Source organism: Esox lucius, chromosome 11 (assembly GCF_011004845.1).
Source record: "Esox lucius isolate fEsoLuc1 chromosome 11, fEsoLuc1.pri, whole genome shotgun sequence".
Classification (NCBI taxonomy): domain Eukaryota; kingdom Metazoa; phylum Chordata; class Actinopteri; order Esociformes; family Esocidae; genus Esox; species Esox lucius.
In genome coordinates this window covers 14053345-14125433 of record NC_047579.1, presented here as the reverse complement: position 1 = coordinate 14125433, position 72089 = coordinate 14053345, and the positions used below count along the sequence as shown (strand labels likewise).

Genomic DNA, 72089 nt, shown 5'->3' with positions numbered 1-72089 from the left:
AAACCACTGTCTAAAAAGTGAACATTATCTTTTCATAAGTATTTATTATCAATTGATAAGGCACTATGTTTTTCCAATAAATAATTCACATAGTCACTCGTAAAATAGATATTGTCATTGGGTTTTATTGTTGTCCGCTTTTAAATATAAAATATGTGACAAATCTTAGGATTTCTAAAATACACAACATCACCGTCCGTCCGGCTCAACATCCCGCCCAACATTTCTCATCCATCCTGCTAAATATCTACTCAAGGGCTCCCCCTAGCGAGGACGTCCATGTGACCGTGCTGGACATCCACGTCGCTCTGAGGGATGTAGCCCCTACTGCCCAGGAGGCGGGTCTATGTAGCAGTTAAGCCAATTGATAATTTAAGATATGAATGTATGACATAAAATTTAGCCAATCAGCGTTCTTAAATCGAATCCAAGAAGGGCGATTATTTTATCGCCCCTGATAAAATAAGGACCAGGCTCTAGGGGCGCCATTTTTACTAGATGACAATGGCGAGCGCGAACGTTACTCCTCCAAGACCCAACCCTAACTCTGTGAAATCTCTCCTCCAAGATCCGTGTGAGAGGAGAACTTTTTCTGAGAAAGTTCGGGTGATAAAGCTGGGCCCAGATCAACCTGACCTCTCAATCAGACAGCAGTCCAGGGAGAAAGGGAAGCAGTATATGTGCGGCTTTTCCTGTAGCTGGTACACCAGGAAGGCTTGGCTAGCTGGGTGCACTCATGCTAATGCTTTATTTTGCTTTCCGTGCTTGCTTTTTAAAACGACGGGGACAGATCCAGCATGGACAGTTACCGGGGTGAGGGATATGAAGCACCTGTCAGAGAAGGTAAAGAGACATGAGAACACCAGGGCACACATGGATAACTCTGTAAAGCCATATTAGGAAGGGTGAACATTGCTACGCAGCTGGATGACGGCCACAGGATGTGAGGAAACATAATGAGGAGGTGGATAAAAACAGGCACATTTGATCCAAACTGATCGATTGTGTGAAGTTTTGTGGGGCTTTTGAGTTGGCCTTGCGTGGGCATGAGGAGACTGACTCCTCGGACAACCCCGGCATTGGTGGATTTTGTTGCCTCCCTTGACAGTGTGCTGGAGGAGCACCTGAAGACAGCTACCGTTTTTAAGGACACGTCAAAGACGATACAGAACGAGCTGTTGGACTGCATGCTGTCAGTGCTCAAGCCGACGAGACGACTGACATTTCCACCCACTGCCAGCTGGTGCTTGTGCTACGCTACATTGATGCTAACAGTAACATCCAAGAGCGTTTTTTCGAGTTCATTACGAACCAGAACGGAACTACTCTGAGGGATTTTTCTGTAAATTGCTTATAATCACACGTGTTATGAATATATCATTATGCATGATTAATTAATCACTTTATGAAATATTATTAATGTGAAACCCAGACACACATGATATATTCCACACTCGGCTGGACAGTGAGCTCTAACCATGATATGTACATCTTGACCCAGGGGTCACCATGAGTGGACTCCCTCATATAGTATCCTCCTGTACACAGACAGTTACGACCCTAAAATGTATGACTATGTTGAGTTCATTGGAGGGACGACCCAAAAGTGAACCATAAGGTTGTCAAGAGTAAGCAAGTCTTAAACCCTTGGTAGCCTATGGGGATTTCGGCCAGATTTCACTACTGGGACATTTTGGGTCCTAGATTCATTTCTGTAACAGATACAACCTATTATGATGTATCCTGGTAATAGCAACCCCTCTGGCTACAATAAAAACACATAAAAACAGACTTCTGGGTCACTATTTATAAAACTCATCTGTTTGAAAGGCAAAAAACATTTCTGCCATTCAGCATCAAGATTTTTTTTTGAAAGCATTATGAGGTTTTGTGTCAATGGTATTTCCTCATACTTTCATGCCTTTACTATCAAATTACACTGTTATTGGGTTGAAAATAATGAAATAATGAAATAAAAGAAGATATAAAATATAGGCACCCCCAAAAAATTTGGTTCTTCTACCTAGAAATAAAACACTATAAAATGAAAGAATATAACACTAGATCGCTAGTTACGTTTGGACTTATATATTTTATAAACTCCGAAAAATTACCAACTTCTTCCCAAAAACTCAAGAACACCCCCATACTATGTGGACTAAATATTTATTTTTATATCATATTTATAATACAAACGATGTATTATGGTTCAAAACATCATATATAGTGATGTATACCCTTGTAATCCCTATTCTTGTCTACACATTAGCCTTTCTAAGATGCATGGTCAATGTCGTTGCCTGGTGAAAAGTTCCCATAGCAACCCAAACTATACACAGACAACCCAAATTATACACGGAACGCTTCAAGGAAGTGGCTACAAATAATATACCATTGGAATCGGATTATTATGGTGATTCTATTTTTCTGAATATTTATGCAAATGAGCACTGTCCGCGGAACCGCGGATGTCGACTTTGAATGGGAACACTCAGGAAGAAACAGAGAACAAGGGAGAGGGCCCCACCTCAGGGGACTCTCTAAAGATGGTCAGATGGCGTTCTGGGTAAAAATTTTTGTATAAAAGCCATGGTCCCGGACTTAGAGTTGGGGGTGTATCTGCAGAAGGACCTGGCTTTAATGTCTGTCATTCTTGTATGATTTTCATTAAAGTCTATTGGATACACAGTTCCTGAGTTGAAGTGCTTTTTGGTTTAGTCGTTGTGGACTTGGGTTTTCCACGACACTACCGACACCATCGCTACAGCGCTGCTGGAGAGGCTCAGCACCAAACTCTCACATGGACAAAAGGCCAAATTTGGGAACTTTGACCCCCCTACTGTTAGAGAGGCTGGGGGCTTTGTGAGGATGCTCGAAGACCAGGCTTTCTGTTTTTTCCTGGCACTGTTCCACAAGATCAGGCCAAATGTGGAAATGCTTTTCAGCCAGCTGCAGAAGAGGAACATCGGCCCTGTCTTCATTAAAGCACTTGTCCAGAGGTTCACAGACAGCATGTAAACAATCAGGTAAATAACTATATTTACTATTGGCTGATAAAGCTGTTTTTGTTAGAAAGACGAATAGCTCACTTCCAACAGTGTAAAAGCCTAAATGTGTCTTGTCATGTTATGGTAATTTTGAACTAAGGTACATTTGAGAAATGTCTGTCTTTCCATTTGGCTGGTATGTAAATCTTTACTTTGATTGTGACACACATGTCTGTATAATATCAGAGGATTATTAGGTATTTGGGCCATGTCCTCCTGCCTAGAAGAAGGATGTATTCTTTGTCGTCCTATACATGTATGAATGAGTTACTAGTTAAAGATGCCGAGAGGGGTCTTTAACTAGTAAATCTGTATAACCCTTTAGTCTCTGTTTAGTGTTTCTGTTGACTATCCATTGATAGACATTGTGTCTCCTCAGGAGTTGAGAAGGATAAGGTGGGGGGACAGCCGCCCTTTGGGTAAACTCTTGTGACAAGACCGATGGCAGCATCTTACCACACCCCTTTTACCTGTAATAAATACGGTTGACTGACTTGTATGGAGTTAGAGACTCCTCGGATGATTATGTATGTAAGCGCTTGACGTGTCTCTCTTATTTGCAAATAAATTAATAAAACTGTTAGAATGTGCCAAGAGAACTTTGTCTCTGTTTCTTACTCCTTTAAGAGTGTCGATACATGGAATTTCTATCACAGTCATCAAAGTGAGTGATTATCATAGAGCACATCACAATTATATTTGTTTTTGTATTTTAAAAGGAAAGAGAAGACATAATCAGACTTGGATAATAATGCAGGAAAGTATTACTCAGTTTGTAATACCAGGCTTATTCAGGTGTCCACCAGGTCAATTTCTAGAAGAGACCTAGTTGTTATTGAAGATTGAAGATTTACTTTATTGTCATTCAGACTATTACTTACATAGGACAAGTGCACAGCAGAACAACATTATGTTGCATCCCTCTCACAAATGTAATAGAAAACATAAAAACATAAGTTAATTATGTACATCACAGGTTAAAAGCAGTTATTAGACATAGTTTGTGTGTGTGTGTATGTATATATATATATATATATATATATATATATATATATATATATATGAGTTACTGGTTATGTGTGTGTTGAGGGGGGTTACAGTGAGTTAAGAAGTCTGATGGCAAGTTATCAAATGAAACTTTTTTGGACCCAGGGCCTCCATTCCCTCTTTGTGTGGGGACAGCACATCTGACGAGCAGCAGCAGCCCATAAAGCGACGGAGGATGCTGGGACCAGGAGAACAACAGAGGTTGGCTACAGAGGTAAGTTGTGATGTATTTGTCAGTGTTTTTTTAGTAATCATATACTTGACTTGGACATAGGCATGTGTTCAGTCAGGATCACTTGCATCTAAATAGCTTTATTGCAAATTAAAGCCTATGATGTATCTTTTACAGGTATGTGGTGTGTGGTTCTCCTTCACCCAGCTCCTCATCAGCGAGGGTTGTTCCTACAACACAGTGTGAAGGTCCCTGATACAGCGCTTGAAACAACCGTGGAGGCGTACCCCATGTTGAACAAGGCCAAGCTCAAAACCCAACAGTCCCTCATCTATGAGAACAGTGAGTTCAAGGCTTGTAGTGGTGCAGTGCCCCTGTACCAGTTCTTCATGGAGGACACCCTAAGGAGCACTTTCACAGAGACTGTCTGCCTCCTCAAGATGCTCATCACCACACCCATGACAGCCAAGTCAGAAAGGTGCTTCTCTACACTGAAGAGGATCAAGACCTTCCTGAGAAACAGCACGACACAGGATCGCCTGAATGCTCTGACTATGCTCTCCATTGAGAAGAAACTTGTCAGGGACATTCCTGACTTTAATAAAAGGGTCATTGAGAGGTTTGCCACTCAGAAGGACAGACGGGCAAAATTCCTGTACAAATAAGATGACACACACACACACACACACAGCAGCACTGACCACATGTTTCTTTGTATATAGTTGACCTTAGCATAAAAAATCATCCAGTTATATATGGTGCTTTAGAAAATCTTAAGTGTGTTTTCTAATATTACTGTATATATGTTGTTTTGTATCAATTAATTGTTGCAGTTCTGGAGCACATTAACAATTAGTTACATTTAGTTTGATCATAAAATACTGTATGCTATTCTTCCTGTAAAAGGTTTGAGTTCAGCCACTTGATATCCATTTCTATATTATACATCTTTTATACAGTGCAAGATTTCCTATAAACTTTATAATAATTCCATGTTATTGTCCACTTTCCACTCTGTTCTGACAGCATGCTTGTTGTGTTGCCTATTTACTACCATTTCATGGTGCCATTGAAATGCTGTTCGTGATTAATTGAAATGCTACTATGTTTCATATCTGTGCACTCCATGGGCATATGGATATCAAGGAGAAAAACATTAAACGTGCTGACGTGGATGTAAAGATAGATAATATGAATAAGCCACCGATTGCTTGAGGAATGATATGGATGATTAGTATGGTTCTGTATTTAATCCTGAAGACTTAAAGTCTAGGACAGATAAAGTCAAGAGTCTGGAACAGAAGGTGTTGTTGACTGAGAATAAATCCTCCAAGGTTTGTGATTACAGTGATGCTCGGGTCTCTACTGCCCCAAACCCATATGGGCTACATACTCCTGCTCCCTCACTCTGTCCATCACTAGTTCCTGTAACTGCTACTTTGCCTGTTGAGGACTCCTCCCCACGGGTGACATGTACCTGTGGCTTGGCTGTCTCCACTGAGGTGCCTTCAGCTCTTGTTAAGGACCGTCCACATCTATCAGGCTTCAGGGTACCATGCTTATGAATACTCGGCCTCAGACTAATTCCCACTCAGACTTCCTAACTCAGGACAATCGTGTAGATATGGGTATTCAGAAAAAACAGCGTAGATCTGATATGAAATTCAAACCTATGGCTGTTATTCCTGATGCTCCTGATCACAACAAATTGTCCCCATCTATTTCAACATGCCATATCTGCCAAAAACTTGGCCACTGAGCAATTAAATGTCCCCAAAAGATGCTGCGGTAGGCCCATAGAAGGAAACGTAAATACCAATTTGATCTCGCTCAGATCCAAAATCAATTGTGTGAATTAACAAAGGCTTGGAGCAGCTATGATCATTTGATAAAAAGGGTGTTGGTCTTAGGTAGATGCAGGCGCAGCGGTTTCTATTAACGGCCATAATCTGCCTGCGGGCCCCCAACCTGCCACCCTTTCCAACATATCTGGTTGGTTCCTGTAAACTCTCGCTGTTCCTAGACTTAGCATTATCATTACAGATTTAAAATGGTTGTCTGATTACTCTCTGCCTTTCCTGTTAACCCTGGCTGTTCCTAGACTTAGCATTATCATTACAGATTTAAAATGGTTGTCTGATTACTCTCTGCCTTTCCTGTTAACCCTGGCTGTTCCTAGACTTAGCATTATCATTACAGATTTAAAATGGTTGTCTGATTACTCTCTGCCTTTCCTGTTAACCCTGGCTGTTCCTAGACTTAGCATTATCATTACAGATTTAAAATGGTTGTCTGATTACTCTCTGCCTTTCCTGTTAACCCTGGCTGTTCCTAGACTTAGCATTATCATTACAGATTTAAAATGGTTGTCTGATTTCTCTCTGCCTTTCCTGTTAACCCTGGCTGTTCCTAGACTTAGCATTATCATTACAGATTTAAAATGGTTGTCTGATTTCTCTCTGCCTTTCCTGTTAACTCTGGCTGTTCCTAGACTTAGCATTATCATTACAGATTTAAAATGGTTGTCTGATTACTCTCTGCCTTTCCTGTTAACCCTGGCTGTTCCTAGACTTAGCATTATCATTACAGATTTAAAATGGTTGTCTGATTACTCTCTGCCTTTCCTGATCTCTATACGTCCAATGTAGGTGTCCTCCCTTATATACTATTTAAAATACAAATAAAATAGAAATGATTTAAAGTGAAAGTCTTAAACCAATTAATTAGAATACTGAGCCCTAACTCTGTAACGAAAAAACAGTAATCCATATCAAGTAACCTAATAAAATAAGAAATAGAACTACACTAAATATCATATCTCATTAATATGATACTAACATTCGAGAAGGACCTGATCAATCCTTCACAAATGTTTGTTGATATTTGATGACATGTATTTACCATTTGTGAATATGAATCCAATTTGGTCTCATTTACAAAGAAAGGAATATAGCCTAAACAGCTTTTGGAATTAGCTATCTTCTACTTTTTATATTCTGGGGAAAATATAGGTGGGATGTAAGGTGACATTAAAAAGGGAAATTTCACTGTCTTTGGACGGTAAATATGACCAACCGTTGTTAGTTAGACACCTGATGTCAACCTCCGCTCTTGTGTGGTTGGGACCTGGCCAAACTCCATGACAGCAACATTGTCCACTAACAACTTTCCCTGCTTGCTCTACTAATCTCCAGGTTTAGTTTGACAAATGATGTATCTGATGAATATGATGTTGAACACAGATAACAGTGTTTTGTTTGTGTCATCCTCTCCCACTCTATTAATCAGGGCTTAATGAACACTGAGATCTGAGAGGAGTCAGAGAGCAGACAGTTTAATATGACTACGAGTTGTTTCCTGTTTGCCCCTTGTCTTCTCTGTCCTCCCTCCTCTTCTGCCCCTCCTCTGTCTGCTCTGTAGGTGGAACACTGTGAAATGTCTCCAGCTTCATCCAATGGCTCTGCAAGACTCATCTGCCTGAAACGTTGCTTTAGTTTACACACCTTCATTGGAGTTCTCCAGGGACTATTTCTACAATCTCCCTACTTTGTTCTCCAATCATTCAACGATGAAGACTTGTCAACACACATTCACACCATCTTACAATCATACATTCCTAGTCATTCATGTGTCTAGACCAGATTAAAACCCTTTCCTATCAAGATCAGAGATGCTAATAATGTTTATTCTACTCCTATTATTCCACTGATATGGGATTATACATACTTGTTTCCTAGATGTTTGTTCCGTGGTTTAGTTTACTTTTGTGGCCTTTTTTCGACTTATGTTGTCATGGAATCCCTTGAAAAAAGTTTCATTGACGAACTGGCTATAACATCTTATTGGCTTAAAATCATGCCACATGATTGTTCTGCAAAACAGTGCCACCTTCAAATTCTCACAGGGGTGGCCTAGTTTGTTGCTCTGAAATTTACCAGGCTGTCTTTTCCACTATCTTTAACCATCTCAAACAATTAAAGGACAACTTCTCGTTTCTTCACTCCCCTGATATTGTACACTGATGTTTTGTTTTAATTGTTTGATTTTTCATCAAATCTTTCATTTATTATATTAACCAAATTTTCCTCCTTTCTGCTTCTTATTGTTTATTATAAGTTGTCATTGCTTTTGTTTCTGTCTACGTGTAACTGTCTTTCCTCTGGGTAATCTTACTTTAATATTCAATGCTTTCCATGTGTGTCCTTTTGGACACAAACATTTTTTAATTCTATGTTTATTTACATATTCAAGGATTCTCCATTATTTTGTATATAGACATGTATACCTATGTACTTCATTTCTATCCTAGTAGGCAATCAATGGAATGTTAATGGTTACCAGATGTTACTTTAAGGTGTGAATGCAGGGATAAAAGGTTTGCTTGTTATTGCCTAGCTGGCTTGTTTCTCATGATAACACCACTCTGTCATATGAGATGGTCCCAGAACAGTTTGGAATGTGTCCCTAATTGATAAGGGGTCTATTCTTCAGGACTAGTTTTTGTTATCTCTAGGTAAATAAACCAAGCCCCAAACCTTTGGGTAGGGGATATAAACCACAGTGGAGTTGGGGAAAGGCTCTGGCATTTTCCTCACTCCTGTCTGCATCTTCAATCTCCGGAGAACTTTCTATCTTTGATACTTGTACTGTAATTGTTATACTTCACATAATAAATTCATTGGTTACATTAATTGTCTATTTGGAATTAATCTTAAAAGGGTCAAAATCCAGTTTCTTCAATGGCAATAGCTGCCCCAGGGCTCATTTGGAGGTTATAGGAAATGTAATTGAACGACAAAGCATTCATGAGGTACAACACTTCTTGTCAGTAATTTAGTCATTTCTGTTCTAAAACACTGGTTATGCTAGAGGTCCTTCAAAAGAACAATAGATGGCTCCAAACAAAAAGGAACTTTTTAAATTAGAATGTCTGGCTATTTCCTTATGTCATAACAAGAAAATATGTTGAACAAAGTCAATGAGTTATAATACATTTTTATAGTGATTTAGGGCCCATATGGGCATGGCGGTGGAGGACCCCATTCTGTGTAATGGCTGCACAGAGTGTTATATTACCCCCACGTTGCCCTGGGACGTTGACTATAGCCCTGTGGCCAATGATGTTTCTTCCCCTCCTTCGTGTGCTCGTCAGGTTGAATCCAGCCTCATCTATGTAAATTAACTCATGCTGGATCTCCTCTCCATTCATTCGTAAAACTCTCTGAAGATCAGTGTCAGGCAAAATTGTGTAGTTCAGTGTAGATGTAGTATACATATTACAGTACGGTAAAAGAATGAGACAGTATGCAAGATCACACTGCTAAAGTGAATACATACCTCTGCATAATCATGCCGCAGTCGTTTCACCCTTTCGGAATTCCGCTCGAAAGGCACTCGATAAATTTGCTTCATTTGAATACGTTTTTTATTTAGGATTCGTGCCAGTGTTGATGTTGAGACCTGATGGATATTGTTGAAACTGGCGTGGTTATTGACAATGTTAGTTCGGAGCTGATTGAGTGTTATAGCATTGTTGGCCAAAACCATGTTTACAATCTCCCTCTCTTGCTGTTCTGTGAACATAGGAGGCCTTCCCCCTTGTCGTTCCTGACCCTCAATCCTATGTAGAAAAAAAAAAAACAGTATACAATAGTACAGTAATTTCACAGGAAAAGGTAACAGAAGTGCTGATAGTGCATAAAACAGAGTACTGTAAGCAGTTACTGAAACCGTGCAGATGTTTTTGATATGATGATATTCATACAATACCTATTTTCCAGTCGAAATGTTCTCATCACACTTGCCACTGTTTATGGGCTTAGATTTGTCTGTACTCGCAGTCCAGCCTCCCTCAGCGTCGGGCCGTGGTTGACAACGTGGTCAACCAGTGTTGCGCGGATCTCATTTGTCAGATTCGGTCCTCTTTGAGCACCTTCTTGTCTTCCTCTTCCTCTACCTCCAGCATGGCCTCCATCTCTTCCTCTTCCTCTGTTGATTCCTCTTCCTCCCCTTCCTCCTCCTCCTCCTCCTTGTCCTCCTCGTTCTCCTCGTTCTCCTCCTCGTCTTACTCTTTCTCTGACTCTTTCCATTGTGCTTGAAGACCGATGAACTCACCTGCTGCTTTTTATAGTGCTTATACACCTGATTGGTGTGTTTACAATTAAGCAAACAAGTGTTTGCACACCTGATGACTGTGTTGAACCAATTGGTTGGACGGTGCGGTCATTTGACAGTCAGTGCTTTGGTATTGCAAGGAAGTGACTTCATGATAGATGTTTGTGTGTAATGTATGTTAAGTGTGTTTAGTGTTTTGCAAATCACTGTGTGTAGAGTTTTGCAATAAGTGTGAAGTTGACAATGTGCTTATAGTTGTGCAAATATGGGCTGATGTTTTGCTTCTTGAGTGTAAGGTTTTGCTAATAGTGTACTTCTTTTAATTTTAGTGTGTAAGCAATCCAAAAAAACTGTAAAAGGAAAGAGAAGACATAATCAGACTTGGATAATAATGCAGGAAAGTATTACTCAGTTTGTAATACCAGGCTTATTCAGGTGTTCACCAGGTCAATTTCTAGAAGAGACCTAGTTGTTATTGAAGATTGAAGATTAACTTTATTGTCATTCAGACTATTACTTACATAGGACAAGTGCACAGCAGAACAACATTATGTTGCATCCCTCTCACAAATGTAATAGAAAACATAAAAACATAAGTTAATTATGTACATCACAGGTTAAAAGCAGTTATTAGACATAGTTTGTGTGTGTGTGTATGTATATATATATATATATATATATATATATATATATATATATATATGAGTTACTGGTTATGTGTGTGTTGAGGGGGGTTACAGTGAGTTAAGAAGTCTGATGGCAAGTTATCAAATGAAACTTTTTTGGACCCAGGGCCTCCATTCCCTCTTTGTGTGGGGACAGCACATCTGACGAGCAGCAGCAGCCCATAAAGCGACGGAGGATGCTGGGACCAGGAGAACAACAGAGGTTGGCTACAGAGGTAAGTTGTGATGTATTTGTCAGTGTTTTTTTAGTAATCATATACTTGACTTGGACATAGGCATGTGTTCAGTCAGGATCACTTGCATCTAAATAGCTTTATTGCAAATTAAAGCCTATGATGTATCTTTTACAGGTATGTGGTGTGTGGTTCTCCTTCACCCAGCTCCTCATCAGCGAGGGTTGTTCCTACAACACAGTGTGAAGGTCCCTGATACAGCGCTTGAAACAACCGTGGAGGCGTACCCCATGTTGAACAAGGCCAAGCTCAAAACCCAACAGTCCCTCATCTATGAGAACAGTGAGTTCAAGGCTTGTAGTGGTGCAGTGCCCCTGTACCAGTTCTTCATGGAGGACACCCTAAGGAGCACTTTCACAGAGACTGTCTGCCTCCTCAAGATGCTCATCACCACACCCATGACAGCCAAGTCAGAAAGGTGCTTCTCTACACTGAAGAGGATCAAGACCTTCCTGAGAAACAGCACGACACAGGATCGCCTGAATGCTCTGACTATGCTCTCCATTGAGAAGAAACTTGTCAGGGACATTCCTGACTTTAATAAAAGGGTCATTGAGAGGTTTGCCACTCAGAAGGACAGACGGGCAAAATTCCTGTACAAATAAGATGACACACACACACACACACACAGCAGCACTGACCACATGTTTCTTTGTATATAGTTGACCTTAGCATAAAAAATCATCCAGTTATATATGGTGCTTTAGAAAATCTTAAGTGTGTTTTCTAATATTACTGTATATATGTTGTTTTGTATCAATTAATTGTTGCAGTTCTGGAGCACATTAACAATTAGTTACATTTAGTTTGATCATAAAATACTGTATGCTATTCTTCCTGTAAAAGGTTTGAGTTCAGCCACTTGATATCCATTTCTATATTATACATCTTTTATACAGTGCAAGATTTCCTATAAACTTTATAATAATTCCATGTTATTGTCCACTTTCCACTCTGTTCTGACAGCATGCTTGTTGTGTTGCCTATTTACTACCATTTCATGGTGCCATTGAAATGCTGTTCGTGATTAATTGAAATGCTACTATGTTTCATATCTGTGCACTCCATGGGCATATGGATATCAAGGAGAAAAACATTAAACGTGCTGACGTGGATGTAAAGATAGATAATATGAATAAGCCACCGATTGCTTGAGGAATGATATGGATGATTAGTATGGTTCTGTATTTAATCCTGAAGACTTAAAGTCTAGGACAGATAAAGTCAAGAGTCTGGAACAGAAGGTGTTGTTGACTGAGAATAAATCCTCCAAGGTTTGTGATTACAGTGATGCTCGGGTCTCTACTGCCCCAAACCCATATGGGCTACATACTCCTGCTCCCTCACTCTGTCCATCACTAGTTCCTGTAACTGCTACTTTGCCTGTTGAGGACTCCTCCCCACGGGTGACATGTACCTGTGGCTTGGCTGTCTCCACTGAGGTGCCTTCAGCTCTTGTTAAGGACCGTCCACATCTATCAGGCTTCAGGGTACCATGCTTATGAATACTCGGCCTCAGACTAATTCCCACTCAGACTTCCTAACTCAGGACAATCGTGTAGATATGGGTATTCAGAAAAAACAGCGTAGATCTGATATGAAATTCAAACCTATGGCTGTTATTCCTGATGCTCCTGATCACAACAAATTGTCCCCATCTATTTCAACATGCCATATCTGCCAAAAACTTGGCCACTGAGCAATTAAATGTCCCCAAAAGATGCTGCGGTAGGCCCATAGAAGGAAACGTAAATACCAATTTGATCTCGCTCAGATCCAAAATCAATTGTGTGAATTAACAAAGGCTTGGAGCAGCTATGATCATTTGATAAAAAGGGTGTTGGTCTTAGGTAGATGCAGGCGCAGCGGTTTCTATTAACGGCCATAATCTGCCTGCGGGCCCCCAACCTGCCACCCTTTCCAACATATCTGGTTGGTTCCTGTAAACTCTCGCTGTTCCTAGACTTAGCATTATCATTACAGATTTAAAATGGTTGTCTGATTACTCTCTGCCTTTCCTGTTAACCCTGGCTGTTCCTAGACTTAGCATTATCATTACAGATTTAAAATGGTTGTCTGATTACTCTCTGCCTTTCCTGTTAACCCTGGCTGTTCCTAGACTTAGCATTATCATTACAGATTTAAAATGGTTGTCTGATTACTCTCTGCCTTTCCTGTTAACCCTGGCTGTTCCTAGACTTAGCATTATCATTACAGATTTAAAATGGTTGTCTGATTACTCTCTGCCTTTCCTGTTAACCCTGGCTGTTCCTAGACTTAGCATTATCATTACAGATTTAAAATGGTTGTCTGATTTCTCTCTGCCTTTCCTGTTAACCCTGGCTGTTCCTAGACTTAGCATTATCATTACAGATTTAAAATGGTTGTCTGATTTCTCTCTGCCTTTCCTGTTAACTCTGGCTGTTCCTAGACTTAGCATTATCATTACAGATTTAAAATGGTTGTCTGATTACTCTCTGCCTTTCCTGTTAACCCTGGCTGTTCCTAGACTTAGCATTATCATTACAGATTTAAAATGGTTGTCTGATTACTCTCTGCCTTTCCTGATCTCTATACGTCCAATGTAGGTGTCCTCCCTTATATACTATTTAAAATACAAATAAAATAGAAATGATTTAAAGTGAAAGTCTTAAACCAATTAATTAGAATACTGAGCCCTAACTCTGTAACGAAAAAACAGTAATCCATATCAAGTAACCTAATAAAATAAGAAATAGAACTACACTAAATATCATATCTCATTAATATGATACTAACATTCGAGAAGGACCTGATCAATCCTTCACAAATGTTTGTTGATATTTGATGACATGTATTTACCATTTGTGAATATGAATCCAATTTGGTCTCATTTACAAAGAAAGGAATATAGCCTAAACAGCTTTTGGAATTAGCTATCTTCTACTTTTTATATTCTGGGGAAAATATAGGTGGGATGTAAGGTGACATTAAAAAGGGAAATTTCACTGTCTTTGGACGGTAAATATGACCAACCGTTGTTAGTTAGACACCTGATGTCAACCTCCGCTCTTGTGTGGTTGGGACCTGGCCAAACTCCATGACAGCAACATTGTCCACTAACAACTTTCCCTGCTTGCTCTACTAATCTCCAGGTTTAGTTTGACAAATGATGTATCTGATGAATATGATGTTGAACACAGATAACAGTGTTTTGTTTGTGTCATCCTCTCCCACTCTATTAATCAGGGCTTAATGAACACTGAGATCTGAGAGGAGTCAGAGAGCAGACAGTTTAATATGACTACGAGTTGTTTCCTGTTTGCCCCTTGTCTTCTCTGTCCTCCCTCCTCTTCTGCCCCTCCTCTGTCTGCTCTGTAGGTGGAACACTGTGAAATGTCTCCAGCTTCATCCAATGGCTCTGCAAGACTCATCTGCCTGAAACGTTGCTTTAGTTTACACACCTTCATTGGAGTTCTCCAGGGACTATTTCTACAATCTCCCTACTTTGTTCTCCAATCATTCAACGATGAAGACTTGTCAACACACATTCACACCATCTTACAATCATACATTCCTAGTCATTCATGTGTCTAGACCAGATTAAAACCCTTTCCTATCAAGATCAGAGATGCTAATAATGTTTATTCTACTCCTATTATTCCACTGATATGGGATTATACATACTTGTTTCCTAGATGTTTGTTCCGTGGTTTAGTTTACTTTTGTGGCCTTTTTTCGACTTATGTTGTCATGGAATCCCTTGAAAAAAGTTTCATTGACGAACTGGCTATAACATCTTATTGGCTTAAAATCATGCCACATGATTGTTCTGCAAAACAGTGCCACCTTCAAATTCTCACAGGGGTGGCCTAGTTTGTTGCTCTGAAATTTACCAGGCTGTCTTTTCCACTATCTTTAACCATCTCAAACAATTAAAGGACAACTTCTCGTTTCTTCACTCCCCTGATATTGTACACTGATGTTTTGTTTTAATTGTTTGATTTTTCATCAAATCTTTCATTTATTATATTAACCAAATTTTCCTCCTTTCTGCTTCTTATTGTTTATTATAAGTTGTCATTGCTTTTGTTTCTGTCTACGTGTAACTGTCTTTCCTCTGGGTAATCTTACTTTAATATTCAATGCTTTCCATGTGTGTCCTTTTGGACACAAAAATTTTTTAATTCTATGTTTATTTACATATTCAAGGATTCTCCATTATTTTGTATATAGACATGTATACCTATGTACTTCATTTCTATCCTAGTAGGCAATCAATGGAATGTTAATGGTTACCAGATGTTACTTTAAGGTGTGAATGCAGGGATAAAAGGTTTGCTTGTTATTGCCTAGCTGGCTTGTTTCTCATGATAACACCACTCTGTCATATGAGATGGTCCCAGAACAGTTTGGAATGTGTCCCTAATTGATAAGGGGTCTATTCTTCAGGACTAGTTTTTGTTATCTCTAGGTAAATAAACCAAGCCCCAAACCTTTGGGTAGGGGATATAAACCACAGTGGAGTTGGGGAAAGGCTCTGGCATTTTCCTCACTCCTGTCTGCATCTTCAATCTCCGGAGAACTTTCTATCTTTGATACTTGTACTGTAATTGTTATACTTCACATAATAAATTCATTGGTTACATTAATTGTCTATTTGGAATTAATCTTAAAAGGGTCAAAATCCAGTTTCTTCAATGGCAATAGCTGCCCCAGGGCTCATTTGGAGGTTATAGGAAATGTAATTGAACGACAAAGCATTCATGAGGTACAACACTTCTTGTCAGTAATTTAGTCATTTCTGTTCTAAAACACTGGTTATGCTAGAGGTCCTTCAAAAGAACAATAGATGGCTCCAAACAAAAAGGAACTTTTTAAATTAGAATGTCTGGCTATTTCCTTATGTCATAACAAGAAAATATGTTGAACAAAGTCAATGAGTTATAATACATTTTTATAGTGATTTATGGCATATACCTATTGCTACTGTCTTTCATATGAACACAGATCAAAGAAAAGACAAATATGGTGGCAGAATTGTAATAAGAAACACGTATAGTCTGGCAAATTGTAATAAGAAACACAGTCCAATCACTTTTTTCAGCACGCATCCAAATTCTCACATACTTCCAACCATTCTTCACTCGTTCACTCATTCAAACACCCATTCAATGCCAGCCATTCAAACATCTGTTAACAGTATTGAGATTTTGGTAACACTTTATTTAAAGGCCATATGCGTAACGCATTATACAGCATTATACATGTACTCATAATGCAATATAATACAGTAATAGTGCAGTATAAACATAGTTATAGACACTCGTAAAGACTCCTGAAAGCTTGTGATGTTGTATACCAGTACTCATTGCATTATACACTCACCTAAAGGGTTATTAGGAACACCTGTTCAATTCCTCATTAATGCAATTATCTAATCAACCAATCACATGGCAGTTGCTTCAATGCATTTAGGGGTGTGGTCCTGGTCAAGACAATTTCCTGAACTCCAAACTGAATGTCAGAATGGGAAAGAAATGTGATTTAAGCAATTTTGAGCGTGGCATGGTTGTTGGTTGAGTATTTCACAATCTGCTCAGTTACTGGGATTTTCACGCATAACCATTTCTAGGGTTTACAAAGAATGGTGTGAAAAGGGAAAAACATCCAGTATGCGGCAGTCCTGTGGGCGAAAATGCCTTGTTGATGCTAGAGGTCAGAGGAGAATGGGCCGACTGATTCAAGCTGATAGAAGAGCAACTTTGACTGAAATAACCACTCGTTACAACTGAGGTATGCAGCAAAGCATTTGTGAAGGCACAACAGGCACAACCTTGAGGCGGATGGGCTACAACAGCAGAAGACCCCACCGGGTACCATTCATCTCCACAACAAATAGGAAAAAGAGGCTACAATTTGCACGAGCTCACCAAAATTGGACAGTTGAAGACTGGAAGAATGTTGCCTGGTCTGATGAGTCTCGATTTCTGTTGAGACATTCAGATGGTAGAGTCAGAATGTGGCGTAACAAAATGAGAACATGGATCCATCATGCCTTGTTACCACTGTGCAGGCTGGTGGTGGTGGTGTAATGGTGTGGGGGATGTTTTCTTGGCACACTTAACCTTTTCATGCGTGAGTTTCAAATATGCCTTAACGGCCCCCCAGAGTGAGTTTTTTTGCGCGTGAGTTCAGCACTCACTCAGAGTTCCAGAATTTGATTGTGACGTCACAATACATTTAATCTGCAGCTTCCCTAAAACACCATGCTGCTTACTAGTTATGCATCTATTTTTTTATTTAAATTATATTAACAAACTTCTACCGGTAGTAACTGTTAAAAATGTATATTGAATAATTATGAACCAATCTTAAAAATGCTGTCCTATTTCTAAAGATCGCGGCGAGAAAGATACTGAAACGCTTCACTTGTTGTATCAATAAAACATACGCAATCTATCAGGCAATAGGTGGTGTGTAAATTGTTTTACGTAATTATTCAGAAGCTCTCAAAAAATTATAAATTCCGATTCTTGCATTTAGTAATGGACAAATGCGATCAGTGAAAAGGTAGATTTTTTTAAGATTACGTTGAACTTTTTTCTCAACAAAAGTAGTAATACTGTTTTAGTTTGCGCCATCGGTTCGCTGCTAGATCTGCCAATTGAGCTATTGTGCATGAACCCTACCAAAACAAACTGACTGGATTAACCCCACGTTAGCTACATGCATTGAGTGGCGTTCAGACGGTTGACATGAACAGTCACTTTGCCAGCCAGGTAAGGAACACTAAATACATTGCATTGCAAGCTTCTCTTTTTGATTCAAATTCAAAGAGCTGCAAAAGCTGGTTTATGTGTAACTGTAGCTAGCTATCAAACGTCAGCTAACCGCTAGCTAACAAAGTGTGACATGTAATGCAGTGCAGCTAAAATGAAGATCATAGTTTTCCCAGGATGGCAAATCTGTCCGAAAGACTGGCAAATGTAAATGACCATCAGGTCTTAGAGTTACTCACCTTTCTTTATCTTTTGTTGACAAAAAGCATAGCAGCACCCTCAACAGGTAACGTAACTTGAAACTTTTTGACCGGTTGTCAGTTCTTTCAGGAAATGGTTAGATGCTCTATAGTAGTCGCTAATATAATTCGTTTTTGCGTATTATGTTTATTGTAGAAAATCTAACTGCTAGTGTTGGCTGCCTGTTGGTACGTAAGTAACACTTTTATATGCTTGCTACCTGGTTAATATCATAGTTTGGTCTTGAAACAATTATAATCTGGAAATAAAGTTATAAACGCTGTTTGAGCTAAATGTGAGTAAATAACAGCGCGGTCTGACCAGCCATTGTTATGTCACTCGTACCTAGGCGTTCTAATGATGCGTTCTAAACAATACGTTCTAATCACACCGCTGTGATCGTACGCTTCAAAGGGTTAAGGCCCCTTAGTGCCAATTGGGCATCGTTTAAATGCCACGGCCTACCTGAGCATTGTTTCTGACCATGTCCATCCCTTTATGACCGCCATGTACCCATCCTCTGATGGCTACTACCAGCAGGATAATGCACCATGTCACAAAGCTCGAATCATTTCAAATTGCTTTCTTGAACATGACAATGAGTTCACTGTACTGAAATGGTCCCCACAGTCACCAGATGTCAACCCAATAGAGCATCTTTGGGATGTGGTGGAACGGGAGCTTCGTACCTTGGATGTGCATCCCACAAATCTCCATCAACTGCAAGATGCTATCCTATCAATATGGGCCAACATTTCTAAAGAATGCTTTCAGCACCTTGTTGAATCAATGCCACGTAGAATTAAGGCAGTTCTGAAGGCGAAAGGGGGTCAAACACAGTATTAGTATGGTGTTCCTAATAATCCTTTAGGTGTGTGTATGTTTAATTATAATGACCTATAATGTACAGCAGAGGTGTCAAACCGGTTCCACAGAGGGCCGAGTGTCTGCAGGTTTTCACTCTCACCTTGTACTTGATTGATTAATTAGGTCACTAATTGGTTAGTTTCTACCCTCACCTGGTTGTGTAGGTCTGAACTGGGAACCAATTTATAGGAAAAACCCAAAACCTGCAGACACATGGCCCTCTGTGGAACCGGTTTGACACCCCTGATGTACAGAAACATAGTGCTTCACAATTACTGGGAAATCTTTCCTCAAGGATCATGCAGCATTATAATTATTATGGGTTCAATGAGCAGAAAATCACTGTGTGCATCATAATCTTTTTCATGGTGTGTTATAGCATACTTACTTGGTGTGTTATAAGCCACTATAAAGTTATATTTGCTTGCTTCAAGTGAAGTGAATAGGAAAGGCAAGAAACGTCAAAGACATGCGTGACAAAAACAATTAAGCCATAAGGCCAGAGTATGTGTGTTATATGGCCAATATACAGTGTATTTGGATAGTACTCAGGCCCCTTCACTTTTCACATTTCTTTAAAGTTACAACCTTACCATTACATGAAATAGTTTTTTCACTCATTCAAAATTAAATAAAACAAAATATAAACTGGCTACCAAGACCTGTGTGACAAAAACAAAAATAGAATAACACAACAACAACCACACAACAAATGCACAACCAAAGACCACAAGTTGTTTTCATAAAAAAGATATGCTATTTATCTACTTAGCTGTAATCCCAAAACTTTCAAAGGTATTTTGAGTGCAAATATTAACACGGTCCCAGTGGGAATCGAAACCACAACTTGAGCATTTCTGGCGCCATGCTTGAACAAATGAACAACAGAAGACCAAAAGGTGGAGTAGCGACATTGAGTAACTTTACTTATGACCAGCAATGGGCAACAGCTCTCCATCTATTTTCATTTGTGATATCTTATTTTCAATATCAGTGGTCATGGCAGAACGGCACCTCTCAACAAAAGAGGACAGCTTCTCCACCCTCTCGTTTTGGCGCTGCCAGGTGCAACTCGGCAACTGGAGCAGTACGGGCAATTATTTTGCGGTCCAGTCCAACAGTGTCAAAGGCAGCCCTCATAGAATTTCCCTGCTTGAAGGCTTTAAGAGCCAACTTATATCTGGCAAAATGCTTCTGGTGTTTCTCACTGAGGGGAGAGGCACATTAATGTGGTTAAATACACATTAAAAAACAAACAGTAAGCTGACACTAGTTTTAATGATTGTGTTCATGCAGTGATGTTGCTGTGTTCATTTAACCCCCCTGTTATCCAATTCTATGTTTAACTAAAAACTCTAAAAAAGTGCTTGACATAATTTGTTTTGCTTCAAATTGAATGACTTTTCCTGATTTAATGGGGACAACTGAGTAAACATAAAATTAACATGATGATATATTTTCAATGTCCTGTATGCATTTTGTACGCATCGGTGTTCCTTGGGGTCAATTTGGTTCAGCTGTATAAAACATAGAAAATATGAAAATGTTACACACATTTGCTGAGATTGTTTTGGCTGATATTGAGTTCACTTTCATATGCAGGTTGTTGCAATTTCTCAATCTTCAATTCCCCTCCCCCACCCCACACACGCGCACACACACTCACGCACCCACCATCTGTGAGGGAGAGAAAATATGGTTCCTGCACTCTTGAGGGCAAACATTTTCTGTTTCTGAGCACCATGAATAAAGATGCTGCACTGAGCACAAGAGAGGACAGAAAACCACAAATGGTCTTGGACTACAACAAGACAAAAGGAGGGGTTGACAACCTGGAAAGGTCACAGCCACATACAGCTGCCGACGCATGACTGCACGTTGCCCCTGGTCATTTTCTTCAACATCATTGATGTAAGTGCCTACAATGCCTTCGTCATATGGAGCGAAATAAACAAGGACTGGAACAGCGGAAAACTGAATCGAAGGAGGCTTTTCCTGCAGGAGCTGGGTTACCCGCTGGTGAAACCACATATTGAAAGAAGAAGGTGCGTTCCAAGAGCATCAGCAGCTGCTGCAACTGTTGTGAAGGACATCCAAATGGAGACACACACCCCAACCCCTCCAGTAGTTCAAAGGCAGAAAACGTGGTAGATGTCAGGTCTGTCCCAACAGAAATGACTCCAAGACCAGCAACATGTGTATGAAATGCAGGAAATACGTCTGCAAGGAGCACACACACACTCTCTGCCATAGGCGCCGATACCGTGGGTGCTCCGGGGCTTGAGGAAAATACCGAGCACGAGCACCCACGTGTGCCAGACCGCCAGTCCGCCAGTAGGCTACATTCATTTAAAATTAAACTTGCCGTTGGTGATATGTAAAGCGTCTGTCACACTGTGATTGGTTATGTCAATGTTAGTGACAACGACATATAACCAGTCGCCTGCTCCGGGTGCTCCCTATCCACCAATCACAGCGTTTCTCAGATGAAAACGCTTCTTTTTTTAGTGACCCCACTTCCATCCCCCACTATACAGTGCCGTGCGACGTTCGTGTATGTGGTACTGCTTTCTGTAATCAATCCGTACTGTAATCAAACTAAAATGGACAGATTTGTTAATAAAAAACCAAAACCTATTAATAATTATGCGAGTGTATTGACATCCACCACTAGTGCCCTGTCAGAAGCACATAACAGCGAGGCTAGAAGCAGCGAGACTAGGAGCAGCGAAGCTAGGAGCAGCGAGACTAGGAGCAGCGAGACTAGGAGCAGCGAGACTAGGAGCAGCGAGACTAGGAGCAGCGAGACTAGGAGCAGCGAAGCTAGGAGTTGCAATGAAGATGGACGACGACATAAGGGAAGGACATATCAGGGTAGTGTTGAAGTCTAACACTTCCCCGAGTTGGTTTGTTGGAAAGGAGAATAAAACACCAGGAGTCAGGGCAAATACCGTATCATACGTCCATTTATTACAGAAGCTTCTGGAGACACGTGTCGCCGCACAATGTCTAAGGATCAACAGTCAAAACATCATTTTTATACTTCTACTACGCCCAAAAAGATAGAGGCGTTAACTTACAAAGCAAGTGTGTCCTTGGCCCAATCCCAGTTCTATTCCTTATAGGATTACTGCAAGTACCCCTTGGCCCCCCCTTGTGGTGTCTGTGTTGTCTGTCGACTATGTGTGTGTGTCTCTAACCTGTGTCCTGTTTCTCACAAAACAGACATACTAAATCTTTCTCTCCCCGGCAACCGCTTGAACAGGGTTTCCTATTCTCCTACTTGCTCCTTCAGTTTCAGCTCATATTACAAACAATTAATATTCTGCTTCATTGGTTACAACAGCTTATAACAGTTCACTAATACAATCAATACATCTACAGTAGTTGGAAAGAAACATTCTCATGGATAACTTATGACTCCATTAAAAACAAAGTGTTTTGTAACAACTGTACTACAGCTAAACTCTTCCATCATCAACCCACGACCAAGAATCTTTAAAAGCTTTCACTCAAGATGGTTTTTCGAGCTGGGCTAAAGCACTCGAATGATTTCGATCACATGAAAAATGCTAGTTGCATCGCACTGCCGCTAGCATTATGGCAGCTACTAATGCAGGTGTTAATGTTGCTGCTTCGCTCTCTGCTGGTAAACAAAAGCAGATGGCTGATGCCAGAATCACTTTTTCTGGCTATTCTTTCAACTCTCCAATTTCTTTCCTGTCAGGGAGTGGCCATTAGAGGAAAAACTGACCAAGAGTCCAATTTTATGCAGATGCTATATGTGCGTGCTTAAGATATCCCAGAATTAAAGTCATGGGTGGCTCGTCAGGAGAGCAAGTGGCTCTCTCATGACATCTCAAACGAGATGATTGAAATGATGGCTCATGATGTCTTGAGAAAGCTAATTGGATAAGTACAGTCTGCCGGGGTTTTCTCTGTAATTATGGATGAGACAACCGATATTACGGTCAAAGAACAAGTGTCTGTTTGCTTACGTTATGTGACTGAAAATCTGGAGCCAGAAGAACGTTTCCTAGGATTTTATGAGACATCAAAAACAACAGCAGCCACACTTTTTCAGCTTTTAAAAGACGTTCTGATGAGATTCGCCCTGCCAGTCAATAAATGCAGAGGACAGTGCTATGACGGCGCATCAAATGTGTCCGGTATTCGAACAGGTCTGCAGGCTCGCATGCAGGCGCTGGAGCCTCGAGCACAATACATCCATTGCACCGCACATGTTGTGAATTTGGTTGTGCATGATGTCTCTGAAAACATACCCATGTCGCGGATAAATGCCGCGGATGAAAACGATCGTCATTAGAATAACACGTCCCTATATATTCAAGTCTCCGCTTCCCCCACGCCCTCATTTTACGCCATAGACACACGGAAGACGGCAAAAAAGAGAAACTTCTCTAACGTGGAGATTGAGACGATCACCAGGGAGGTAGAAAGAAATAAAATTGTTTTATTTGGCAGTTTGAAAGCGGAATAAAAGATGATGATGTGATGTGGAGTACCATTCATTCACATTAATAATTGCATGACAATTTGTAATATTCATCTTATTATTTTATGATATTTATTATTAATGACGTTTATTGTTATTTAGAAGAAGAATCTCGTTATTATTATTATTTATATTTTTATTAGTATTATTTAAAAGAAGAAGAATGTCATTTTTATTATTTTGTCAGTCTGAATTATATTTTGGTCATTAAAAGCCTTTTATTACTGAACCCAGTCCGTGCGCAACTGCTGGGCCTAACCCTGAAACGTCATGTAAAGCGCACAGGCTCGCATCTGAAGGAATACATATAAATCAAATTCTTTGGCAAAGTCACACAAATTAAACATTGAAGTCCATGTTGCACAAAAATAAACACTGAAGTTTGTAATTATTATGTTGTTGTTTTTTTTTTTTTTTTACAGTGGGTCATAATATATCATATCTTTTAGTTTGTCAGTGCGTTAGGATTTTTTTCTGCGCATTTCCGCACTAACTCAAAACGTGCGTACACCACCTCCTGAGCTGGCGTAGGATTTGAGAGTGCGGTACGCCAACGTCCATATTGATAAATGTCAAAGTCACCGTGGTTTTGGGTGTACGCCAGGTGTACGCTGGAAATTTGGTGTACGCACTTTTGATAAATGAGGGCCATTCTCTTTGTACATCCCAATTAACGCGAAATTGAGTGCACATGCACGAGCACCACACCACACCCTGTCTCCTCCCTCAATTAAAAAATTAAATATGGTAATTAGTCCAATTTGGCAAAAGAAAGCTGCAAGAACATGGCTAAAGCAAGCAAGAAACGGAATTTCACTGAAAACGATTTAGAGGTGCTACTATCAGAGGTAGAAACAAGAAAGAATATTTTATTTGGAAATATGTCCTCTGGAATTAATAACAAAAGAAAGAAACAAGAGTGGGCGAGTTTGTCTGATGCCGTCAACGCGGTGGGATCTGAGAGTCGCACCGTAAATGAACTGAAGAATAAATGGTCAGACATAAAGGTGGAAGTTAAGCGGAGAACTGCTGCGCACCGACAAAGTGTGGGCAGAACAGGCGGTGGTACAGGGACCGATGAACTTGCACCCTTTGATCAGAGAGTTGCCTCTATTGTAGGAGACACGTTAATCTCTGGAATCGTATCCGCTGATGTAGGAGACTCGGATATACTACAGGACTGCCAGCAAGGTGACTCAAATTAATTTCCTTAACTTTGATATACATAGCCAGCCACCGTTTAATTTTAAAATGCATGCAATATAGCAAAGAGTACACCAGAGATTTCACGTATCCACTGCTTCTATTGCAAATGCGTGTACCCATTAATAAGGGACAGACTCAAATTACTGTTAAGATGTGCCTGTGTTTATTTGGACTTAGGAACCGCAGGAACGTCCACTGGCACGCACTCAGAGTCCGCACCACCTGAGCAGCCAGAGCCCATTCAGTCCAGCGTCTCCCGTGTCTCTAATGTTCCCCTCAGTGCTGAAGTTTGTTAGGGCCATTGAAGAAATGAACAGTCACCTTAAAAATGTCACTGACGCACTCACAGAAATAAGCCATTCATTAAAAGAATTGGTCAAAAAACTTTGTCTGAGTACCATTTATATTGTCGCAATTACACGTTGACGGGCCTGAATGGCTTGTTGATTGTGCTGCACATATACTGGTCCTGGGTCAGGGTCATCTGGCGGTGCCCCCGCCTCACCAAGGGGTATGCCATGCCTGTGCGCTCTCGGTCAGTTTGTGGGTTGGTGAGGGGGGTTAACAGCCACGTCTTTAGTGGATAACCACTGTCTCCTGATGGGCAGTAAGAATAATTACAGACACAAACATTTTACTTTTAGATAGAACCATACATTTAAATGCATAACTTACCAAGTAGCCACCCATAGCGCACCCTGCCAGCTTGGAGTCTCATCCCAACCATGCTGTTTGTAAGGATATATGAATCATGGGTTGACCCAGGCCACCTTGCCACAATATTTGTTAGGCGCATTTGTGCATCACATAATCTGCACATTTATTGAATGGAAATGTTTCCGATTCACATATGCAAATTCTTCTTCAGATGGCGCCTTTATAGCAATATGTGTGCAGTCGATCGCTCCGATTACATTAGGAAAACCGGCTATCGCTGCAAATTGCGCTTTGATGTTTGGCTGGTCCCTGCATCGTATGGGAACGTTATATATCTGGTAGACAAGCGGATGATGCCGTCCCATACAGGTGGCATTGCACGGCTCAAACACGACTGGCTTATTCCTGAGCGGTCTGACAGTTCTCTTTGGAAAGAACCGGTTGCTAGGAAACCAAGTGTAGTAAGCACCTGTAAAGGAACGGGTAATGCGTGGCTTCTCACTGTCTCTCTTTCCAAATTCGGAACCAACTCAGCCCAAGAGTATAGCCCTTTGAAATCTGAAACGGCTGATGAGCCAGTCATCATCGTGGGCCAGAAAATCACTGTGGTCCCTAAAAACTCGTTCTCTCCGGATTTGTCCGTTGAAAATGTCTTCTAATAAAGCCAAAGCTGCCATTGCTAGACGGGTTGTGACAATTTTCACATCCTTTATATATGTCCTTACTTAATTGCATAATTTATAGAATATTCTAATAATAAGACTCGTGTGACAATAATATGGCAAATAATTTATCAATTACAAATTATAAGCAATATCTGACAGGTGCGATAGAACAGTTCGTAGTGTAATGTTTGCCACTTCACTTTATTGCCTCTATGAGTCGCCAACGGACAAACATCACAAAAATGTACGTACGCCAGGCCTGAAGTTTACGTGGAAGAACGCACATTCTTACGTTAATTTCACTGTTAGTACATCTAACCGTGAACGTGAAAGCTGGCGTACGCCGTGTTTTCATGCGTACGCAAGATTGATACATGAGGCCCCAGGACATCATCGCTGATAATTTCATCAAGCGCACTGCTGTACGCAGAGACACGTTCCTCCTGAAGAATTAACTGCAATGGTGAGTCAACAAATCTAACTTTTACTGTGTGACAGAGTTGCTGTCCATTCGCGAAGTGCTGAAATAACCTTATATGGAATCGTATTCTGAACCTTTAACCTAAGTAATAATAATCGTCATATGTGGGGAAAATTATTTAAAATTAAGATACAATTAATACGAAACGAAATTCGTTTTAAAGAAAGGCTTTGTGCTTTCTGTTTTGAGGTCTCTGTGAAAGTTTGAAAGCTTTCAGAGCGCTCACGGCCGTAGAACTGTCACATAACATTGTTTTTCCTCATAAATGCAAACACGACAAATAAAAGACAAAATATTTTTTTAAAAAGACAAACGGATTTATAGCGTTTTTTTGGGGGAAATGGATGGATTTATAGAGTTTTGGAAAAAAATAGATGCAAAAAATGCAAAAAAAAGGAACAAAGCTGAGTGTGGAGCGCGCACTGCATGGCGCGAAGGCACAGGAACCTTGCATTTTCTTATAAACAGTGTAAACAACTTAAAATACTCTATCCTTTCTGGTCATACAGAAAATAAAAATTCATTATTTGTAACTACTTTTATTTGTGTAAACTCACAATAACAAGAAAACGTAGGCTATTTTGTAAAATAAAATAAAACAATCAGACGCGCTTTCATTATGTCCTTGAACTGGAGCATGAGAACAGAAACAAAATAGCCTGTAGTAGCCTAATGTAGGCTAAAGCTTGAAATGGCCATTTAAAACAAACAAATTCGACACATTTCTTTTCATTAGCCTATACCTCACCTCACCTTGTGGGCTGTGGTTCCAGAGACACAGGCTATAGGCCTATAGCCCTCTTCAGCACTGCGGGAAAAATACCAAATCCAGGTTCTAATTTGGCCTTAGAAAACCAGTAAAATCGACATGTTTTCCATATTCAATTGTGAATATTTTAAATGTTTAATAAAGGGGCAAAAAGTCATGTGACGGGTGTTGTGCTCTGTGTGACGGGTGTTGTGCTCTGTGTGACGGGTGTTGTGCTCTGTGTGACGGGTGTTGTGCTCTGTATGATGGGTGTTGTGCTCTGTGTGATGGGTGTTGTGCTCTGTGTGACGGGTGTTGTGCTCTGTGTGACGGGTGTTGTGCTCTGTGTGACGGGTGTTGTGCTCTGTGTGATGGGTGTTGTTCTCTGTGTGATGTGTATTGTTCTCTGTGTGACGGGTGTTGTGCTCTGTGTGACGGGTGTTGTGCTCTGTGTGACGGGTGTTGTGCTCTGTGTGATGGGTGTTGTGCTCTGTGTGATGGGTGTTGTGCTCTGTGTGACGGGTGTTGTGCTCTGTGTGACGGGTGTTGTGCTCTGTGTGACGGGTGTTGTGCTCTGTGTGACGGGTGTTGTGCTCTGTGTGACGGGTGTTGTGCTCTGTGTGACGGGTGTTGTGCTCTGTGTGACGGGTGTTGTGCTCTGTGTGACGGGTGTTGTGCTCTGTGTGACGGGTGTTGTGTGTTTATCACACTGATAGATAATTGGAGCCAGGCTCCCATTCACCAAGATGATTATATTCTGCTTAATCCAGTACAAATTCAAATACACAAGAAGTGCAAATCCAAGTACAAGATGAATCAGAGTCCCAAGTCCGAGTCACCGATGGTCGAGTTCAAGTTGAGTCAAAATTTATCAAAATCAAGACTTGTGTCTGAGTCCTGGACTCAGTGGGACCTCATCCTAGATCAGTACTAATATTCTTCCTAAACATCCACAGACACACGTCTTTCTGTAAATCCGTATTCTGTCCTCAATAGCCCTAAACCTAACCCTAACTGGTAATTCCTAAACCTAAAAGTTATTTTCTTTATGGAGACTTCAGGTCCACATACAGCTCCACTGCACAGACCACTGCACGTTTTTCTTTCCTTTCCAAAAAAGTAGAAAAGGAAAGTTTTGAGGGAGGAACAGAAGCGTTCCATATGCAGTGGTCTGTTAATTTGAAACTTTCTGCTCCTCACTCAAATCCTTCCTTTTTGACTTTTTTGTAAAGGAAAGAAAAAGATGCAGTGGTGTCCCGACGGCATATCAAGGAGGAGCATAACAGTGGAGTTTAACGAAGGTTCTTTAATATAAAAAGATGACGTAGTCAGACATGCTTGTAAGATGAGACAATCACACACAAAGACCAGAGGAGCAGAGGAAACAGATATACTGGGGGGAATCATCATAAATGAGGACCAGGTGTACTAAACAAGACAACAGGTGAGATGAACTGATGGGATGGGAGGGGCGTGGTGTCAGAAGGCCGGTGACAGGGAAAATGGTTAATTGGGCCCAAGTGTACTCACTTTTGTTGCCAGCGGTTTGGACATTAATGGCTTCGTGTTTTGAGGGGACAAGCTGTACACTTACTACTTTACATTGTAGCAAAGTGTCATTTTATCAGTGTTGTCACATGAAAAGATATAATAAATATTTAGTGAACTGTGAGGGGTGTACTCACTTTTGTGAGACACTGTATGTACTCACTACTAGTGAGTTATTGTCAGCGTTTTACTTTGTTGAGTCCTACTGATCATGACCATGATTAAAGTGAAACATCAAGGTGTGTTTGACACAGGGACCATCTGACACAGAGAGACTGAGGATTCATGAACCCTAAACCCTGGATAGAGGGGCTCAGTGAATGTGGTGTTGAATGTGTACAGGTGGGTCAGTGTGTCAGAGGAGACCCTGTAGAAGGACAGAGTGTCAGCTGGCCAGTCCAGATACACTCCTACTCTGTGGGAGTCTGAGGAGGTGACAGGTAGGACAGTTCTCTTATTATTGTGTCTGACAGCGTAACGTTCATCATAACAGTATAGACACCAAGACGTGTCATTGTATCCAAACCAACAGTCAACACCTCCTCTCCTGTTGATTCCTTTATATGTCACTCCTATCACAGCCCCTCCCCCACTCCACTCTACCTCCCAGTAACAGCGTCCAGACAGACCCTCTCTACACAACACCTGTGGCCAGACCTCAAATCTCTCTGGGTGATCAGGATACGGCTGCTCCTCTCTCCTCCTTGTCACCTTTCTGTTCTCCTCAGACAGAGAGAGGTTTCTGTTTACTGTGTTTAGGTCCAGTGTGAGATCACAGACATCTGATGGATGAGACCAAGACACAATATTACACATCATCATCATTCATATTATACACACAAAGAAACACACACACACACACACACACACACACACACATACAGTATCTCACAAAAGTGAGTACACCCCTAATGGTTTTGCAAATATTTGATTATATCTTTTCATTTGACAACACAGAGGAAAGACTTTGCTCCAATCTAAAGATTGTACAGCTTTTATAACAGTGTAGATGTGCTGTTCCCTCAAAATAACTCAACACACAGCCATTAATGTCTAAACCATTGGCAACAAAAGTGAGTACACCCCTAAGTGAAAATGTCCAAATTGGGCCCAATTAGCCATTTTCACTCCCCGGTGTCATGTGACTCATTAGTGTTACAAGGTCTCAGGTGTGAATGGAGTGCAGGTGTGTTAAATTTGGTGTTATCACTCTCACACCCCCTCATACTGGTCACTGGAAGTTCAACATGGCACCTCATGGCAAAGAACTCTCTGAGGATCTGAAAAAAATGAATTGTTGCTCTATATAAAGATGGCTTAGGATATATGAAGATTGCCAAGACCCTGAAACTGAGCTTCAGCACTGTGGCCAAGACCATACATCGGTTTAACAGGACAGGTTCCATTCAGAACAGGCCTTGCCATGGTCGACCAAAGAAGTTGAGTGAACGTGCTCAGCGTCATATCCAGAGGTTGTCTTTGGTAAATAGACGTATGAGTTCTGCCAGCATTGCTGCAGAGGTTGAAGGGGTGGGGGGTCAGCCTGTTAGTGCTCAGACCATACGCTGCACACTGCATCAAATTGGTCTGCATGGATGTCGTCCCAGAAGGAAGCCTTTTCTAAAGATGATGCACAAGAAAGCCTGCAAAAAGCTGAAGACAAGCAGACTAAGGACATGGATTACTGGAACCATGTCCTGTGGTGTGATGAGACCAAGATAAACTCATTTGGTTCACATGGTGTCAAGCGTGTGTGGCGGCAACCAGGTGAAGAGTACAAAGACAAGTGTCTTGTCTACAGTCAAGCATGTGGGTGGGAGTGTCATGGTCTGGGGCTGCATGAGTGCTGCCGGCACTGGGGAGCTACAGTTTATTGAGGGAACCATGAATGCCAACATGTACTGTGACATACTGAAGCAGAGCATGATCCCCTCCCTTCTGAGACTGGGCCGCAGGGCAGTATTCCAACATGATAACGATCCCAAACACACCTCCAAGACGACCACTGCCATGCTGAAGAAGCTGAGGGTAAAGGTGATGGACTGGCCAAGCATGTCTCCACACCTAAAGCCTATTGAGCATCTGTGGGGCATCCTCAAAAGGAAGGTGGAGGAGCGCAAGGTCTCTAACATCCACCAGCTCGTTGATGTCGTCATAGAGGAGTGGAAGAGGACTCCAGTGGGAACCTGTGAAAACCTGGTGAAATCCATGCCCATGAGGGTTAATGCAGTGCATGAAAATAATGGTGGCCACACAAAATATTTATATTTCTGGCCCCAATTTTGACCATTTCACTTAGGGGTGTACTCACTATTGTTGCCAGCAGTTTTAACATTAAGGGCATTGTATTGTGTATTGTGTTATTTATACAAGCTGTACACTCACTACTTGACATTGGAGCAAAGTGTCATTTTGTCAGAGTTGTCACATGAAAAAATGTAATCAAAAGTTTATGAAAATGTGAAGTTTACTCACTTTTGTGAGAAACTGTATATTCTGTATAATAAATCACTTACATTTCTTCGGTCCTGATTTCAACCTCCACTCTCCACCATGATCCATACTGAGGAAGAAGCAGAGGAGCAGACTGTCATTCAGTGACACACAACCTGCCTTACACCCATACACAAACACAAACACACACAACCACACACCTTACATAACTCCAAAGCACACACACATAAAACACCCCTCCCCCATCAGACACACAAAACCAGGGTGGACAATTAAACAAGTTATGATCCAAATTGCAATCTAGACATGGGCAATATGTTAATCAAAAACTTCTGTGATTCCTAAAATATATTGAATGAGACACGTCACCTCTAGTCAGGGCTCATTATAATTCACAAAAACCCACTCCTCCAATAACACACCATACACAACCCCTCCTCCAATAACACACCATACACAACCCCTCCTCCAATAACACACCATACACAACCCCTCCACTAATAACACACCATACACAACCCCTCCTCCAATAACACACCATACACAACCCCTCCTCCAATAACACACCATACACAACCCCTCCTCCAATAACACACCATACACAACCCCTCCACTAATAACACACCATACACAACCCCTCCTCCAATAACACACCATACACAACCCCTCCTCCAATAACACACCATACACAACCCCTCCTCCAATAACACACCATACACAACCCCTCCTCCAATAACACACCAAAAACAACCCCTCCTCCCATCACACACCATACACAACCCCTCCTCCAATAACACACCATACACAACCCCTCCTCTAATAACACACCATACACAACCCGTCCTCGAATAACACACCATACACAACCCTTCCTCCAATAACACACCATACACAACCCCTCCTCTAATAACACACCATACACAACCCGTCCTCGAATAACACACCATACACAACCCTTCCTCCAATAACACACCATACACAACCCCTCCTCCAATAACACACCATACACAACCCCTCCTCTAATAACACACCATACACGAGGAGGGGTTGTGTACAGGAGTTCAAGATATTTATAGTGGACAGTCCTGATAAGATGGATTTGAACTGCAGATTTTAGAGTGGCCTTTTATTTTGGCTAGCCTAAGGCACACCTGTCCAATAATCATGCTGTCTAATTAGCATCTTGATATGCCACACCTGTAGTGGATGGATTATCTTGGCAAAGAAGAAGTGCTCACTATCACAGATTTAGACAGATTTGTGAACAATATTTGAGTGAAATGGGCCTTTTGTGTACATAGAAAATGTCTTAGATCTTTGAGTTCAGCTCATGATAAATGTGGCAAAAATAAAAGTGTTGCGTTTATAATTTTGTTCAGTGTAATTATCCTTAATCCCCATCACCATCAGTAATACAGCTAAATTTAAGACCCAGATACACTATACGTGTCACATTGAACCTCATCAGCAAAATGTCAAAGTTATGTTCTACATGCTACACTAGAAACCTTTCAAAATTATTTTCCCCACTAAAGATTGTATCAACAAAACTAAAATAACGCGCAAGTCAGCCATTGATAGTTGAATCTCAGTGTTTTGTGAAGTTAGCATTCACTGCCAAACATTTTAAAACAATTTGGCAAGCTTGCGTAGGAAAAGGAACATTTCTTGTTTTTAGGATAAATTTGTCTGTAATATATCTGACACAATTTAAAGAGAAGCAACCCTCCTGTCTGGTACATTTTTGGATCGGATATGGGAGGGGGAAAAATATGCGACTGAGATTGGGTGGTGATTTTACAAAAACTGAATTTTATGGATACAGTAAATAATGTTTTTTCCTCAAATTTACAATTATCCAGCTTGATATCGTATCAGTGAACTTTGACTTTGAAACTGTGTTCCTGCTACACAAAATAATTCAGCTAGGCAGGTCTGTATTTGACACATACACTCACCTAAAGGATTATTAGGAACACCATACTAATACTGTGTTTGACCCCCTTTCGCCTTCAGAACTGCCTTAATTCTACGTGGCATTGATTCAACAAGGTGCTGAAAGCATTCTTTAGAAATGTTGGCCCATATTGATAGGATAGCATCTTGCAGTTGATGGAGATTTGTGGGTTGCACATCCAGGGCACGAAGCTCCTGTTCCACCACATCCCAAAGATGCTCTATTGGGTTGAGATCTGGTGACTGTGGGGGCCATTTCAGTACAGTGAACTCATTGTCATGTTCAAGAAACCAATTTGAAAGGATTCGAGCTTTGTGACATGGTGCATTATCCTGTTGGAAGTAGCCATAAGAGGATGGGTACATGGTGGTCATAAAGGGATGGACATGGTCAGAAACAATGCTCAGGTAGGCCGTGGCATTTAAACGATGCCCAATTGGCACTAAGGGGCCTAAAGTGTGCCAAGGAAACATCCCCCACACCATTACACCACCACCACCAGCCTGCACAGTGGTAACAAGGCATGATGGATCCATGTTCTCATTCTGTTTACGCCAAATTCTGACTCTCATCTGAATGTCTCAACAGAAATCGAGACTCATCAGACCAGGCAACATTTTTCCAGTCTTCAACTGTCCAATTTTGGTGAGCTCGTGCAAATTGTAGCCTCTTTTTCCTATTTGTAGTGGAGATGAGTGGTACCCGGTGGGGTCTTCTGCTGTTGTAGCCCATCCGCCTCAAGGTTGTGCATGTTGTGGCTTCAAAAATGCTTTGCTGCATACCTCGGTTGTAACGAGTGGTTATTTCAGTCAAAGGTGCTCTTCTATCAGCTTGAATCAGTCAGCCCATTCTCCTCTGACCTCGAGCATCAACAAGGCATTTTCGCCCACAGGACTGCCGCATACTGGATGTTTTTCCCTTTTCACACCATTCTTTGTAAACCCTAGAAATGGTTGTGCGTGAAAATCCCAGTAACTGAGCAGATTGTGAAATACTCAGACCGGCCCGTCTGGCACCAACAACCATGCCACGCTCAAAATTGCTTAAATCACCTTTCTTTGCCATTCTGACATTCAGTTTGGAGTTCAGGAGATTGTCTTGACCAGGAGCACACCCCTAAATGCATTGAAGCAACTGCCATGTGATTGGTTGATTAGATTAATGAGAAATTGAACAGGTGTTCCTAATAATCCTTTAGGTGAGTGTATTACATAATGCAAAACAACATGGGAACTTAATACCACATTACTGATTACTTATTCAGAAAACATCTACAGGACTTACTGGAGTTTCTCCAGTCTCCAGTGTGGATCCTCCAGTCCAGCAGAGAGCAGTCTGACTCCCAAGTCTCCTGGGTGATTGTAGCTCAGATCCAGTTCTTTCAGATGTGAGGGGTTTGACTTCAGAGCTGAGACCAGAGAAGCACAGCCTTTCTCTGTGACTAGACAGCATGATAGCCTGTAGAGAGATCATCATGATTTCACAAATGACTCACATTAACAAAATCTTTGAACTTTGAAATACTGATCGGCATCTAAGGCTTTTTAAGCACTTTGAAGATTGTAAAAAAAGATGGAATAGTTACTAAAGATTAATTTAGCTAATAAACAGTTCACAATAGTGACATTTCTTGATCAGCAATAAATTGAGTTCAGTCAGAATGGGGGGGTTGCCTCCCAGGTAACCATTTATTTAAACTGTGCATCCATAGTAATGTTTAGGATAAAGTGTCATAGCATATATGAAATGAAACAAATTAATTGAACATTAATTGATAGTGTCTCATGTCACTGCTTGTAACCCATGTCCCCAACACCACCTATTTAAAATAGGTTTAAAGAAGGCATGTAATCAAACAAAGATTCAGATGTCATTGATTACAAGGATTTGTAAATTTGAAGCTGTTGTTTCACATTTTGAAATCACATGTTTGAAATCTATGACCAAATCATGCTAGCCCATGATAATTATATCTTAATTGAAATGAATGCAGGTTTTCAAAAGAAAACTATTTACAAAAAAGAAAATACACAGGAGTCAATTCTTTTTTCTTCTTCTTATTCTTGTTACTCTTCTTCATTGTCTAAAAATAGCAAAAGGTAGGGGAAGATGTGTTGTAAGAGCTCTTGAAGATAGGCTGTGTAGACTGATACAATCGTGCCGTTCACTTGCCAGACTCCGAACTTCATACTAATAATATGAAATTGTAATTTGATTACTGGTATCTTCACTATAATCATATTTGTATACAATTTATTAGGAGTTAATTTTAGAATCTCTTTGCCGAGTTAAAAATAATAATTCAAATTATTAGTATAAAGGTTGGAGAATGTATTTTCTTACGATCCTAACAACGCTTAACATTTTGGCAGGTTTCTAAATCCATATTCTAACCCATGCATAAGGACCAAGGCTTGCATCGGTGTAATACCACGTAATTGATGATGTCAGAAGCCTCGTTTGATCACGCGCTTTTTCCAAAGCCTCTTTGTAAAATACAGGCTTCTATGGTCGTTCGGCCTTTACTGGTCATATTATTTAGTCATTTATTTAAAAAGTTGTTTGCATTATAAGACAATCAGTGGTGCAGTGGGTAGTGTCGCCTACCCTCTTTTACTTGTTATGGTGCCAGATCATATCCAGAACTTGGGTGTAAACAATACTGTTTATTGTTGTTTAAATATTTTGACACTCTTGCCTTAATAATACAAAACCTTAGAATGGATGCATAGTTGAATACTTAGTTAAATACTAGCAGGAAAGGGAAAAAAAATGTGGGATATGAACCGGGCATTTTAGTTTTCCTTCAGAAAGCGCACGTCTACCCACAGCCCCACAAACTCATGTTGGATACTGTGGAAAAGACGTCTATATAAACATTAAACGTGATATTTATTCCTGACCAGCAGGTGACACCACTGTGCAGTGAGTGTCAAAGCCTTGAGAAAACAACCTGATTTTTTATCAATTTTTATGAAAGCCTCAAACACTTCAGAAATCCTTGGTTGCCCATCAATATATTCAATAGAAAATAAGATGAAGAAAAAAATATATCAAATGTTGAAACTGAGACATATTATGCTGATGCCAGCAACACATTTCAAAAAGCTGGGACAGGGGCAACAAAATATTTTTGAAAAAATGAAAAGAAAAACCTGGTGAAAAAGCATACAACTAATTAGGTTTATTGTCTTATTACATGATTGGGTATAAAAACAGCATCCCAGAGAGGATGAGTCTATCAGAAGATGGGGAGGGGTTCACCACTCTGTGAAAGACTGTGCAAGCCAATAGTGAAACAATTCAAAAGTAACACTTCTCACCAAATTGCAAAGAGTTTGGGGATCTCATCATCCACAGTACATAACATCATTAAAAGATTGAGAATCTGGAGAAATCTCTGTACACAAGGCCGAACACCAATATTGGATGGCCGTAATCTTCGGATCCTCAGGAGGCACTGCATTAAAAACAGACAGGATTTTGTAGTGGATATCACTGGGTGGGCTCAGGAACCAGGGCCGGATTATGGACCAGACAAATGGAGCCAAGGCCCAGGGACCTCTGACAATAAGGGGCCTCAGCTCACAAGGCATCCTGATGGCCAATAATGGTCAGAGGCCACTGGGACAATATACTGTCAATGAAAAATTTAGATACATAGACACATAGTGCTGTAATGTGAACCCTTCAGCCCATCCCTCCTGACTACCAGGGCTCCATCTCAACCCATACCAGGGCCCCTTGACTCCACCTCAACTGATACCAGGGCTCTTCCACAACCCAAACCATGGCCCCACTTTAGGTGAGTGTATAATGTGAACAATTCAATTGAAAAACAAACTGAAATCTTCGAGGGGGAAAAATATAAACCTTACAATAACCTGGTTGAATAAGTGTGCACACACTCTTATAACTGGGGATGTGGCTGTGTTCAGAATGAACCAATCATTTTCAAACTCATGTTAAATAGAAGTCATAACACACCATCATGTAAAGTGACTCTGATTCATCACAAATAAAGTTCAGCTGTTCTTTAGTTGCATCTCAGAGCAAAAGCCTCAGAGGGATCTCATTGTTGAAAGATATCAGTCAGGAGAAGGGTACAAAATAATTCCCAAAGCATTAGATATACCATGGAACAGAGTGAAGACAGTCATCATCAAGTGGAGAAAATATGGCACAACAGAGACATTACCAAGAACTGGGCGTCTCTCCAAAATCTATGAAAAGACGAGAAGAAAACTGGTCAGGGAGGCTTCCAAGAGGCCTACAGCAACTTTAAAGGAACTGCAGGAATTTCTGGCAAGTACTGGCTGTGTGCTACATGTGACAACAATGTCAGGAAAATTCTACTTGAACAGCTGAACTTTATTTGTGATGAATCAGAGTCACTTTAAATGATGGCAGGTGTGTAATGACTTCTATTTAACATGAGTTTGAAAATGATTGGTTCATTCTGAACACAGCCACATCCCCAGTTATAAGAGGGTGTGCACAATTATGCAACCAGGTTCTGACATGATTTATCTTTGTCTCATTTTTTTATCACAAAAACCTGGCATTTCCAGAGGGGTGTGTAGACTTTTTATATCCACCGTATCTACCTCAGAGATTCCTCAGAGGATTATTCTGTAAGCTTTTGATGTGTCTCTCTATTTGCAAATAAACTGTTAATTGTACAGAGACAAGAGAATTTTGTCTCTGTACTTACTCTTTTAAGAGTTCCGATCGATGAAATTACCATCACACCCTTGACTTGGTGGTTAAAAGGTTAATCCATAAAGCCATACATCATTTATTTAGTTAAAATAAATTACGATATATAATAAACAATATACTCCCTCTCTCATGTGCTTGAGGGTAACACATTCCCCAGCTTTACAACCATGACTAAGATTACAGTCATCCACTCTACCACAAGGAGTCGCTAGAGTGCAACATGACAAGGCAGCCCTGTGTGACTTCCACCCATCCACCCTGGCAGAACTGAGACAATTTGCTCTGTACTATGATGGATCCCTGGGCAGCATCAGTATGATGTAACCAGACAATTCATGAAGAAATGTAACAGATGGGGAAGTTCAAGTCCCTATGAGACAACATGGTAGAATGAAGGGATGTCTTCAATAAGAAAGAGTGTAACAATAATACAGTGGGAATGAATGGTGGATCAGTGGACATCAGAGGGGTGGAATGAAGATTAGTTCTAATGTGTGATTTACTTGGACTAACAGAACATTATTTATATGTAAGAAATATGTTATTGTTTGTATTGTTGGTCCTGTTAGTTGTGGTGTGTTTCCTTCCAGGCCTGCTGGGATGTCTGACAGGGTTTGGTCTTTACCAGGGATGGAGTCTTGGACCTGCTGGCAGCTCAGGGCAGGTGGAGGTGGAAACAGAAGATGTTTGTATTCCCCTTTTGTTGTGTTGCCCCTCTGTTGTGTTGTTGTCATGTTTATTGTTCTGTTGACAAATGTGTTACTCACCTCAGAGTCTCCAGTCTACATTGTGGGTCCTTCAGCAGAGCAGATATCTTCTCCACTCCCGTATCCTTCAGGTCATTGTTACTCACATCCAGTTCATTCAGGTGTGAGGGATTTGACTTCAGAGCTGAGACCAGAGAAGCACAGCCTTCCTCAGTGATTCCACAACCTGACAGTCTGGAGAGAGATTATCAACATGTCAAAAACAGAACAATAGTCAAATATCCTCAATTTATTACATCATTATCATGTCAACTTTACTTAAGGGCATACTTTTAAAATGCACATTGCCAATACATGACACTAGAATGTATAGAAATCCTGTATAGAAAATCATCAATGTTCTCATATAAATATACTGTAGATGTAAGAAGTGTAAGAGTCTGTGGGTGTGGGTGTTTGTGAGTAGGGGAGTAGCAGGAATGATGAACTGAAAAAGAGGGGTGGATCTGTGGATATCAAAGGGTTGAAGTGAAGATCAATTTGAATGGTTAATAAACCTTGAAAGTAGGACTGCAACGTGAATTAGAGAAAGTCAGCTTACTTATCTAGTAAAATCTGTTCGGTTACGGCCTATAATTAGTCAATTATATTGCATATTAGCCTATACTGTATGTATGTTAACCAGACATTTCTGATCCTACAGGCAGCAGTGAGTTACACAGTGACCCAATATACAGGTGAAACTAAACTCACTGATTATTTCTAATAGAGAAATAATGAAACCATATGTTGTAATTTGGGCTCAGAATTGTCTTTCTCCATGGACACATCCACAATGATTTAACACTTAAAACCAGAGCATACAGACTAGGCTGGAACAACGTATCGGTCTCTTCAAATACATATGGTTATTGACCAATCAGGACTCAAATAATACTGTACGTGAAATAAAGTAATACATACAGTACCTCACAAAAGTGAGTACACCCCTCACATTTTTGTAAATATTTTGCAAATATATCCTCAGAGAGTTCTTGGCCATGATGTTTCATGTTGAACTTCCAGATACTAATATGAGGGAGTGCGAGAGCGATGACACATAATTTAACACACCTGCTCCCCATTCAAACCTGAGACCTTGTACCACTAACGAGTCACATGACACCAGGGAAGGAAAATGGCTAATTGGGCCTAATTTGGACATTTTCTGTCACGTTTTAGAGAAAGGGAGACGGAAGCAGGCGCAGAATGTCGGCGGGTTTCCTTTTTAATAAACAATCACAAAGAAAGCAAAGCATAGTGCCGGGCACTACAAGATGTTCAGGAGTATCAGGAGTACGTAAAACATGACACGCAGACAAGCACAATGACCGAACAGGGACAGGGAGAAAATGGCTGAACTACATACACAGACTAACGAGGAGAACAGAATCAGGTGGGGGCTAAACACAGGTGAAAGGAATATACAGATTAACTGAAACAAGAAGAGGAAAGACCATACAAGGACAAGAAAAGTCAAGGACAAACAGAAAACACGAAGTGGAACGGTCCCCTCAGGCTGGGACCGTTACATTTTCACTTAGGGGTTTACTGACTTTTGTTGCCAGCGTTTTGGACATTAATGGCTGTGTGTTGAGTTATTTTCATTTTTAACATTATTAACATTTTAGCAAAGTGTCTTTTCTTCAGTGCTGTCACATGAAAAGATATACTCAAATATTTACAAAAATGTGAGGGTTGTACTCACTTTTGTGAAATACTGTATGATTTACACAGTCATTTCACTATCACTTGAATTTATTAAACAGTGATTCACTCTGATGAAGTAATATCTCTCACACTGTAAAGGATAAGAAAACCACACTACTACACTCAGATGAAATAATTTAACATCATACCAATTTTTTGACAAGCTGTCTTCTTCTGGGTAGCAACAGGGTATATCTCTCACACTCTGTATGGAAAGGCAGACCTTGTCCGAATACCTCAGACTCTGGTCTGAAAAAGTATAACTAGCTGATGACTCAGACCATGTTATCCCAAAAAATGTAATGTCTAAATAACCCAGATGTAGAAAATCTCTTTTGTTTATGGTTGTGTTTGGACACGGTTAGTTCAAATAAATGAATTTATTGGCAAACTAGCTGCTTGAGACCACAGTTGCGTAGATTCCCTGATTATGGTCCTTAGTTATATGGCACTTAATTTTCATGAACTGAAAGTTTAATACCAAAGAAGAAGTGGCCAAGTGATCCCAAAGATTACTGATTTATTGCTAATTAAATGTAAAAGGACATTATTTTCAGCCTGGTTTTATTAGAGAAGAGTATTAAACATTTATATTGTACCAGTGAACAGTGGACTTCACCAGGTGGTTGGGGACTTTGTCCTGCTTGAAACTCAGGGCTGGTGGAGGTTCACCAATTGACAACAACAGTTGTAGTGTAACACCTCTGTTGTATTATTATAATGTTATTGATCACTATGTTGTATCAAATATGAAAATAATCTACTATTACTCACTTCAGAGTCTTCAGTCGACATTGTGGATCCTTCAGCATTGCAGAGAGTTCTTTCACTTCTGAATCCTCTGGCTGATTGTTACTCAGATCCAGTTCTTTCAGGTGTGAGGGGTTTGACTTCAGAGCTGAGACCAGAGAAGCACAGCCTTCCTCAGTGATTCCACAACCTGACAGTCTGGAGAGAGAATATCATGATGTCACAAACAGAACAATAGTTCAAAATCCATCCATCCATCCATCTTCTTCCGCTTATCCGGGGCCGGGTCGCGGGGGCAGCAGTCTAAGCAGGGATGCCCAGACTTCCCTCTCCCCAGACACTTCCTCTAGCTCTTCCGGGGGGACACCGAGGCGTTCCCAGGCCAGCCGGGAGACATAGTCCCTCCAGCGTGTCCTAGGTCTTCCCCGGGGTCTCTTCCCGGTGGGACGGGACCGGAACACTTTCCCAGGAAGGCGTTCCGGAGGCATCCGAAAAAGATGCCCAAGCCACCTCAGCTGACCCCTCTCGATGTGGAGGAGCAGCGGCTCTACTCTGAGCTCCTCCCGGGTGACCGAGCTTCTCACCCTATCTCTAAGGGATCGCCCGGCCACCCTGCGGAGAAAGCTCATTTCGGCCGCCTGTATCCGGGATCTTGTCCTTTCGGTCATGACCCAAAGCTCATGACCATAGGTGAGAGTAGGAACGTAGATTGACTGGTAAATCGAGAGCTTCGCCTTGCGGCTCAGCTCTTTCTTCACCACGACAGACCGATACATTGACTGCATTACTGCAGAAGCTGCACCGATCCCTCTGTCAATCTCCCGTTCCATCCTTCCCTCACTCGTGAACAAGACCCCTAGATACTTAAACTCCTCCACTTGAGGCAGGCACTCTCCACCAACCTGAAGTGGGCAAGCCACCCTTTTCCGACTGAGGACCATGGCCTCGGATTTGGAGGTACTGATTTTCATCCCCACCGCTTCACACTCGGCTGCAAACCGTCCCAGTGCATGCTGAAGGTCCTGGTTAGAAGGGGCCAACACGACAACATCATCTGCAAAGAGCAGAGACGAAATTGTGTGGTCCCCAAACCTGACACCCTCCGGCCCCTGGCTGCACCTAGAAATTCTGTCCATAAAAATTACGAACAGAACCGGTGACAAAGGGCAGCCCTGCCGGAGTCCAACATGCACTGTGAACAAGTCTGACTTACTGCCGGCAATGCGGACCAAGCTCCTGCTTCGGTTGTACAGGGACCTGACAGCCCTTAGCAAAGGACCCAGGACCCTATTCCCCAAGCACCCTCCACAAGATGCCGCGAGGGACACAGTCGAATGCTTTCTCCAAATCCACAAAACACATGTGGATTGGTTGGGCAAACTCCCATGAACCCTCCAACACCCCGTAGAGAGTATAGAGCTGGTCCAGTGTTCCACGGCCCGGACGAAAACCACACTGTTCCTCCTGAATCCGAGGTTCTACTATCGGCCGTATTCTCCTCTCCAGAACCCTGGCATAGACTTTCCCGGGGAGGCTGAGAAGTGTGATCCCCCTATAGTTGGAACACACCCTCCGGTCCCCCTTCTTAAAAAGAGGGACCACCACCCCGGTCTGCCATCCCAGAGGCACTGTCCCCGACCGCCACGCGATGTTGCACAGGCGTGTCAACCAAGACAGCCCCACAACATCCAGAGACTTGAGGTACTCAGGGCGGATCTCATCCACCCCCGGTGCCTTGCCACCGAGGAGTTTCTTGACCACCTCAGTGACTTCAGCCCGGGTGATGGACGAGTCCACCTCTGAGCCCTCATCCTCTGCTTCCTCAATGGAAGACGTGTCAGCGGGATTGAGGAGATCCTCGAAGTACTCCTTCCACCGCCCGACGACATCCTCAGTTGAGGTCAACAGCTGCCCACCTCTACTGTAAACAGCGTTGGTAGGGCACTGTTTCCCTCTCCTGAGGCGCCGGATGGTTTGCCAGAATCTCTTCGAGGCCAGCCGATAGTCCTTCTCCATGGCCTCACCGAACTCCTCCCAGGCCCGAGTTTTTGCCTCCACAACCACCCGGGCTGCAGCCCGCTTGGCCTGTCGGTACCCGTCAGCTGCCTCAGGAGTCCCACAAGCCAACCAGGCCTGATAGGACTCCTTCTTCAGCTTGACAGCATCCCTTACTTCCGGTGTCCACCACTGGGTTCGGGGATTGCCGCCTCGACAGGCACCGGAGACCTTACGGCCACAGCTCCGAGCTGTTCTCAGTGAATAAATATACTATAGATGAAGGAAAAGTGTTTGTGTGTGTGTGTGTGTGTGTGAGAAGGGGAGAAGCAGGAATGATAATAAACAGACAAAGAGAGGTGGATCTGTGGACATCAGAGGTTTGAAATTAGGATTAGATTGAAAGATTGATAAATCTAGAACGTAGGACGGCAACGATAATTAGACTAAGTCAACTTACTTATCTAGTAAAATCTGTTCCGTTACAGCCTTTAATTAGTCAATTATATTGCCTATTAGCCTACATACAGTATGTTTGGAAACTATAAACACGACGATCTCATACATTACCTGAAATATTTCTGATCCTACAGGCAGCAGTGAGTTACACAGTGACCCAATACACAGGTGAAACAATCAAAAGTCCCTTAGTATTTCAAATAGAGAAATAATGAAACCATATGTTATAACATGAGCTCCAAACTGACCGTTCTGTTCTCCATGGACACATCCACTATGATTTAGCACTAAAAACCAGAGCAAACAGACTATATGGGACCATTGTATCGGTCACTTCAAATACCTACGGAATAAATAATTACTGTATGTTAACAAAGTAATGTGTACATAAGATTTAACACAGTTGTTACACTAAAACTTGAATTTATTTAACAGTGATTCACTATGATAAAGTTATATCTCTCACACTCAAAAGAATAAGAAAGCGACACACTACTACGCTCAGATGCAATAATTTAATATCACACCAACGTTTCTACAGACAAGCTGTCTTCTTCAGGGTAGCAACAGGGCATATTTCTCACACTCACAGCTGTTTGGAAAGGCAGACCTCATCTGACTTCCTCAGACTCTGGGACCGATGGTCCAAAAAAGAATAACTAGCTGATGGATTCAGACCATGTTCTCCCCAAAAAACATGACCCAGATGTAAAAGATCATAACCCAGATGTAGAAGATCATTTTAGTTGATGGTTGTGTTTGGACACAGTATGTTGAAAGGTATGAATATATAGACAAACTAGCTTGAGACCACAGAGTTGTGTAGTTTCCCTGTTAACGTTCCTTAGATATACATCACGTTATTTTCATGAACTGAAGTTTAATGCCATAGGTGAAGTGGCCAGGTGATCACAAAGATTAATGAATGATTGTAAATAAAATTTAAAGTGTTACTCACCTTATAGTCTCCAGTCTACATTCTGTGTCCCTCAGCAGAGCAGAGAACTTCTCCACTCCTGTATCCTTCAGGTCATTGTTACTCAGATCCAGTTCTTTCAGGTGTGAGGGGTTTGACTTCAGAGCTGAGACCAGAGAAGCAAGCACAGAGATTCCACACCCTGACAATCTGGAGAGAGAATATCATGATGACACAAACAGAACAATAGTTCAGAATAACATTAATATATCCTCTATATATTACATCAATGTAATGTCAACATTAATTAAGGGCATACTTCTAAAACGCACATTGGCAATAAATGGCACTAGAATGTAAGTTAGTGTATATAAAATCTTCAACGTTTTCAGTCAATAAATACACTGTAGATGTACAGTAGGAAACGTAAGTGTGTTTGTGTGTGATTGAGTGTAAGAGGATGGGAGTAGCATGAATGATAATAAACTGAAAAAGAGGGCTGGATCTGTGGATATCTTTATGACTCACCCTCCAATTCCAATTCCTCAATATTCTGTAGAACATCAATAACTTACTGAGCAGTATATTGTTCCCTTCGGGACATTGTAAAGAAATACTGACCAAACCATGCAACCACTCTACTGTGTAGCAGCCCGTTTACGCAGCAAACAACTGCAGCCACACACTCGCTACTTCATATCTCTAAACACAAAACATATTGTACTGTGTATACAATTTCCCTAACAGCTCCCCCCATTCAGTTGATCAATAAAATGGTCAATTTCTCTCTGTGTTTTCAATAGCCCATTATAGCCTATTGAATTGTAAATAACTGGTGTCTTCTTTGCTCTGTCGCCTTACACATTGTGTTGATTTGCTTTAGAAAATAGAAAAATAGAAAATCAACATATAGAACAGCTTTTATTCGAGCCGGATCGTAATAATTTAAATGAAATCTGCCAAAAATGTAAGTAAATTTGTTTGTAAGGCATTGTGTATGAAGACAATCATTATTTCAACCACTATACGAAACGGCTGATTTCTAACACTACTGAGTGTTTGATTGTATGACTAAGCAAAGCATGTTTCAATGTTATATGGAATGGGACAACATATTTATTTCCATAACATTTTTTGCCCATAATCTAATTAGGAAATAAGGATGGAAATGACAAAATGTGTTAACATATTTTTCACGTTTTTCTTTTATTGATCAGAGTTGATGTGACAAATAAGCGACTCAAATGTGTTTGTCTCATAAAAATGTTGCGAAATGAGGGCTACATTACGGTGCATTGCAAAAAAGTTCTAAACTAGGTTTCAACATATTGAAACTAAGAAGCACTGAAGTGACTCTTGGTCAAATGTCCTTCTTTCGGCACTATTAGTGTCTTTGGCGTTGGATATACGCGCAAGATGCACCCTCTACGATCATTGTGTGTCAACACCCAACACACACAGGGCAAAAAGACCCCTGACGGCGCTTCAATTGCTCAGCGCTTCTAGTGTTGAAACCATGCGGTTTTATCTTCCATATGTAACATTTTAATAGAAAGCAAGGATTAGAAAGCATATAATAATTGCTAAACACAATACTGACTTCTCCGATGCAGCTGCAAGTCGTTATTGTACGGAAAGGGAGAAACATTGTATTTTGGACAATCTGGATAGGTCAACAGAGGGACATCAAACAGTAGAGATGGTGCAGCCAGAGAAAGGCATGTTGATGGATATTTTGAAAGAAGTACTTTTTCAGATTATTTTGTATTCCCCTAAGAACCTGTGTTAGTGGTAAATCACATTAGTTCAAATGTTTTGACAAAGAATGGAGCAGGACTGACTTTGAAGGTAAGAAATAGCCTGACAGCAAACTCTGACATTGAATTAAGGATTATAATTCAACGTCGAGAGTCCAGTAAACCCGTATCTATCAAGCAGGCATCCCATCAACGTCCAAAGGAGGAGGCAATTCGGAGCAAGAGACAGGAGGATGCAGAGGGCTGTAAAAACATGCTTGAGCAGGGACAGCTGAAAAGCAGGGTGAATCTGGTATTGACGGGGCAGCAGGAGACTGTACTTGACAGGATTAATTCTCCAGATTTTTTTAAAGGGGCCGATATACCTGAGGAGGAGCTTCTTGCTGGGGAGGCGCAGCCGAAGGTCCCGAGTGGACTACCAGACACGTTGACCTGCCTGAAACGTAGGCGTGGGCCGTCGTCGATGGTCAGCGAATCTCTTCTGGGTTTCGGATGCCTGTTCCCACACCCGCTAGCTGCGTTTGAACCCATCATCCACGGCTGGGACCGGACCAGGCTGCGCCTCCCAGGGAACACATTGAAAAGTTGTCAGGCGGTGAGATGAGTGAATCGGGGAACTTTGGGGCGTATTCAGCCCAGGGTAGAAAGCGGCTCCAGTCTGCTGGATTCCTGGAACATTGTCTCAGGTATCTCCCCAGTTCCTGATTCAAGCACTCCGTCTGGCCGTTTGACTCTGGGTGGTACCACAAAGAAAGACTCAGTGTGATTCCTAGACGAGTACAGAGGGCCCGTCAGACCCTGGAGATGAACTGTGGGCCACGGTCGGAAACAATCTTTTTCGGGATGCCATAGAGGCGAAAGAATTGGTGGAAAAGGAACTCTGCCATTTCCAAGGCAGTAGGTAGGCGTGGTAAGGGATGTAGTCTACACATCTTAGAAAACCGGTCGATGGCGACAAGGATCATGGTGTACCCCCAGGAGGCTGGTAGGTCAGTGATGAATTCTACCGCGAGATGAGACCAGGGTCTATGAGGTAAAGGAAGAGGGTGTAGCTTACCAGCCGGAAGATAGCTGGGGCTCTTGGATTGGGCACAAATGGGGCAGGACAAAACATAGTCACATACATCGACAGCCAGCGTGGACTACCAGTAGGTTTTGGAGATCAAGTCCATGGTTTTATTAACGCCAGGGTGGCCGGAGGCCAGAGAGGTGTGGCACCATTGTTGCATACGGGGTCTCACAGCAGCGGGAACAAAGGTCTTACTGGCTGGGGTGTTGCTCAGGGCTGGAACTGTTTGGAGTGCTAACTCGAGGAGCATGTTTTCCGCCGCTTTTCTCCCTCACAAGTCCAGATCAGGTTATACGTGCTGCGGAGTTCAAGTTTGGTATAAATTTGAGCCCTCCTGACCTGTTCCAAGGCCACGGAGATGAGAAGAAGAGGGTAGCTGTTTAGCACCGTGATTTAGTTCAGGGACCGGTAATCGGAGGAGAGAAGATCCATGGCGCAGTCCCATTGGCGATAAGGAGGGAGTTGAGTAGCCTTTTTCTTGCTTAACACATCAGAATACTGGGCAAAGTCAGATGGAATAGGGAGAGGCATCAACATTTTGGAGTCCTCAATAGTCGTGGCAAAGCAGGGCAAGTCCATACAATGGGTTCTACAACGGTGATTCCATACGATCAATTCCCCCTGATGCCAGGAGATGGTAGGATCATGTTGGCTTAACCACAGATGGCCTAATATGAGAGGTTCTGTTGAAGGATGACAAAAACATTTATCCTTTCTGAATGAAGAGCTCCGATCTGGCGTTTGTTGAGTTACGTAGCCGCTTAACAAAGGCTGTCCATTCAGGGTGGTAATCCTGAGAGGAGGAGACACGGAAAGTAGCTCAAATCCTAGTTTAGCAGCAAGTGAGCCATCCATAAAATTGCCCCCAGCCCCAAAGTCTACAAGCACTGCTACGTTTTCCCTACGGCCTGAATTCAGCAACAGAGCAGGCACATACGGGAGTGTGTTGGGGAACCGAGGTGGCCGGCGGCAGTGCTAGTCTATGGGGACATGGTTGCGGCGCCTTCTTCTGGTCTGTTAGCAAGCGATCGACAGAGATGGACATGTTGATGAACCGGTACAGATACGTGAGGTCTCCTCGGCAGGTTAGCTCTGTCTGTAGTTCTCTGGTGAGCCCTCTGCGGTACATGGTCAACAACGCGGGTTCGCTCCATCCACTACTGGCTGCCAGAGTCCAGAACTCTAATGCGGGTTCGCTCCATCCACTACTGGCTGCCAGAGTCCGGAACTCTATTGCAGGTTCGCTCCATCCACTACAGGCGGCCAGAGTCCAGAACCACTACCGGCTGCCAGAGCCCGGAACTCTAATGCAGGTTCGCTCCATCCACTATAGACGGCCAGAGTCCAGAACCACTACTGGCTGCCAGAGTCCGGAACTCTAATGCAGGTTCGCTCCATCCACTACAGACGGCCAGATTCCGGAACTCTAATGCAGGTTCGCTCCATCCACTACAGACGGCCAGATTCCAGAACTCTAATGCGGGTTAGCTCCATCCACTACAGACGGCCAGATTCCGGAACTTTAAAGCAGGTTCGCTCCATCCACTACAGACGGCCAGAGTCCAGAACCACTACTGGCTGCCAGAGTCCGGAACTCTAATGCAGGTTCGCTCCATCAACTACAGGCGGCCAGAGTCCAGAACCACTACCTGCTGCCAGAGTCCGGAACTCTAATGCAGGTTCGCTCCATCAACTACAGGCGGCCAGAGTCCAGAACCACTACCTGCTGCCAGAGTCCGGAACTATAATGCAGGTTCGCTCCATCCACTACAGACGGCCAGATTCCGGAACTCTAATGCAGGTTCGCTCCATCCACTACAGACGGCCAGATTCCAGAACTATAATGCGGGTTCGCTCCATCCACTACAGGCGGCCAGAGTTTAGAACTCTAATGCGTAATCCACTGCCGTTCGGTCTCCCTGTCGGATGTCGCATAGCTGGTCTCCCAAGTGCGCCCAGTGAGAAGATGATCAAATGGGTCCAAGGAATTCCTCTCGGGGCTGTCAGGGGACCACAGGGCGGTAGACCAATCCAGGGCTTTTCTAGTTAAGAATGAGATGATGAAGTGGATCTTTTCAGTGTCCGTAGTAAACATATGCGCATGGTGCAAGAAATAGATGGAACATTGAACCAGGAAGCCCTTACATTTCCTGGGGGATTCGTTATATTTCGTTGGGACCACCATAGATGGATGAGCAGCAGGTGGAATGGATGGACCAGAAGCAGCAGCAGCGGTGGCCTGATGGAGTAGGTGACACAACTTCTCGATGCAGTCCCCCTGTTGCTTTAGGCTGTGGTGTACGTCTGCTGGATCCATGCATTGTAGGTGAGGTATTCTATAATGAATGGGTCAAGGCGGGGATGGGCTGGTTCCAGATGCGGAGCGTAAGCGGTTTATTAGGAGAAAGTGAACACCAGACGAGGGCAAGGCGAAGGCAGTCGGACAGGCAAGGGTCAAAATCTGACCCAAAGTTTGGTACCTTAACTTGACAAAACATTTCCATTATGGGTGCCAAATGTTCTCGCAATAGATTAATTAAGGAAATGTTGGTTGGTTTTTGGTGAGTAGTATAAAATATTTTAATTAATCAATGAACATGCACAAATACAGTGGTGTGAAAAAGTGTTTGCCCCCTTCCTGATTTCTTATTTTTTTGCATGTTTGTGTCATCCTTCAAGTAAAAAGGAGGAGCAGGAGGGCGAAGCGGTTCGTATTTTCTGTTTTATATTTTGTATTGAAAAAAGGCAAAGCTTAACAATACTCTTTTCAGAATGAGACAATAAAACACAAAGACAGGGGAAGCAGAGGGAACATATATACTGGTGGGAATGATGAGGATGAGAACCAGGTGCGCTAAACAAGACAACAGGTGAAATGTATAATGAGATGGACGATGGTGTCAGAAGACCGGTTATGTTGAGCACTGGAGCCTGTCTGCTGCAGGGGGAGGAGAGGCAGCAGAGAGCGCAGTTGTCACAGTTTGTCACACTTAAATATTTCAGATCATCAACCAAATTTAAATATTAGTCAAAGATAACACAAATAAACACAAAATGCAGTTTTGAAATGAAGGCTGTTTTTATTAAGGGAAAACTAAATCCAAACCTACATGGCCCTGTGTGAAAAAGAGATTCCCCCCTACGACCCAATAACAGGTTGGGCCACCCTTAGCAGCAACAACTGCAATCAAGAGTTTGCGATAACTTGCAATGAGTCTTTTACAGTGCTGTGAAGGAATTTTGGCCCAATCATCTTTGCAGAATTGTTGTAATTCAGCCACATTCGAGGTTTTTTGAGCATGAACTGCCTTTTTAAGGTCATGCCACAGCATCTCAATAAGATTCAGTTCAGAACTAGGCCACTCCAAAGTATTCATTTTTTTTTTCTTCAGCCATTCAGAGATGGACTTGCTGGTGTGTTTTGGATCATTGTCCTGCTGCAGAACCCAAGTTCGCTTCAGCTTGAGGACACGAACAGATGCCTGGACATTCTCCCTTAGGATTTTTTGGTAGACAGCAGAATTCATGGTTCCATTTATCACAGCAAGTCTTCCAGGTCCTGAAGCAGCAAAACAGGCCCAGACCATCACACTACCACCATATTTTACTGTTGGGTATGACGTTTTTTGTCTGAAATGAGGTGTTACTTTTACACCAGATGTAATGGGACACACGCCTTCCAAAAAGTTAAGCTTTTGTCTCTTCGGTCTACAGCACAGGTCACTAACTAGCGGACCACGGTCCGGATCCGGACCTATAACTCGTCCCATACGGACCCGGACCAAAACAAAAGATTATGAATTGAAACCTGACGGGGCGCTTCTATTTTAATATGCGCAGCTTTTGTAGTCTTTACGGTTGTGGTTTAGTGGATGAGGAAACGCACAGACCAATTGCATGTGAGTCAAGCCATCCCACGTGATACCACTCAATAAAGTCTTTGCATTCCGGGCGATAAACATTGGGACTCTACGGTTTAGATGTGAGTTAGAGACAAGTTACACAGGAAAAGAAAGACGGATTAAAAAGAAAACGATACATGTAGAAAACAAAGGGAGCCAAACAGACGAACGAGACAGAGAAAGGGTAACAGTTAGAGAAAAATAAGGAACAAATGTCACAAAAACAAAAGTGGACAGTGAAAACAGAGCATTTAATCCAGAATGGACAGACTCATTTCTGTTCATACTTCCCAATGGGAGCACTAAACCAGTGTGTTTCATATGTGCAGAAACCGTGGCACTTATTAAAAGTGTTTTGAACAAACATACCCACTCAAATCTGAATTAAGATCACAGGTAAATAAGTAGTCTCAGAGCCCCAATATGACCAGTCCACCAGGATCCTGAGCCACACATTCACTGCCCAACAACGCGCTCTTGAGTGTTCCCTCAGACTTTCTTGGATTTTGGGTCAACACAAAAAGCCAGTTACAGATGGGGGGGTTGTCAAAGAATCCATGAGTGCAGTAGCTGAAACACTACTTGAGGGAAAACAAAAAAAATTGCTTTGTGATAAAATAAAGCAAATTCCCATGTCAACATCATCTGCCACAAAGAAAAGTGAAATGTTAACTCAGGATGTGCTAACCCAGCTAGATGAAGCCATGCATAAGGCACCATGTGTAGGCTTAGCTGTGGATGAGTCCACTGACCTATGTGACAATGCTCAGCTGTTAGTGTATGCCAGGTTTTTCAACACAGACCAGAAAACATTCTGTGAAGACATGTTAGGTGTCACTCCCCTTCAGACCAGTACACGAGGAGAGGATATCTACCTGGCCATTAAGGAGATGTTAACAAAAAGAGGAATAGAGCCAAAACAGGTGGTTTCAATAACCACAGATGGAGCCCCTTCTATGATAGGGAAAGAAAAAGGAGCTGTACCAAGACTGAAAGGGGACAATCCTGAGCTTTTATCTTACCATTGCATCATTCATCAATCTGTCCTCTGTGCCTCCCTGTCAGATGAACATGCTGAGGCGATGAATACAATGATGAAAATGATACATTTTCTCAGGGCATCTTCTTCCTACCAGCATCGCATGCTTAGGGAATTCCTCAGAGAAGTTGATGCCAATGCTGATGATCTTTTGCTGCACAACAATGTGAGATGGCTCAGCAAAGGCATGGTGCTAGAGCGCTTTTGGTCCATCAGGAAGGAATTAGCATCTTTTTTGGCAGAGCTAAGCAGTCAGAAAGCAACCCAGTTTTCTCTCTTTTTAGAAAATGAGAAATGGATGGATAATGTGGCCTTTTTGGTTGATATCACGTCACATCTGAATGAGCTGAATTTGAGGCTACAGGGCAAGCACAATTCAGTTTGTGAACTGATGACAGCTGTTCGCTCCTTTCAGAGGAAACTTGAAGTGTTCCAGGAAGACCTGCAGGGAGAATGTGTACACTTCCCAGCAGTGCAGGAACAGGTTCAGGGACAGAGAGACTTGATTTTATTGATAAGCTGATTGTAAACTTCAGCAACCGTTTTGACAGCGTCAGCTTTGGAGAGCAGCTCACCATGTTCATTCAGAAACCATTTCTGATCACAGATGTCAGGAGGTTCTCAAGGGAAGTCACACAGCACTTTAAATGGGTAAATGATGGGTCTCTCCAGATGCAATTGGTTGATCTCCAAGCAGATGTGGCCCTAAAAGAGCAGTTTGTAAGAACAGACCCTTCCACTTTCTGGCTCTAAATGGTCCCTGAGACTGCTTTCCCAGGTCTGAGGAAAGTAGCCCTATACATCTTGACCATGTTTGGCTCCACATACAACTGCGAGGCATCTTTCTCCATAATGAACATAATAAAAACTAAATATCGTTCCAGGCTCACCAATGAGCACCTTCACATGTGTATGAGAATGGCCCTCACTCCATTCAAGCCCAGATTTGAAATCCTGGCAAGACAGGATAAAGCTCAATTCTCTCACTGAGCAAAAACATTGAGGAGTGGGATATGAGGGGAAGAAAGTGATACTGAAACTGTTCAATTGTTAAGATCTTTTGAGATTTATTATTTGTAAAATTGGTTGAGACTGTTGAGTCAAGATGTGAAACAGAAAAGGGGAAATTCTTACTTTTCCTCCCTTTATATTCTTTTTCTGAAGTTAAGCACTTTTTTTGAAAATGCAAAATTTTCACATTTTATTTATTTTCTCTTATTTTGAAATGCCGCCCTAGTTTTATTTAGTTAATGAGAGAACATTATACATATCTACAGTCATACATATATGTTCCGTTCTATGTTACGTGACAATAAATATTGTCAACAAGTTTATGAATTGTACTGAATTAATTTGATTTGAAAGTCAGTTATTGGTTAGATTCAGATGTTGATACAACTACAAGGCTACTTTAATATATATAATACTAAATTGTTAGACATTAAGATCTTCCGGACCTTTGCTTCAAAACATTTTCTCTAACTGGACTTTTTTTACATTTAGTTGAATACCCCTGGTCTACAGAGTATTTTCCCAAAGTCTTGGGGATCATCAATATGTTTTCTGGCAAAAATGAGACAAGCCTTAATGGTTGGTGGTTTTTGTCTTTGAACTCTGCCATGCAGGCCATTTTTGCCCAGTCTCTTTCTTATGGTGGAGTCATGAATACTGACCTTAACTGAGGCAAGTGAAGCCTGCAGCTCTTTTGATGTTGTTGTCGGGTCTATTGTGACTTCTTGGATGAGTCCTTGCTGCGCTCTTGGGGTAATTTTGGTCCCAAAGCTTTAGAAATGTCTCTATAACCTTTTCAAAACTGATAGATCTCCAATACTTTCTTTCTCATTGGTTCCTGAATTTCTTGGCATGATGTCTAGCTTTTGAGGATCTGTTGGTCTACTTCACTTTGTCAGGCAGGTCCTATTTCAGTGATTTCTTGATTGAGAAAAGGTGTGGCAGTAATCAGGCCTGGGTGTGGCTAGAGAAATCGAACTGTGATAAACCACAGTTATGTTTTAACAGGGGGTGCAAACACTTTTTCACACAGGGCCATGTAGGTTTGGATTTTGTTTTCCCTTAATAATAACAACCTTCATTTCAAAACTGCATTTTGTGTTTACTTGTGTTATCATGGACAAATATTTACATTTGTTTGACGATCTGAAACATTTCAGTGTGACAAACATGCAAAAAAATAAGAAATCTGGAAGGGGCAAACACTTTTTCACACCACTGTATAGAGGAATTACATACTATTCTAAAACAGAAATTGGAATAGGGCAACCACCCTGGAGTAGATTGTACTATAGCGCCTTAGTTCGGTATGAGGAGGAGACAAGTTGTGTTGATGTTTAGAGGCAATTTGACACAGTGCCCACTTTAGGCCCCTCAAAATGAGGCCTTTGCTATATGTTGTATTGTTTTGAATAATTTTTAAGACAATATTTAAACTTTGTCAAATTTGTCATAAGGACCAGAATCTGATGAAATTAAAACCCATGTTTGTGTCACAAAAAAAAACATTAATGGGTGATGACTAAAATTCACATGAAAAAAAAGGCACTCAGGGAAATAAGGTTTAACAGTAACATACTGTAAATCTTACATACAGTAAGTCTACTGTTTAATTACAGTTTTTTGCTGGCAACCCAGCTTCCAGAACTTTACTGTTTATTGAAATAATTTCTGTATTTCCCAAAATACTCGCATCCAAATTGTTTCAGAATTTTGTCAGGGGGAGCTGAGTCTACGAAGTGGGTCTGCCACACCCCCAGCACCCCTAGTTCTTAAGACATCTAATACAGTAAGCTACTGTATGATTACAGTAATTTGCTGGCAACCCAGCTGCCTGTTATTTACTGTATATTCAAATATTTATAGTAAGTTACTAACTTACCCAAATACAGTAACATTCTGTCAAAAGGGACATAAAACCCATAGCCACATGAAGATGTTTTGATCAGGATTGCTGGTCGGCTCGTGACAAATTAGTTTCAGAATATCATCATGGAGTGCTAAGGGTAAAACAGTGGTTCTGCCATACCCCCTGCACACTTACTTCCTATTATATCTAGTATACAGTAAGTTACTGCATAATTACAGTATTTTGATGGCAACCCAGCTGCCTGTAGTTTACTGTAATTTTTCAGGCAATGCTTTACATTGCATGTCAAATTAACAAGAAAATAAACTACTATTACTCACCTCAGAGTCTCCAGTCTACATTGTGGGTCCTTCAGCAGAGCAGAGAGCTTCTCCACTCCCGTATCCTTCAGGTCATTGTTACTCACATCCAGCTCTTTCAGGTGTGAGGGGTTTGACTTTAGAGCTGAGACCAGAGAAGCACAGCCTTCCTCAGTGATTCCACAACCTGACAGTCTGAAGAGAGAATATCATGATGTCACAAACAGAACAATAGTTAAGAATTAGAACAGCACATAAATTACATTATTGTCATGTGAACTTTACTTAATGGCATTTGTGACGGTAATTTTATCGATCAGAACTCTTTTAGAAGGAAGTACAGAGACAAAATTATGCCTCTTGTCTCTATCCGGAACAAATCTTCATTTGCCACTGGCCATTTTAATAGTTAATTGGCCATTCATGAATGACATTAATACTAACGTTTCTTACCAAGTTTACCTCCGCCACAAACAGCATCCATGTATAGCGTTTGCCACTGGCCATTTTAACAGCGTATTAGCCTATAATAAACTTCACCGGTATCTACTAATTTACTGGAATAGTCATAAGAATTGAGTAATTGCTAGCGAGTCTACCAAAGCTATTTAATTTCATGGCATAACTATGTATTTTTTAACTATCAATAAAGGCGACCATAACAAACTTTTCATCAAGTGAAAAGATGAGAGAATCGTGGAATCTATGAAAAATAATTAATAAATGTTGTTGCTCTCAATAGATTTGAACTTAGGTCTTCCACATGTGAGGCACTGTCTTTAACCACTACTCCACAAAATTACACATTTCAGCAGTTGCTAGACTCCATTGAAGATGGTGTTAAACTGACTAATTTTAATTCCACCATATGAACTGTATTGCTTTTGCCACTGGTCGTTTTAACAGCTTATTATCCAGTAATAGGCTTACTAGTATCTAATAACTTCCTAGGAATTATCATAAGAATTGAGCAATTGCTAGTAAGACTGAAGATGAACTTTTCCATGCCAGAAACAGTCGCAATATAACCGTATACCGTTTCAGTTAAGGCTTATTATAATGTAACTACTCTATGTTGTAGACAGCAAAGGTGTTTGTCAATCCTGACCGAAAACGCATGCACGGATGCGTACCTCGGCAACACATTTAGATATAACATTTAGATTTAACATTTAAAATTTAGATATAAATTTAACATTTAGATTTAACATTTCGATTTAGATATAACATTTAGATAAAAATTTTACATTTCGATTTAGAAATAACATTTAGATTTAACATTTCACTTTAGATATATATTTAACATTTCGATTAAGATATAACATTTCGATTTAGATATAACATTTAGATTTAACATTTAACATTTAGATAATATATATATAATTTCTGTCTCAAATGTGAGGAAAATGCACTAAATGTGAGGAAAGTGAGCTAAATGTTGAAAATGTATCAGCTAAAAAATGTGTAACCGAACTTTTACATTCGGCACCCAATAGTAAAGTGTTTTATTTCAGACTTACTATAATGTAGATACTAACGGTTTTAGGCAGCAAAGTTCGTGTCTATATGGAATAATTCATAATGCATATTTCGCTTCGGCTGCGAGGAGATAAGAACTCTGGACCATAGTTCACAAGACCGCTTCTCCAACCACAACATTATTTAACAAGGGGTACTTAGTAAGTCAGTCACTCAGTCAGTCACTCAGTAAGAGACATTCGCTCTTCTTGGCCGGCTCCGCTTACACAGTCCCGCAAAAATCTACAGTGTTTTAATGTTAGTAAATATACTGTAGATGTAAAAAGAGGGTTTGTGTTGGGGGGGGTAATTTGCATGACTGTACTTACTGAGCAGTTCTGCAGGTTTTGATCACTGGCAACAACCCCAGAAGACCTTCCTCTGATGTGGAGTATTTCTTCAGGTCAAACACATCAATCTCCTCTTCTGAAGTCAGTAACACAAAGACCAGAGCTGACCACTGTGCAGGTGACAGTTCTTCTCTGGAGAGACGTCCTGATCTCAGGTATCTTTGGATCTCCTCCACTAGAGAATGGTCATTCAGTTCATTCAGACAGTGGAACAGATTGATGCACCTCTCTGAAGAGGGATTCTTCCTGATCTTCTTCTTGATGTACTTGAATGTGTCTTCATGGCTCTGTGAGCTGCTTCTGGTGTTTGTCAGTAGACCTCGTAAATGCTTCTGATTTGACTCCAGTGAGAGACCCAGAAGGAAGCGAAGGAAAAGGTCCAGGTGTCCAGTCTTACTCTGGAAGGCTTTATCCACAGCAGTCTTGTGCAAATGTATTTCAGGTACTTTCCAGGGCAGATGTGTTATAATGGTTGATTGTTGTTCATCTATTAGATTCCTATTGTTGTTGTTGAATGAGAGAAACACATAGAGAGCAGCTAGAAACTCCTGAATGCTAAGATGGACAAAGCAAAATACCTTCTCATGGCGCACAGGCTCTGTTCTAAAGATCTGTGTACAGACTCCTGAGTACACTGATGCCTCATTGATATCAATGCCACACTCTTTCATGTCTTCTTCATAGAAGATCAGATTGCCTTTCTGTAGCTGTTGAAAAGCTAGTTTTCCAAGTGTTAGAATGCTCTCTTTATTCAAGTGTGCATCTGTCTTTTTTTTCCCATCATACTTTACATTCCTGTGTGTGGACTGAAACACAAGGAAGTGTGAGTACATGTCTGTTAGGGTCTTGGGCAGCTCTCCTTTATCATCTGTAGTCAACATGTGCTCAAGTATTGTAGCAACGATCCAACAGAAGACTGGTATGTGACACATGATGTGGAGGCTCCTTGATGTCTTTATGTGTGAGATGATTCTGTTGGCCAGGTCCTCATCACTGAATCTCTTCCTGAAGTACTCCTCTTTCTGTGTGTCATTGAACCCTCTCACCTCTGTCACCAGGTCAACACACCTTGAAGGGATCTGATTGGCTGCTGCAGGTCTGGTAGTTATCCAGAGGAGAGCAGAGGGAAGCAGATTTCCCTTGATGAGGTTTGTCAGCAGCACATCCACTGAGGTTGACTCTGTGACATCATAACAGCTCTTGTTGTTCTTGAAGTCAAGGGGCAGTCGGCACTCATCCAGACCATCAAAGATGAACACAACTTTGTATTTGTTGTAGTTAGTGATTCTTGCTTTATTGGTTTCAATAAAAAAATTATTGATGAGTTGAATCAAACTGAGATTTTCCCTTTTCATCAAATTCAGCTCCCTAAAAGGGAGGGAAAATACAAATTGGACATCCTGATTGGCTTTTCCTTCAGCCCAGTCCAGAATGAACTTCTGGACAGAGACAGTTTTTCCAATTCCAGCAACTCCCTTTGTCAGCACAGTTCTGATAGGTTTGTCTTGTCCAGGTGTGGGTTTGATGATGTCATTACATTTGATTGCTGTCTCTGGTCTTGCTTGTTTCCTGGTTGTTGTCTCAATCTGTCTCACCTCATGTTCATTATTGACTCCTCCGCTTCCACCCTCTGTGATGTAGAGCTCTGTGTAGATCTTATTGAGAAGTGTTGGGTTCCCTTGTTTAGCGATACCCTCAAATAACCACTGACACTTCTTCTTCAGGTTCGATTTGAGATCATGTTGGCAAATCACAGCAAACTCATCTGAAATAAATAACTCTGATTATATTAATTATTTCTCTATAAATGCTTACAGTGTGTTATCATTTAATAAATAAGACAGAGAATATGAATGTTCCTTTAAAGAATGACAGTATTGTAATATATCCGTCTCTTCACTTATGTTAAGTTCTTCAACACAGAAGAGGTTGTTATACGTTGTCTCAATGTCACTATAATATCATTTGGATCATTAAAGTAAAGTCAGACAACTCTTACTTTTCTCCAGCGTTTCAGCAAGATCCTTCTGGTTCATGTTCCTCAGGACATGCTGTGTGATCTTCAGAGCCCCCTTTTTAGCTCTGAGAATGTCAGACTCTGATCTCTCCTGTTGATCTCTGAGGACAAAACGTGACATTACATCTACACTTCCAGAGTTTGTACAGACTCACACTCAGTTGTGTCCTTCCAATTGTAGGACTAACAACTTGTTTTTCAAATAAAAAAATAAATAAATGCTACTATTCAGATTCCAACATTGACAATTACAAAAAAATATTTGTAAAGAAGGCATTGGTAGTCATCCTCTAATCTCAATAGGATTTTTGAAAATATATTATTTCTAACAAAAACAGATTACAGGTACATTGTTTTCCATGAGTGTGATACTCATAGCCGACATTAGATTCAATGCTACATTTAAAATTTAGTTTAACTATAAAAGCGCAAACACAAAAAATAACAATTATATCATACATATAGTTTGCTTAGCTTGGTGTTTCATATAGTATGTTGTATGTAATGTTTATCTGGTTCCTGAGCCTTTGTTTAGTTGTCTTGCTCTCTGTCAACTAACTGACTACTAGACAGGCTGGTGAGAACAACAGTAAAGTGAGAGCGGGTTGATCAACTATTAGAGTAAGTCGCTCCCTCTGCTGGCCGAGACAAGACCAACACCTCTTGTAAATTTCTAAGAATATACAGCACTTCATGTTCTCCCACATTACTGGTTGACAACACAGGGACCCCAAAACAGGCTTGGGACCTATAAATGAACATTACAAATGCCCATAATGTTGAATACGTATTAATAACACAAAGCAACTATTTTGACTTTTGTGGGTTTATTACTATAATGCATTATGCTCCATTTGTCCTAGCTTCATTGAATGCATCTTAATAAATATGGTAACATACTTTTTGTTATTAATCCTAATTATTTATTACCATGGTATAATGTATAATGCAGGTTAACCATTTCCATGATCTATATCTATACAATGGTATAAATGATGTAATAGCATGGTGTCATTAATGGTAGGAACATCATATTTTAAGTCCAATATAATGATACATTTATATAATTCAGACTCATCCATGTTATAAGTGGAAGTACCTTAGTAGGACCAAATATTTTCCATATTTATAAGGGTAGACTTTCATAGTAAAAGTTATATAAAACAGGAAAAGTCATTATGGATAAAAAAAACAACACAGAGATGTAAAAAACATTAAAATGTTATCTTTCCAGTGTTTATATTAGGATGTCTTTAATGTCATCTTCATACATGTTTTTGTTAAATGTATGTACACTGTAAAGATTTTGTTTGCCTGTTATCTCTTTTTAGTTAAATGTTGAAACCAGGAAGATTAGCTGTTGTTGTGGCAATCAGATAATGGAAACAAAATTAACAAATAAGAAACAATGTTGAAAATCACTGACCATGACCCATGAGTTTGTATTACCTTTGATCAGTAGAGAAGTCTCCCTCTCTGAACTCTATAGGTTGACGCATAGACCGGTCACTCTTCATGGACACACAGCTGGGTACAGGAGATGCTGGTCCCTTTATATGGTCCCTGGAAATGATACAGTTAAATACAAAACAGCAGAGTGTTTTAATTCATAGTGGACCTTCTTAGTAGTGATTGTTGTATTTGGACACAGTGAGTGTGTGTCTCTTTCTGGACCTTATAATCAATAATGTATATGGTGGACTTAAGAGTGATTGGTGTGTTTGAACTGTCTTGTTTAAATGTTACAATAAGATCATATTGATTGTGTAATTGAGGATGTAATTATTATTGAAAAACATGTACACAAATCATTATTACACATATGAAAAGTGTAAGTTAACAATATAAATATTATACTAAATCCCCAGCACTGATATGTAATACATATTTAGAAAATTTAGTTTAACAATTTAATGATTATACTAAAACACCCATAGCATAAAAACAAACCTGGATTTAAACATTAGTAAACAGATACAACAGTACCTAGAACATATCAAAACCCAGGTTCTCTCTCTTTCTCACCCTGAATCTCCTGTTTTGAATGTCAAAGGTTGATCCATAGACCGGTCACTCTTCATGGACACACAACTGGGTACAGGGGAGGCTGGTCTCTTCTGCTGTTTTACCCTTCAACACAACAGAGGGAAATATTCTGTCACTTTTCTACTCTGACCTCAGATGTGGAAACCCATTCTCAAACCAAATGATTATTATTTCACCTCTTAGCTGTGGTGTCATGTTCATCAAACATTCTGATTTTAGAGGCAGTGCCCTCAACCTCCCTCTCCCCAGTAAGACTCATTTTAGAGGCAGTCCCCTCTTCTCTCTCTATCTGATTAGACCTGTAAACACATAATGGAGAGAAACACGCCTCCTGGATCAAGACTCAAAGACTAGAAGTCACAATGTCAAATACAAACTGAAGAATAACAAGTATTACTATCACCAAATACCACTAAATTACAAACACGGAATTACATTATGCTTTAACTTTTACATAGATTTTACTGAAAACAAATCAACACATTTGAGAACGTAGATTGACTAGTTACATTAAGTTAAAACAACTTACTCTAACACTGATAATGACTTACTCCAAATGATCACTCTCTCTGGTTTGTTCTTTGATGAATCATTATGAAACAATTTGTCTTTCCCCTTTTCAGTTCAAAAATTGAAAAATGTATATTACTCTTCTACGTCAAATCAAAATGGATCCTGTGCAGGAATTTTACTTTCAGTTTCAGCTGTGCTAACTGACCTGCCTCCAAACATGTATTACATAAGTCAACAGTAGGAGGAGCTAACAGACATTAGAAGTCAATACGGTACCTGTTTTAGTAACCTTGGTTTGGTCATGTTTGTGACATGTAAATTTCAGTGTAATGGAGATAAAACAGAAGCGGTATTGTTGGTGCTGTACATTATAAGTTGTTACTAATTGGCCACATCAAGTATATAAAGATCAACCCATCTTCCTTTTGCGTACATATAACACAGGTTCACACTTCACAATTTCGTGCTATTTATACGCTAAAGTCCTTTGTTTATAGATGGAAATGTATCCTGGGGAATTGTTCAATACCTACACTTGTCATGACTACGTTATTACAATATTTTCTTTTTTAGTAAAATAGCAAAATAATTTCACTTTTTTAAAACTTTTATGTGTTTGTATTTATTCGTTTTCATATAATTTATTAGATTTACATTGGATTTTAAGCATAACATCAATGTCCTGGTCAACATTTTAGTGAAAAAGGGCTTGTTTTGATTATTTTGCTGTTACTTTTATACAGTAACACAGACAACCATTCAGCATTGTGGTAATGTGGTATGTGGTAATGGAAAAATAACGGAAGCTGTTGAAAGTTGTTGATCATTTTATCTGTTTCCTCTCAGGTTTTTGAACCACAAAATCGAGTACTCTGGAACCACACTCCTTGAGAGAGGATGGACTCTTCACCACTGGAGTTGCCCATGGTGAGAGGCGGCGGGCTGGTGTGGGTTTGCTTATAGCTCCCCAGCTCTGCCGCCATGTGTTGGAGTTTACCCCGGTGAACGAGAGGGTCGTTTCCCTGCGCCTACGGGTCGGGGATAGGTCTCTCACTGTTGTTTGTGCCTACGGGCCGAACGGCAGTGCAGAGTACCCGACCTTCTTGGAGTCTCTGGGAGGGGTGCTGGAAAGTGCTCCGACTGGGGACTCTATCGTTCTACTGGGGGACTTCAACGCCCACGTGGGCAACGACAGTGACACCTGGAGGGGCGTGATTGGGAGGAACGGCCCCCCTGATCTGAACCCGAGCGGTGTTCAGTTCTTGGACTTCTGTGCTAGTCACAGTTTGTCCATAACAAACACCATGTTCAAGCATAAGGGTGTCCATCAGTGCACGTGGCACCAGGACACCCTAGGCCGCAGGTCTATGATCGACTTTGTTGTCGTTTCATCTGACCTGCGGCCGTGAAGAGAGGGGCGGAGCTGTCAACTGATCACCACCTGGTGGTGAGTTGGATCCGATGGCGGGGGAGGAAGCTGGACAGACTCGGCAGGCCCAAGCGTACTGTAAGGGTCTGCTGGGAACGTCTGGCCGAGTCTCCTGTCAGAGAGATCTTTAACTCCCACCTCCGGCAGAGCTTCGACTGGATCCCGAGGGAGGCTGGAGATATTGAGTCAGAGTGGACCATGTTCCCCACCGCCATTGTCGAAGCGGCCGCTCGGAGCTGTGGCCGTAAGCTCTCCGGTGCCTGTCGAGGCGGCAATCCCCGAACCCGGTGGTGGACACCGGAAGTAAGTACTTCGAGGATCTCCTCAATCCCGCCGTCACGTCTTCCATTGAGGAAGCAGAGGATGAGGGCTCAGAGGTGGACTCATCCATCACCCGGGCTGAAGTCACAGAGGTGGTCAAGAAACTCCTCGGTGGCAAGGCACCGGGGGTGGATGAGATCCGCCCTGAGTACCTCAAGTCTCTGGATGTTGTGGGGCTGTCTTGGCTGACACGCCTGTGCAACATCGCGTGGCAGTCGGGGACAGTGCCTCTGGGATGGCAGACCGGGGTGGTGGTCCCTCTTTTTAAGAAGGGGGACCGGAGGGTGTGTTCCAACTATAGGGGGATCACACTTCTCAGCCTCCCCGGGAAAGTCTATGCCAGGGTTCTGGAGAGGAGAATACGGCCGACAGTAGAACCTCGGATTCAGGAGGAACAGTGTGGTTTTCGTCCAGGCCGTGGAACACTGGACCAGCTCTATACCCTCTACAGGGTGATGGAGGGTTCATGGGATTTTGCCCAACCAATCCACATGTGTTTTGTGGATTTGGAGAAGGCGTTCGACTGTGTCCCTCGCGGCATCCTGTGGAGGGTGCTTCGGGAATATGGGGTCCTGGGTCCCTTGCTAAGGGCTGTCAGGTCCCTGTACGACCGAAGCAGGAGCTTGGTCCGCATTGCCGGCAGTAAGTCAGACTTGTTCCCTGTGCATGTTGGACTCCGGCAGGGCTGCCCTTTGTCACCGGTTCTGTTCGTAATTTTTATGGACAGAATTTCTAGGCGCAGCCAGGGGCCGGAGGGTTTCAGGTTTGGGGACCACACGATTTCGTCTCTGCTCTTTGCGGATGATGTTGTCGTGTTGGCCCCTTCAAGCCAGGACCTTCAGCATGCACTTGGACGGTTTGCAGCCGAGTGTGAAGCGGTGGGGATGAAAATCAGTACCTCCAAATCCGAGGCCATGGTCCTTAGTCGGAAAAGGGTGGCTTGCCCACTTCAGGTTGGTGGAGAGTGCCTGCCTCAAGTGGAGGAGTTTAAGTATCTAGGGGTCCTGTTCACGAGTGAGGGAAGGAAAGAACGGGAGATTGACAGACGGATCGGTGCAGCTTCTGCAGTAATGCGGTCGATGTATCGGTATGTCGTGGTGAAGAAAGAGCTGAACCGCAAGGCGAAGCTCTCGATTTACCGGTCAATCTACGTTCCTACTCTCACCTATGGTCATGAGCTTTGTGTCATGACCGAAAGGACAAGATCCCGGATACAGGCGGCCGAAATGAGCTTTCTCCGCAGGGTGGCTGGGCGATCCCTTAGAGATAGGGTGAGAAGCTCGGTCACCTGGGAGGAGCTCAGAGTAGAGCCGCTGCTCCTCCACATCGAGAGGGGCCAGCTGAGGTGGCTTGGGCATCTGTTTCGGATGCCTCCGGAACGCCTTCCTGGGAAGGTGTTCCGGTCCCGTCCCACCGGGAGGAGACCCCGGGGAAGACCTAGGACACGCTGGAGGGACTATGTCTCCCGGCTGGCCTGGGAACGCCTCGGTGTCCCCCCGGAAGAGCTGGAGGAAGTGTCTGGGGAGAGGGAAGACTGGGCATCCCTGCTTAGACTGCTGCCCCTGCGACCCGGCCCCGGATAAGCGGAAAAAGATGATGATGATCTTTTTTTCATTTAACTCACAAAACTGATAACTACTAGCAGATATTTCACTACTTATTCACATACACATTATGCTTACATTTATATTGCTGCACATAAGCTCAATGTTGCTACATGCTATCGGCTGTTTCTGTAACTGACTGGGGTGCCCCCTCGCTCCCTACCTAAAGGACCCACAGCTGCCTGTGTGAGCTTTACTTAACATCACAGAATAAACCTACTGAAATACAGTTGCTCTTGCAGGTGAATAAACACAAATTAACCAAACCAATAAAAAAAACATGTGAGAATGAAGTGGGGGGCATCCATTGTCCCACAGCATTGTCCATCCTACATGGGTACTAAAGGCCTTTATTGAAGTGCCACGGTCATCCAGAACCAACTAAAAGAACTCCGACATGTTTCGGCATCTAGCCTTTTTCAGGGAGTCAAATAAATGTAATGAGAGACAATGTGTTTTTTCAAGTGGTAATCAACCAGTATGAAACTTGGCTGTATACATAATGTTTACATGATTTGACTATTGTAGGCCTGAAGGACACCTGCTGGTTTTAAGATGTCTACATCATGTCTACAAAACTACCTTATAGCTTTTATCATGGAGCTAATCATTTTAATGTTTTATCTTGTTTCAGAGATACACCAGGACAATCATCAACATTTCAGCCAGGACAGGTAATAAGGCAGACTGTGGCAGAATGACATTTCTTGCTTTCAGTGTTGTTGTTTCAGATATTTTAATCTGTTTTTCAGATAGTAATATCTGATGCTGAGCATCTGGATCCACCTGAAACCAATCCAGAAAAAACGTCTTGCTACAGGTAAGTAAAAAAAAAAAAAGATAAAGACTGACATAATTTTAATTTATCAACTGATTACATGGGGAAGACATTTTTGTTTGTAAGATGTTTTAACATGGAAATGGTAATTTCCCAACAGTAAATACACAGACCTGTATTCACCAAATGTTGAGCAAGAGGACGAAGAGCCGGTTGCTGTCAATGTAAAGAATTTCCAAAACACAGCAATGTAATATGTCAGCTTTTGATTATAGCACTCTAGTTTTTTCACTGTACAATAGTTCTGGTATATCTGGAATAACCTAGAATAACATATTCTGAAACCTGTGACATGCTGGTGAAATTTACTGATGGTGTTCTGGAAGAGGGAATTGTCACTGGTGGTCCAAGATGAGAGTTTTTAACTCTACTAATGAAACACCTAAAAGACCGGCCCATTGTTGATGGATCAAAAGGACATCGGTTCTTGGTCTACAATGCAAATGGTATGCATATTGGTTAGATGTGTACTATAGGCTACTAATGGTTGGTTAATGCTCATTGATATATATCACATGACATATGTGATACACATTATACAGTAAATACAGTAATGCATTGTTTGTTTTATTTTGCTATATGAATTAATTCACAGCTGTTAGGGAGGATGAATACTACCTGGCAGGAAAGATGATTGCTGTGTCAGTTGCTCATGGAGGTCCAGGACCCCATTTCCTGTCGGAAGATCTTGTACATTATCTTGCAGGACAGCCTTCATTCAAAGCAACAAATAATTTAATAACTGATGAAGAAATAGGAAAAGCTTTGCAAGAGGTGAGAATAGCATAAGGCTATAAAGAAAGTATGGGACGGCAGAATTTTACATAGTTCCTGCAGTGTTTTGAGACAATGTTTACTTCCTATATAACGTGAAGAATTTATTTCATTAATGTATTAGTTTTTGATAGTGTTAGATGCTACACTATGTCAATAAAAAAGAGGCAAGGAGATACAGTGCACACAGTTATTTAGTGGGGTGTTTATGCCCATTTTCATGTCTTTCAGATTGAGAATGCTGCTTCATTGGATGCTCTGCGAGAATGTACGATGAGACACAGCACAATGTTACAGACAGCAGGTTGTCTGAGACATGGGGCTACTGTGGATGAAAAGAAAGAAATCGTGTCAGACAACCTCCAATGGTATATTATTGACCGCAACTCATCTGTAATTGACAGGTGAGATGAGATTTTCTGCAAGCATCTATATCTGTTATCAATTTGTCACTGTGACGGACTTTGTCCCTTAGTGTATTTCAACTGATAAGTGACTTTGCTTCATTCTCTGTCAAACTACAGTGCCTTTATTAAGTCTTCACACCTTATAGATTCAATTTAAAATATATATTAATCATTTTCCTCATCAATATACACAAAATATATCATAATGACAAAGCAAAAACTGAAATTAGATCTCAAGTTTCTCCTCCTGACTTACTCTTCCATAGAGGAAGATCAGTCCAGTTACCCCTTAAAGTGATCTGAATCTATTTCTGGCCTCAGTTCTCGTAGAGATCATGACATGGAGAGATGTTTTAGTATCTCTTGTGAGTGTCCCTGAATATATTATATAATATAAAATCGGATATAAAGATTGTGGTGATGTTCATGGGTGAGGAATCCAGCCTGGAATTACTTTCAAAGGTGCTTAAGCTGCAGACTGAGAAAATGGTTCAATAACTGGTGGAAATGTGATATGTAAGTTTTTTATTTTTATTACATTTGCTACAATATCTAAAAACCTGTTTTTGCTTTGTCATTATGATTTATTGTGTAGACTGAGGAAAAAGATTAATATTACAATTTTAAATTGAATATATAACACAACATAGTTTGAAAAAGTGCATGGGGTGTGTAGAATTTCTGAAGGCATCGTATGAGCGCTCAAGCCACCCAGCCGTCTGTTTCATTTCAGTCTTTTATTTCTGTGTTATACTTAGTTTGTAACAATTAACATTAAATGTGCAATGCAAAAATAGGGTTTCTAAAATCAATTTTCAAAAACAATTTTCCACCCTAAATGTATGTTTGTTAAGGTGGTTAGTAATTGTACAGAAGAGAATATTTAATAGTTTTCTGTAGATCATTTAAAATCAATTGTCTCTACACAGCAGTGAATGTTTGTGTTCACTCTGTAGATTCAGAGACGGTCTTTCAACCCTGGAGTTTTTGACTGCACTACAGCAACACCCTACATTGCTGGCCCCTGTCCTGTGCCACTCTGAAAGCCGAGTCACTGCTTTTGAACTTGAGTGTCTCTTCAAACCTGACCTCAGTCCTTCGGGGAGTCGAAGACTTAAAGAAAGTCAAACCATGGCCTACTGGGCAGACTATCTCCTTGATTGTGAAGGTTTGTTAGTTCATTTGTTGGTTTTTTATAACTAGTTAAACACATGGCAATGATGTATCTGAATTGTTTTTCTTTGCAGAAAGCCAGGCTGCTGTGTCTGTGGAAGATGTTTTGATGTTTGCTACTGGGCTGTCTTCACTTCCCCCATCTGGCTTGGAACCACTGCCACAAATAGAATTCCTCTGCCTCTGCATTCCCAATATCAAATACATGTTCAAACTCCTTGAGATGACCACTTCTAGACTCGTACACTTTGTTTAAGTCACAAATGGACTTTGGAATTCAAAATAGTCCAGGATTTGGCTGTTTCTAAGCTATATGATGGATGACCCCTAGAGTTAAATGATTAGTTCACCTCAAAATGAAAATGTCCTAATAATTTACTCACCCCAATGCCAACCAAGATATCCATGTCTTTCTTTCCTCAGTGGAAGAGAAATTAAGTTTTTTGTGGAAAACATGTCTGGATGTTTCTTCGAATAGTGGACTTCAATGGACTCCAACGTTTTGCAGTCACAATCAATGCAGTTCCAAAGGTCTTTGAAGAGCTTCGACGGGCTGTGCACTACCCCAGCTGAAGAAGAGGGTCTTATCTAGCGACACGATCGGTCATTTTCTAAAAATAAATGTTTTGATGGCATTGGGGTGAGTAAATTATTAGGACATTTTCATTTTGAGGTGAACTAATTCTGAAAAAGTTGTTAAAGATGCACTTTAAAGTGCAGTTGTTTAAGTTGTTTCTATGTTACAGTATAACATGTATACTGTGTATATGTATATGTTTATATATATCAGTTATGTTATATATAATGTTCTATATTATGAATATAGTGTTCATGTTCACTTTGTGAATCGCTGTTTTAGATAAAGATACAATAACTTTTGTTTTCTATACTACAAAATGTAATAAATCCTTGTTACTATTTGATTAATTTACTTCACACTTAGAAACAATTTAATATTTATATAAAATTGAATACACTTATACACTGAATTGTGTTCAGACAGGCAGCAATATTTCACCACTAAAGAAAAAAACTCCCTTTTTGATCATTTCATAGATGATCCATTTCTTTTAGTTTGATGCAGACTCCCAGTTCTCAGGCTTCTGTAACTGATTGTGTTCCATGGCAGAGTCCAGGTACTCCTGCATGTTTGGGTCCCCACAAGGAGTCATTGACAGGCTAGCCTCAGGAAGGTCATCTAGTTCAGCCTGTTCAATTTGAAATCCACAGTCTCTGGAGCCAAATAGAATGGAGCCATAGAATACATAATTTATTTTATTTTTAAGTTAAAATGTTATTAATACTTTGATCTGTTTATCACCAATGTATCACCTGTGTGGTAAGTAGTAGAGTTCATGGGGCACTCCTCCTGGACATGCTGCTGTTCTGGAAGGGCGAATCCTGTGACTGTTCCACAGTTTCACACACTCATCCAGGTCCTTCTGAAGAACGTCACCGAAGCAATACCTCAATAGGCACTGATGCTCATGGCTCCCGTTGAAGTATCCAGCATCTCTAAGGTCTGCAAATAACTCCATCCAGAACTGAGACCTATAGAAATGGATAAAATGTTCAGTTATACTTTCAAGTATATACATGTTTGAATAATAAAATCAAAGTTTAGTTGTAATGACATTTATGGTCTGTGCATCTTTTGGTCTTACATTTTTTTTTTTCAGGAACAACTGCTTTTCCTGACTGGAAGGATTTGTTTTACATTTTTACATGTGGCTGGACGCTCCAGAGTAGTAGTCACTGTGATGGTGGCGTAGGGTACATTGAATTGCAGCCATTATGCCATTCTCAGTGCCGCAATCAGTCCTCAGTCTCATGGGGATGACACCGAGGTTTCGCACACATGAAATAGTGAGCAATCACTGTTGGGTTGTTATTTGTTGGTCCACATTCAAGCCACAATACTTTAAGTGAAAATTCATCTATGCATCCCGAAATGGCCAAACCGAATGGCTTAAGTTTGTCATAACCATCTGCGTGCCACATATAGTTAGGTCCCATTGAGTGATAGGTTCTTCTTGTAAACCTTGTGCATGCTCTGCTCTCACGCCCTCGAGGATTAATCTCCCGGAGGAAATTCATCACATCATCTCTCTTCACTCGAAGATTGTACTAAAAACTCCATACACCGACCACACGCAAAGCAGAACCGCGTTAAGCTATTCATGTGTTTGCCAGTAAACGGGCAAAACATTCCTCGGCCGGAGTCCATGTTCGGTCACCACAAACTTCATTCAAGCCATATACGACATTGACAACACGAATTGACCGCGCTCACCAACAACACCTATCAGCTATCACCCGCTTTCACCTTGTCACTTCTGGTATGTGGTACATTCCCTTTCCGTGAAGAATCTGTCATTTGTAAATTTGTTTCGGGACTGGTAAAAGTGTTTTGCGTCTTGTTAATTTGTTTTCTAAAATGTTAATTGGTTTTGTCCTTGGTAAAAGTGTTTAGCCCATGCATTTGTGTTTTATGGTAGGTAAAAATGTTTTCCAAAATGTAATTTTGTCTCAAGCTTTGTAAAAGTGTTTCATTCTTTGTAATGTTGCTTTGCACTCCTCGGCCCCCATGCGCTAGTTGCAATATTCAATGCAGTTGAAAATCTGAAAGAACATGGTGTGGACTGGATCTCAGCCATGACCTACAGCCCACATGTACAAGAAATAGCTGCCAATACCCAGTCAAACATAAAGATAACCCAGAAAGAGATACTGAAGGCGCAACTGCAAGACACCGCCAATTCCTATGTAATCCAGCTGAAAAAGAGTAGTTGAGTAGAATGAGATTATATCACATGGTATGTAATAGTGATATATTAAAAGGGTGAAACCTGTGAAATGCACTTAAAGCTATTTACTTGTTGTTTTCAGGTGGTAGTCGAGGCCGTTAATAAGAGGACACAGTGCGTGTGTGTGTGCGGTGATGTACTCTTGAACTCACTGTTTTGTAGTAAGACTTGGCGTGAAGGAATAAACCTGAACTTCTATACACTACAAGCACCGTCCCAGTCTGAGTGGGGGAACAGGCAGGTTTAGAGGTGTAGGGAAGTTCAGGGTCTTTTTGTATTGGTTTACTTTGATTGGACAGACCGCTGGCATTGCCCTACTCCTAACCCTGCTACCTGCTGCCCTCTTTCCTTGGTTTTTATGTTATCAATTGTGTCATTTTCTTTCATTCATACATTCATTAAATCCCTAAGACATTGGGTTAAGCCTACAAGCCTGGTTGTCCGACCTCATTTTTAGCACACACTACCCCACGTTTTGGCCACTTCACAGGGAGTTGATGAGCGGCAGGGTGTTGTGTTCCCTCCCCCGGGAGGTGTTCGTAACATATCTGTTCATGTTCACCTGGTGTGCTACATGGTTCTCTTTCTTCATGGTTAGTAGATCAGTTAACAGGAGGGGGTTTACTAAGTTTCTGTTGTTGGACAGTC

General features: G+C 41.3%; 2 protein-coding genes and 1 pseudogene across 2 annotated transcripts; 1 reads left to right on the top strand and 2 right to left on the bottom strand.

Moving 5' to 3' along the window:
• Positions 1–29069: 29069 nt before the first annotated feature.
• LOC117595296 (stonustoxin subunit beta-like) lies at positions 29070–29759 on the bottom strand (the record flags this gene model as incomplete). The annotated part of the gene is made up of 1 exon (XM_034295546.1): positions 29070–29759. A coding segment is annotated over one exon (537 nt), but the record flags the coding sequence as incomplete, so codon positions are not given.
• Positions 29760–34670: 4911 nt separating this feature from the next.
• Positions 34671–61783, bottom strand: LOC114840349 (NLR family CARD domain-containing protein 3-like). The gene is made up of 10 exons (XM_034294930.1): positions 61752–61783; positions 61555–61659; positions 60979–61092; positions 59512–59630; positions 57492–59277; positions 55666–55839; positions 44740–44907; positions 41352–41525; positions 38889–39062; positions 34671–34857 (listed from the first exon to the last, which is right to left on the bottom strand). The coding sequence occupies exons 1-10, from the start codon at positions 61781–61783 to the stop codon at positions 34680–34682; spliced, it is 3024 nt and encodes a 1007-aa protein (XP_034150821.1). The 3' UTR covers positions 34671–34679.
• Positions 61784–66406: 4623 nt separating this feature from the next.
• Positions 66407–68890, top strand: LOC117595137 (annotated as a pseudogene).
• Positions 68891–72089: the final 3199 nt, after the last annotated feature.

Bases quoted from the DNA above. Each gene is read 5' to 3' on its own strand.
- LOC114840349 (XM_034294930.1), bottom strand. From the start codon at position 61,783: ATGTTTGATGAACATGACACCACAGCTAAGAG. The intron at 59,278-59,511 runs GTAAGAGTTGTC...TATTTATTTCAG, and splicing joins TGCTGAAACGCTGGAGAAAA to ATGAGTTTGCTGTGATTTGC. The intron at 39,063-41,351 runs GTGAGTAATAGT...ATCTCTCTCCAG, and splicing joins TGTCGACTGAAGACTCTGAA to ACTGTCAGGTTGTGGAATCA.